Raw genomic sequence first — 72,089 nt, forward strand, 5'->3', positions numbered from 1 at the left:
ATAAGAATCTAAGGGTTACATTTTTCAAATGAATTTTGAAGATATAGTTGTTTTAAGAATAGAATGGGTTTATAAAAACAGTTCCTTAAATGATTATGGTATCAAAATATTTGGTACTACCTATAGAACATAAATTTCTTTAAAATGGTAAGAACATTATAAATGTTTATAGCATTATAATTGACATTTGTTTCATGTATAGGGAACCTCCTTCAAGGAAATAAAGTAAACCATAAAACCATGATCTGGATTTTCCATAGGTTTGTGGTAATTATTGGCAAAAAGTAAAACAAAACAAAACTATACAAGCACCTGGAAATAATCCCTACGTGTTGTTATGTTCAAGTGGAACAATTGAAAGCAGTGACTCAAAGCAGAGAAAAATCTGTATCTTTATAAGAAATTTAATCAGTGTAAAATAAAATATGAAAGCTCTAATAATTATTCATAATTTATAATATACTGAGCATATTCATTAAGACAGTGCCTTGTCTTGTAAGTAATGGGGTAATTTCCTTTAAGCATGGTAAGTTATTCATAGACAAATAGGAAAGAGGATAACAGAATTTTATATACATTTGTCAAGAATGTGTATATGTTTTTATGTTCTATAAATAAAACATTTTTATATTGAATATTGAAATATTTTCTGGTGCCAATCAAAAATACTTTTTTACAACTGAACTCCTTCCATTATTAAAGATAGCTCAGTATTTTTTGTATTTAAAGGGCAAGATACAGGTTGTCTTGATAGATGACTACATCTTTTTCTAATTTTCCCCATACAATTATTATACCTTTTAGGTGAACTAAGTTTAGTTTTACCCCAATTGATAATAAGATTTAAATCTTCTGGAAGTAAAGTATTTGATTTCCTGTTGTCTTCCCTTATTTTAGTACTAAGAGTCTTCTTTGGATCAAGGGTAATATGTTTACGGCTTTTGGCCATCTTTTGATTTTGACCAGCGTGGCACTTTTCATTGTTACATGGGCTTTCTATTCTAGTGGGACACATAATATTCTTTTTTGAAATAGAAGGAAGGAATGTTTGAGATATTTCTCCAAAAGGTCCAGTTGGTAAATCTTGAAGATGACTGGGGAAATGTTGGCTAATTTTATGTTTATAGATTAATTTTCTTGAATGTGAATCACTTAATTTGACTGAGCATAGATCATCTATTGTTATGTTCTGATAAGTATCTATTGGACTTGGAAGTGTATTTAACTTTTCAAAACTACATTGAGATATGTTAGGTAAGATTCTAAGTTCATTTGTCTTTAGGACTAATCCAGTACCAGGAACAAAAAGTTTTGGTTCTTCTTGCTTTGACAGATGGGCGATGTCTATGTTTGAAGCAGACTGATGGGCTTGTCCATTCATTGCTGTACTGTTCCATAATAAAGGGTTATATATAACTTGTCCATCAATAGGGCATGAATTACACTTGTGGAATAACCAATTGTCAATACACTTCCTATGAAACTTAAAACAAAAAGATTGTAAGTTAATTAGATTATAAGTTAATTATAAGTATAATTATCATGTTTAAAATCTGCTTTTTAAACAAAATTTCCCAGCTTCATAATTGTGTATTAAAATTATTTAGAAAAAAATTGAAGGTAACTTTAATTTATCAAGTTTTATGAAAATATTTTGAAATTTACTTACAAATGATTTATGGACTTACCTCCAATTTTCAATAATAAAATGCAAAGTCTTGTATGAATATCAAGTCAGTAAAAAAATTCACCATTCAAGCTATTAATTTCATGGTATGTAATTATTTCTAGTGAATAAAAATTATTAGAAATTTTCAACCAATTGGAGTTAAAAATTGATCTCATAATAGTAATATGTAAAATAACAAATCACATTTTTGGTTGTAAAAGGAGTTATCAGCTATTTGAAGTATGGGTGACCCCAAAGGTATTTATTGAAACAATTTTATTTTGGGAAAAACTTGGTTATCAACTAAATAGTAATCATGCAATACTAAGACTTTTATTGTAGTGAGTTTATATGAAATAATTAACTATGTCATTTTAGGTATTTATTTCACCTAAAGGATTATAAAAATATATAACAAAATGTTAGCATTCTGTTTCTTTTTAAAGATAATCAAAGCAGATAATGAACCTAATACCATTCATCTTTCCTAGACAGCATATACAGAAGTGAGTCCTAATCATGAGGAGGCAGAGTTGCCTTCTCAGAAATCCCTGCAGCAGCTTGTCTACCTCTATTGTGCAATCTGAACATCTCTGCACATAGTACAACTTGAAAAATGAAAGTAGAAACTTTAATTGTCACTTCGTTTGTGAAAACTGGTCCCATGGGGAAGTCAAAATAAAATGCTGTGACTTTACCTTATGAATACATGGTAGCAGTCTTACATGTTGACCAAGATGAAATGACTTCAAACAAAGTCGACACTGGTACCCTGGAGCAAGCAGCTTACTATTTTTCGTAATTAGTAGGAGAGGTAGTGACTTTACAACGTGTTTTGGTGTATACACCTGACTGAGGGAGAAAATGCAGAGATACCTGAATGTTCATATGTGATTACAGATCTGAAAGTAATCCATATTACAGGTTTTCTACATAAGTAATGCAACAGAACCCAAGATTTTCTTGAACCAATGATAATAAATCCCATACATTGTAGAATTAAAAAGTCTATTATATCTATCCTGAAGATGATGGATCCAACAATATAAAGAACAAAGTTTAATTTAGTTAGTGTAAATATATGTATATCTATATCTATATATTAATCTGAATTACAAAACTAGAACAAAATTTTGATGAGAGCTACATACTCAAATTATTTCAGTATGAGTCAACACTCAGTGTATGTTTAGAAAAATTAAATCCAATTTACTTTGTTAACTGGTAGGAAGTGGAGTGTACAGGTAAACCATATTACATATTCTGGGCTACTCTGTTAAATTGGTAATCATAATCTGTGAGGAAATTCATTTTCCCTTGGGGTATATCCTTACTATAATATTGTTAGACTAACCATCATAATGAAGTTGATATGTTAATTGATAATGAACCTAATTTGATTCTATTAGCAACTGGCAAAATAGATAACACAAATATTTAAAAACAAAAGCAGAGTTAAAAGGCCAGATGCATTCCCATTATTCAAAAGTCATTCAGAATAGTCTCCATATATTCTTGATAAAAACTCCTATTTCTCATTACTGTTCAGATGTGTTCCCATCATGCTATAAAATTGCTTTCATAAAGGTCATCTAATTTCAGTTAAACAAGTTTGTTTATAGCATTCCTAAGGTTATCCCTCCTTTTTTTAACTTGAAATTATTTCCTTTGTTTATTCCATTTTCTCTGCCTAGAATGTCCTTCTTACTCCAATGTTCTCTTTCTAAACCTTCTATTCCCTTATCTTCTAATCCAATTCTTAGTTATACAATTAAATCAATAGGATGAAATGTGATACCTGAAGGGGATATGAAGATGAAGTGCCTTTGAATAAGCTAAATATATGTCCCACAGGGGCTTTAGTCTCCAAAATGTGTGCTATATATCCATTGGACCTAAGTTAAATGTCCACTGAGGTTTGAATAGAAACTTACGTATATGTGAATATATGTATATGTGGTAGTGGTGTGTATGGGGGGGTATATTATATGTATATCTATATATTTAATGAGAATAAGCATAGGTTTTATTTGGTTAATTCATTAGAACTTTAAAATAATTTCAATTTTACCCTGTCCTTTAAAATAGTCTCTTTAGAATATATTTTACAATGCATATAATTTATTAACAATATTATTAATGTTCAATTTTATTCAATTAATAAGGAATATGATAAAAGTTCTGGAGATCCATCCACTGTAAACAGTCCAATCTATGTTCTGAAATATGACAAATCTGTTCATGGGCTGAAGTAGACAGGTAAAAGGGTGGAATGAAGCAGCAAACACCTCCCTCTCCTAGAGGCCAATATCAAATCCCTTTATATCTTTTCTTTATATAATTTATGATAGTTTTAGTTTAACATCTATTTAGATGATTATTTGCTGAGAAAACTGCTGTGTCCTCAACCTAGTACAATCTGATAGAATTAATAATAGACAAGGTTATTTGACTATTTACATGTGTATTAACTTATTTCATAATAAAATATCTTATGAGATTGATTTTATAATTATTTTCATTTTTAAGGTGAGGAAGATATAGCCAAGAGAAGTAACTCGCCCAAAATTTACATAGACAACATGTGGTTGAACTAGGATTGAATTCAAATAGTCTGACTTCAGAGTCTTGCTTTCCACTTGTATGCTACAATGTCACCTAGAATATGGTAAATACTATATAAGTATTAAATCAAGGGATAAATACAAATTTTTTCAAACTGAAAAGTTATTCAAAAATTCCAAGCCATACAAGAAATGTACTTTTTACTGATAATCTCACCCTTGCTTTTCCTGAACATGTAGCATCTCTTCTTCTTCTATCTCATTTTTAACATTTAAATATTTTATACCTTCATCCAGTCTCTTGTCTAATGATCTCCATCTTTGGTTTCTCTTCTATAATATGTAAAAAGTATATGTTACTTTGTAAGTCATGGGATTTTTATTTTGTGGATTAAAATTAGTAGGCTGCACATCAATAAGATAATAATGTGAATGATACTCATTATTTTTAAACATATCTATTATTTTTTTACTACATTAAAGATTACAAATTGTTAGCAAGTCTTTGAGTCTCACATACTATACAGCTACAGTGATGACATTATTTTTAAGGTAAAAATATTCATGATAATTGAAAGAAAAGCTAGCATTATTATTCAGCACTAGGAGATACTTTTAAGTTCAAATGATCTTATAAAGTTCCATGTTTAATTATTGTTGGTTAAAAAATTTAAAGAGAAAACTATAAAGTTTACTACTGATGTTATGATAAGCCAATTTATAAGGCTGAAATATTTTAAAACTAATTTTCAACTGTGATGGCTACAGTTCCTCTTAATATTTATTTATGTCATCAGATGCTTGGTTTTAATAAATTACCAGTGCAATTTTTGTACCTTTTGTACCCCCGCAACAAAGAGTTCTCCTGAGTATATGGTTTTAGGTTTTTATTTAAAAAAATCTTTATTACAGTGTTATCTATTCTTCTTCTTCTTTGATTTACTTAGCTTTACAACAAAATAAATTAAACACTATATTAGATTTGAGATGGATACTGTACCTCACGGAATGTAAATGTGTGAGAAAGGTGGCAGTAGCTATCAAAGCATTCCTGGCATAAGTGGTATTCTATACATTCGGTACACCTGCAAATGCAAAACACCATAATGTGCAAGAATAAAAAATCCAGTTATTGTGATGGCTTTTCATGAAAATTCTTATCAAAACTTTCTGGGAACCATCCAAACATGACAAGGTCTATTTCAAGTCTCACTGTGTATTAGTTTTGTACTGCTACTGTAAAAATTACCAAAGCTTTATTAGCTTAAACAACACAAAATTATTATCTTAGAGTTCTGTAAGGTAAGTCTGACATGGGCCTCAATGGGCTAAGAACAAGACATTGGCAAGTCTGTGTTATTTTTTGAAACTCTAGGGAAGAATCCATTCCTTGACCTTTCCTTGTCCTGTTCTTTGCTCCATCTTCAAAGCAAGAAATGGAGTATCTCTCTGCCTTTCTTCCAACAGCCTCCTTTCCCTCTGAATTTCTTGCTATCCTCCTCCACTTTTAAGATAGCTTATGATTATAGTGGGTTTACGCAGGTCAAGATAATTTCATTATTTCAAGGTAAGCTGATTAGACACCTTAATTCCATCTGCAACCTAATTCCCCTATGACCTGTAGTCTAACCTAAAAGTTCTTGGCATAAGGGTATTGAAATACATAGGATACCACTATTGTACCTACCACATGCCCCTTTCATGATGCTGTCCTGGATGAAAAGTTTTTAGTCATCTCTTTCTCTAATTTCCTATAGGATTTTTTTTTTTACACCCAACCACAAACGCTGGCTGTGTTCATGCTTTTCCTAGAATCCTCTTTAACCAATATTCCTTAAATTAGTTGGACATCTCCTGCTAAATGTCTGTCAAAATTCCGCCTTTTTTCCTCAAGCTGCAGTGCTCCTTTGGAGCCTTATCAGGCTAACAATTTTCCGATAAAGACTTTCACTAATGATAATGATTTTCTGTGTGACACATACAGAAAACCAAGGAATAAATCCAAAAGATAAAGGTATGTTTGTAGTTGGGGTGTAAAAAAATGTTTTATGGTTTTATGAGAAAATTTAAAACATATAATTCAAATTGGGCTTATCACAATGTAATTCAAAGAAGACGGAAAAGTAAATGCATTTCAGAAAAGTTTTTAATAAATATTGAAAGAAAATATTTTCTTAACATATCATTAACTTAAAAATTTTAGGGCTGGGGTTGTGGCTCAGTGGTAGATCGCTCATCTAGCACGTGTGAGGCCCTGGGTTTGATCCTCGGCACCACATAAAAATAAAGATATTGTGTCCATCTACAACTAAAAAATAAAATATTAAAAAAATTAACTAAGAAAACACAATATTCAATGCATAGCAATTAGCTGATGTTTAATTGTGGAAATTGTAGGAAAGTTTGGAGTTACTCATAGCAGTAAAATTTATTAGCATTCTAATTATCTTGCTTTGTTGCTATTGTTGAGGTATAAGATATGAAAGAAAAAAATCTATACTCTTTGCAATTTGGAATAGATAGAACTGAATTAAAAATTCAGTAAATAGATGTCAATATCTTTTTAGCTTTATTTTAGGAGATTCTAGCAATGGCCTCATTGGTAGACCAAAGCATTTTAGAAGGAGTGAGAGATCCAGCAGGGCTCTGTACTTGGAACCTTATTTAGGCCAAAGCATCCTGCTAAGACAGGATGCTACTTCATATTCAACCTAGACAAGAATGCAAAGCCACTACTTTTGCAAAGTGAAGAAAATAAAAGGGAATGACAGGTCTAGAAATCCCAAATAAGCTGTCATAGGGAAAATACCATATGTGTAGGAGGAAGAAGGCAATATTAAAGATAGGTACTCTAATGCTAAAGTTTTGTTAAAAAAAAGAAAGAAAACAAAACTTTTTTCTCATACTTCTAATTTTACTAGTGATACTTACTTATAACAGTCCCCCTCAATTGGAAATTGTTTACAGTTATTACAGGGAATTCCAAGGTGTTTGTTCAGTCGTTCTTTCTCAGCTGCAGTCACAAGTTTGCTAGCATTTTGGAATTCTTCCAAAATAAGTTTCAGTGGTGCAAACTCCTTCCTGCACAGAGGACATTTCAACGTGGAAGTGTTTGATACTGAATTCTGATAATTAGCTAAGATCTTCATGCATTTTATATGGAAATTATTGCCACAGCCAAATCTATCAGAAATAAAATTTAAGTTTACCATTTGCATAGAGAAAACTATATCCATATATACATTGTATATATTCATATAAACAAGAATTTGCACTACAATGTTTATTTACCATAAAATTAGACTATGAAATAATTTCCTAGATATAGCTTGATTATACATACATGCACACACAAATCTAATTTACTATCTTTAATTTAGTGTATCAGAAATCCAAACATAAATTTCTCTCATCCCAATAAAATGAAATTTGCATCGAAATTTGTAGAATGAGAATGAATATAGTTTCACACCAAGAAAAATCATGATGATAATTATTATTTAAATAAAATACTTCACTGAGAGCAGGGGTACAATTTTTTTTAAAACATACAATATCTGCTAAAATGAACCCCTAAGAAATATCTACTGGGGAAAAATAATATTTGGTGAAATAACTAATTATCTTACAATATACAACAGAAATAGACACATTAAAAACTATAATACTGATGAAAATTTTGTCAAATAATCAGGAGGAAAAAGAATGAAATATTTCAGTAGTAATAGATGCCTAATTTCTTTAAGTCTAACTTTAAAGTGTCATGAAGAATAGTATGAATATGAGTCTCTCAATGAACATATTTTTGCATAAGCAAAATTTTAACTATTTAAGTTTAAAGATAGAAGTCTTAAAAACTGAGAATTTTTATAATTTCAAAATAAATTCGAAATCTTTGTACTACCCTTAGCCAAGTCATTTATTCATGTGCATGAAACAAAAACATGAAAAACTATACTACTTTAATTACTTAAATAGAGGGGAAACTAATTGTAATGTTTCAAATTTTCACTCTTAAAATGTAGTTCAGGAATATTTAGAGTAAGAATAGAACCTCTCATGAGCTATAGATTAGGAAACAAAAGAACACTAAGGAAGTATATATATCAGTCATAGGTAAAGATTTCTATTTTTTCCATCAACATGTATCATAATGCAATAAATTAGAAACATGTTAAATTAGAAATTTTCACAAGTTTTTAGAATCACAAGAGAAAATACTGTCACCTGCAAAAGGTGACAGGCAGCCTTTTCTGTAAAAGCACCTCTTGACAAATAGAGCAGATATCCTCTGAATCAATTTCCTTCTGTTTAATATACCCATCTTCTTTCACATGTGCATTTTCACTTGTTCCTGGTTGGGGCGTTTGAACTTGATGTATTCCCCGTAGCAAGTCATCTATTTCTCCTTCTACAAGACCTAATTGGAAAGCAGCTATTGAAAAATCCCAAAGTAGTAGAATTCAGTGGCAAATTTGGAAATATAGATGTAATAAATTACGCTGAAAGTTAGAATTTTCTTTCCAATATCAAAAAGCTTTAGTTGAATTATTATACTGACATTGACCATGTCTTTGTACTCCTTTATAACAAAAATGCCAGAAAAGAACCATTTATAAAAAGAATAAAAATTATCTCTCTTTTTTTTTCTTTTAGTGAAAAGGGTCAGGTTAAACTGCATTATAAGAGTTTTGGATATGATAATGTTTATTTTCAGATTGGTGTCATAATCATGTCCTACACTTTGATCTGTTCATTTGTCCATAAGCTAATATTTCATTGCATACAAAAGTATTAAAAGAAATAGGGCACAGATGCAAGAAATAGGTATTTTTAAAAAATTGTTTTTAGATATACATGGCAGTAGGGTATATTTTGACATATCATACATACATGGGGTACAACCCATTACAATTTTGATCCCATTCTTGTGGTTGAATATGATGTGGAGTTATACTGATAGTGTATTCATATAGAGGAAAGTTAAGTCCAATTCATTCTACTGTCTTTCCTATTCCCATCCCTGCTCCCTTCCCTTCATTCCCCTTTGTTGAATCCAATGAACTTCTGTAATTCCCCTCCCTGCCCTCTCTTATTATGGGTTAGCATCATATATCAGAGAGAATATTTGACTTTTGTTTTTTTTTGGGGGGGGACTGGCTTATTTAACTTAGCATGATATTCTCTAGTTCCATCCATTTACTGGCAAATGCCATAATTTCATTCTTTTTTATAGCTGAGTAATAGTCCATTGTGTAAATATACTACATTGTCTTTATCCATTCATCTGTTGAAGGGCACCTAGGTTGGTTCCATAGCTTGGCTATTCTGAATTGAGCTGCTATAAACATTAAGTGGCTGCGTCACTGTATTTGGTGTAAATTACTCCTCTTTAGAAGAACAGATAATGAGAGAGCAAGACAATTGTGCCTGTTTTCCTGTTTCAGCCTACTGTTCCCTGTCCAAGAACATCTTAGTGGCCAAGTTCTTCACAGAGTTGGTCAGTTTGCCTTGGGATGCTATAGGTACTATACTGCTTGTACCTTTGGGGATATGCATCTTTGAATTCTTATTTTTTTCTATTCTGATGTTCTCACGAGGAATTATGTTCTAAGAACCTATAGTTTTGATCACAACATCCTAGATTTTTAATTTCCTGGCCTACTCCTATCCTAATTTTCCCTCTCCCATTCTCTTTCTTTAACAAACCATAATTTAAATGCTAACTGTTATTAATCTCCTGAATTCCAGTCATCTTATACATTATATATATATATATATATATATATATATATATATATATATATATTAAATGATTTATAAGATAATGAAAAGCTTTGTTTTCCTGGAAAGACCTTAAGTTAAGAATAAAAATATTGAAGACATCATGTTATATTTCAATACTGAGACCTCTGTTCCTTATGGGAGGAGATACTTTAATTAACCTAACTGGAAAGCAGCTAGTGAAAAATCCCAAAGTAGTAAAATTGGATGAGAAAGACTATTTGTCACAGAGACATAGCAACATCTGCTCTCTAAAAGTAGGAAGAGAAAAATGAAGAACAAAAGATTATGCTTTGAAAATGAAGATTCTATAAGGCAGAGAAAATGCTAAAGAATGCAATTTCATAAAAGGAGATGTTCAGAAACTGTTCTATGTGGTATAATAAAAACATAATATTAGCTTTTGATGATTTTAAGCAGAGATTATATAGCTTTGAAAATACAAAGCAACAGAAATTCTGTGTGATAAAAGCAGAACACAAAATTCCAAAATACTATTAGACATGAATATATATATATATTCTACATATGTATGTATCTATATACATATATACATAATATTTATAATTATATATTTTCATAAAAGCAAAATAAAATTGAGGAATTTTATTATAGTTTTGTGATATACACTTAGAAAATTTCCCTTAAATGTGATCTTATTTTTAATCCATAAATAATTTTAAAAAATAACATTTAAAAGAAACTATGAGGTGACAAATCTAGGTTTTCTTGAGAATGTATGGGAAACAGAATATTTAGTGTTAAAAATTGATATTTGCACAATAAAATTCCTTGTAATATTTTTTATAAGCTTCAAAGAGAAAAAAGATCTCAAATTTCTCATATATAACACTAATGTGTAAAATTATTGTTCCCCAAATCCTTTTAGAAAGAGTATATAAATGATGTTCAAAGCATTCCCCCTTCAGTATTAATTCCACCCCCTCCACACTTATTTATGTACTCTATATAATCCCAATTAAAAAACTGTTCATAGCTTTCTTTGAATTATTTAAATTTTTGTGCATATTTGCTATTGCTTTAATTTTATGTGATAAACTTCAAGGTCATTAAGCTTTCTACTTTTTTTGAACATTCCTGTACTGTGTATAATTTAGGATTTTCTTGATGTTAACTAATTAAAACTTATTTTAAATATAGAAGATATGAAAAATCTTTATTTCAGTAGGAAGTATACATTTTCAAAATTAATATACATAATTAATTTAAACTTTTAAACATTCCCTTCTGGTTTTTATAAAAAGAATAGTTTGTCTTCAAAAAGTGCAAAGGAAAATGTAACATAAAATATTAGATTGGTACATAAGAACTTGCTGTTTTGTAGATAAAAAAATCTAAATATTAGCAATTCACATGGCCCAATTTATAAAAAAAAGTACCTAGTGAAATTTCTGGCAGATATGTAGTACAATAAATGTTTGTTGAATTTAATTGAATGGTGTTATATCATCTAATGAAGTGGCCATTGGCTATATATTATGCATTTCGATTTAGCTAATGTGACTGAAAACTGACTTTTAAATTTTGTTTAATTTAAATTTATAACTTTATAACATTTATAAAGTTATGAAAACTTTATAAATGTTTGTAACAATGTGTATTTTGTGAATCTATTTTTCAACTGAAAAGTTTATGAAGTCCCCATCCAGATCAAATATTTCCAATAAAAATATAATGACTGAGCGGAGACGCACTGTAAGTGTAACATACACACAAGATAGTATAAAAACAAAAAGAGAGTGTGGAAACAAAAATAACATGGCTCATAATCTTTACTCTGATTACATGCTCTCATGATAATATTTTGATATATTACATTAAGTTAAAATGTTCTTAAAGTTATTTCCTCTTTGTTCCTTTTAAATTCTTACCAAATGACTATAAAATTACTTATTTGGCTCATCTTATATTTATTTCTATTTGGAACCCTCTCAGTATAGAAGCTTGGGAAAATGATTTGGATACACAATGTTAAGAATAACTAAGCCTTTGGAGAGGCGGTCAACATTTAACTTTGTATGGATGGATGAGCAAATATGTATGAAACTGAACAACCCATTTATCACATATGAAGAGATTCAAAGGGAGAATTAAGGACAGAGTGAGATTATTTTATAAAAACGTTTTTCTGTCTAGAGTGTGAAGGAGGAGGTACAAAGTTCAGGAACTGAAAACAGTAAAGCTGCACAGAAATATAGCTAAAGGCTGAAGAAGATTGAGCCAGGTTAGAACATATGAGAAACAGGATATGTAGAATTTAGTAGGTACAATTGAATATCTGAGAGAGCATGTAAAATGAGACTACAAAAGAAAATTCTTGTGAAACACTAATACTAAATTATTTCCTAATATAATTTTAACATTTTTCTATAATAATAGGGGGTGGGACATGAGTGTGTATAAATAGAACCTTTGAATTTAAAAAAAATGTGAAAACTGTTTACCACTTAAATTTTTTAGGGATTTTATGAACATTTATTAATAAATTTTAAAATTTATTAAATTAGATGGGTCTAATATAGATAAATCAACTCCTCTATTGCAGAGAAAACTTTCATAATGATAGTAGCTTTATTATAAAATATAAGAATTTAAATGATCTGTAACTGTATTTCTTTTTCTTTTATTTTGAGGACTCTGAAATTTAAGATTATATAATTATATGACTGACTCTAAACTCTTATTTAAGTACTGACATGAAAACTACTTTTTTAAATATTTTTTTTTCAAAACAAGTTCAGTTTACTTTTTTTTTTTTTTTTTTTTTTTTGGTACTGGGGATTGAACTCGGGGGTACTGAACCACTGAGCAACATCCTCACCCCATTTGTATTTTATTCAGACAGGGTCTCACTGAGTTGCTTAGTGCCTCGCTTTTGCTGAGGCTGGATTTGAACTCACTATCTCCTACTTCAGCCCTGAGCCACTGGGATTACAGGCATGCGCCCCCGTGCCCGGCTCGGTTAGTTTACTTTTTTGAGTGATGTTATATGTCATGTTATCTATTTGTGGGATTGGAAAAACTGCATTTTTATATATCTCATGATAAAAATAGCTTTCAGTACAAACATACTGTGAATCTTTGCTTAGGATTAGGAAAGTTATTTTCTATCAAATAACTGGCCATTGTTTTATCTGTTTTTAATTAAGTGCCTTTAATTTTGGAAATGTCATATAAAGTTACATTTTCTACTAAAGAAGAAAAATGTTCCAACTTTTAAAAGTGTAACAAGCTGGGTTACAAATAGGTATCAGATTCTCCTGAAAAATAAGCATCTAAGTTTATATTATGCTTAAATAAAAATTCTTCTATTTGCTAATTTTAAATTAGTAAAACAACAACAACAACAACAACAACAAACAGAACACTTACATTCATGATTCCTTGGAAGCTTGAATTTTTTCAATAAGACCCTAATATTCACAAGTAGAAAAAAGTAAAATATTTATTTTTGACAAGACCACAGAGTTTTCAAAAATTTAAAATAGAAATATCATTACAGAATTTGCACCGCTGAAAATGTTATGAATAAATTTAAAGCTCATCAAATTTCTGTTATCCTAGTAGTTAAATTTATGTTTTAAAGTAAACATGTGAAAAAGTATGATTAATGGAAACAAAAGACATCTGTAGTGAAGAGATTTATTAGATAGTCCATGTGTTTCTTATAAGATACAGTCCTTCAGAGAGAGGAGAGTGAGCAAATTTACATATTCATCACACTACCTTTAAAATTCCCTGCAAACAGGGGCTGGGACTGTAGTTCAGTGGTGGAGTGCTTTCCTAGCACATGTGAGGCATTGGGTTCTATCCTCAGCACACATTAAAAATAAAAAATAAAATAAAGGTATGCTGTCTATGTATAACTACAAAAAAATTAAAAATTAAAAAAATTCCTGAAAACAAAGGAATTTTCTGGATAGAAGTCAAGCAATTGTTTTTCTACAAATACCACTTTAATGGATAATACAAAAATATTTTCAAGTCTCACCAATTGAAATGTGACTTTTTAAAAAGTGGTAAATACATTTTAAGTTCTTATTTAAATATATTAAATATACTTTTGCATATTGAATATTGAATTATGATTCCATTTAGTTTATGGTTAAAATACTGTACAAAATGAGTTTCAAACATTAAATCAGAACAGAATATAAAAATAAAATAAAAATGGACATAAAATAAGAATGGAAAAACCTATTGTAAGTATAATAATAAAACTAAATTGCAAGTGTTGAAAGGATTATATTTTTATCTTCATGTTAACAGGCGCAAATAACCTGTCACTACATACTTAATAAAAACTTACCAAAATGAAACAGCAAAAAACTTGTGAGTCAAAGCATTAGGAAAAAAAAAGATATATACTGTTTTATTTTTCTGTGAAGAAAAGCATTATATATATGATATACAGAGTTTCATTTTTTTGGTTTTATTTCCCCCTCAAATATCAGTTATAAATTATTTCTAATTAATTATTTGTTAATAAAAATATAGGCAGGCAAAACAAATTGAATTGAATTGGATTTAAACTAAATGGAGATTGTTTTGTTTCCATTTATGGGGTTAATTAGCCTACAAATAGGTTCCGAATTTCAGATTTGAGAAAGATGATCTTCAATAGGGTCCTACTTCTATTGTTAAGGCTTCATAACTAAATGTTCATTGAGCAGGAAAACTTTATTAAACTTGACCAACATATACTAGTATGAAAAAGGGTGAATACTTTCCAATCCTATGACTATGTAAAGAAAACAGAACACTTTTGATTTTTAAGAAAATGTATTTTTGGAGACACAAATTTGTTAAAGCACAGTAATGTCTCAAAATGAACCATACAATTATCATTAGTGGTGTGAATCAGGCATCCCCCTCCCCCACCCAGTTTTGTAGTTAGTTTACATTTATACACATAATGAAAATCTAAACATTGTTTTTGTAAATTTAAAATAATTACATTATTAAATGTTTCCCAATTTAAACTTAGTTTTCAGAATGAAAGGGAATATTGAAGAACAAATTAGAAAGGTATGAGCATTTTATCTTTACATTTCCTCAACACTAAATTTGTTTAGTTTTGTTGTATTTAAACCATGAAAAATCACAAAATATGTAATCTTTCAAGATGGTCCTTTGTGAATGATCTTCATTAGAGAGTCACTTACCAGCATATATGCTTACAAAGCTCCCTTTTTTTCAGAAATGTGGAACAGTTACAAACATGAGGATTTCCTAGAAAAACCTTCAAAAAAGGAAAGGTATACTTTTAAAACATTCCAGGTAATTTTGAGAGAGCAAAACTGAGTTGGTATATAATTTGATTAAAAGAGATTTGAAGAAGTAATTTGGTTTAGGTAACTTCAAACTCAGTCTATTGAATTGAGTCTACTGGGAAATCTTAATTCTTGACCCCTCATTATGGGCTAATTTTTCACTTCCATATTCTTTGTCTTAGTTAACGACTTACAGTGTGAATTAAGACAGTTTTTAAAATAATATGTACTCCAATGAAAATAAAGTTTGAAATCATAAAAATAAAATGAAATAAAAAAAATCCTCAAACAAAACAAACCAAACAAAAAAACCAAACCAAACACCACCGGCCTGAAACCATAAATTTCTTAATTGTAAGGACATTCTAGCTGGAGTGGAGTTAAAAGCTCTCTGTAAGGTAGTTTACTTTCCATTTTTATTTGTTCATTTTTATTTTGCATTTGGAATATCATTTTATTCAAGAGAACTAATTTTATTCACCAAAACTATTGGACAGAAGAGTTTTAAAGCAAATGTTATAAGCAACAGTAAAAAAAAAAGCGTTTTGGACAAGAATAGATTAATAAGTTATATTCAGTACTGTAAAATATATTCAGCCTTAAGTTAAAAATTTCACCACCTGGCAGGTGGTGTGGTGACTGGGTTCTGACTGGTGAGTATTGGTCCCTCAGCAAAATAATAACTTTTATTCATTAAGATCTATCCAAACCACCACCATTTATTAATATCCTTTAACCAGGCCTTGTTATATTTTTAAAGAGAAACTGATTTTATTTATTTAGTAAATATTTACATTACCTAAGATGATTTTTAGAATTTCCATTTTGCTTAATTTACTGGGCTAGTGGTTTCTAATAACAGAACGTACAAATGCAAAACGAACATGTCTATAAAAACCAAACATTTACAGCCTGAAGATCAAGGGTCATTATCTTACAAGAGTTGGAGGCAATTTGGGGTCCTAACTTCCATATATAAACTAATCTGATGACTATTTTTTCCTTCTGTAATTTGTACATTTTCTAGTCTGGGACACTTGCAGGGATACACCTTTCGGGCCAGGCAGCGAGTGTCTGCAGTGGCTAAATTCATTGGGCGGGCCTGGGGGGACCGAGGTGAATTGCGGGCGGTAGTTACTCGGAAATCCCTGTTCTCTGGCTCTTCCTCCCTCAGCAGGAAGCCGGTGGGGCCCATCTGTCGTAGGAGGTAGATGCTGCTGTTCAACGCCTGGTCTTGTTGCCAGCTGAGGCTGTCGTTCAAGAGTCTTCGCCTTTCAGAGGGCCGGTAGCCTCCGCGAAGCATCCTGCCTGGGTGCAGGCGGAGGCGGCTTCTCTGCGAGGCTTTCGGAGGCACCCTAGGGTCTCCATGACAACCGCGTGCTGCCAGCCGGTTGCCTTGGTGATGGCGGTTAGCTTCTGTGGCTTCCCAGCGTGCCTTGCGCTGTGGTGGAGCTCCAGACAAGGGTGCAGGAGGGTGTGGATTCTGCAGTTCCTACAGCCTGCGCTGCGTTCTGAAGTGAGGCTCCTGACTGAGAAGTGTTTCAAATAACCAACTGACGGGCTTGAAAGCTGGCTGCCAAAGGCCTATCTGTCAAATCTCTTGCGTTCCTTCTGCTGGGCTGATGAAATCTTGTGTATTACGACAGTTGCAAGCCCAGTAACAGTTTGGGCTCCAAATGGTGATTCATCATCTTCCTTGGAAAGCCTGAAGTAATTGTGGACTTCACCATATTTCGTAAACATTTCCCTAGTGTTCACAATGTGTATAGGCAAGGCTGTAGAAAGCAGGGCCAACCCCGAGGAAGCTGTAAGTTGGGGTGGTGTGTGTGTGTGTGTGTGTGTGTTGTAAAGCAAGGAGAAATCTCTAAATTTCATGTTTGAATAGAGATTGGGACTTGGGGCTGGTAGTAGAGAATCTGCTGACTTATGGATGCATGCCCTCTACGTTTATAAGCCTCTAGTATTTTCAGGGTATGCAGGGTTGACCCAGTCAGGTAAGTCATCTCTGAGCTTTCCTATCACATACCACAAGGAGAGCTGTAATAAAGTACTGGTCAACATTTGAGCCATAATTACTGAGAAAGAAGCCATGTTGCTGGAATCTAAGAAATTAAAAGCAGGAGATAGTATCAATTGGTGACCCAGACAAGGACAAAGATATTGGTTCTATTTTATCATGGGAGGAAGCCACAACTGCATTGTGTTGAGATCAGGAAAGAAGAAAATAGATAACCACAATACTAAAATAGATGATGGAAATGGCAGCTTTCATGTGTGAGATACCTGGATAAACACCATCTGGCCCTAGGTCTAACATTTTAACCCACCAAATATTGTTTTTGCTCCTCTATTCGAGTAATAACAACTAATATGCATATTACTGTACTTCCAACATTAACATCAACTTAATGGTGCTAGATATTAAAGTAAAATAAAATACACTGGAAAAAAATCTCATACTGAGAACAAAAATTATCAATTAAATTAATTTTCTATATTAATACTTATTAATTTATTTGAATTCTTAAAATTATAACTCATATTTCCAGTATAAAAAGATAAATTGTGTTTCATAGTTAAGGCACTTCAATCACTGTTCATCACCCTCTCCACTGTGTGTATGTATAATATATATAAATGGTTATATATATGTGTATATGGCATTTATATACACAAATATATGCCATATATAGTATATAAATAGATACATAGTTAAGAATTTAAAAATCAGCATGACAATAATTGTTAAAGCCATTGTGTTTTACTTAGATTAGTGATACTTGATCCATGTGTAAATGATAAACACCATTTTTCCAAAAAGTCGTGTGCTTAAGACACAATAGTCATTATATAAATTGAATATAGGTTCATAAATTCCATTTTGGGGGCTTGAAAAAATAACAATATTCATGCCCTCATGAAAGTTAGGAGAAGGCACAGATTGCTAGACAGAATTTCAGTCTCGCTCTAAGATGTTTGTTTTTATATCTGTCAGTTAAAACTTTGGAAGCATTTTTATAGCCAGGTGACTATCCCTTATGTTAGCTTTATCTTTCAACAGTGTGCAACAGAGGATATTTTTTACAAATATTAAATTTGAGAGTTAATTTTCTTCTTAAATTCATAATCTTCTCCTCCAAAGTATATTTTGAGACATATTGCCTGAGGGAAGAAAGAGCCGGTCACTGCTAGAAACAAATATATCTGAGTTTCTAGGATTGATAAACTTGAATTTCATGTACTAACTTTTAGCCTTTTTGGCAATACAATTGATTGTTAAAGACAGAAATTAATACATTACTATAGCTCCAATTTAAGTTGTAAAAAGTTAGACTAACTTTAGAATGGTGGAAAGAAGAGTAACAGAAGCCAGTAGAAGAAGTCAGTTGCCAAGTTCAACAAAGATGTGCACAAGTTTGGGTGTGACTGTGGAGTTATGGATTGAGGTGGGTTTGGGATGGTTGAGAATACCTGGGAAGTGTGTGTGTGTGTGGGGGGGGCATACTTCTGGAATTTAGTTATGGAGAGGTAATCTGCTAGGAATATTCAGCTTTTTGCTATGTTTAACACATCGTAACCATAGGCAGAGTTACCTACGGAAGACTGATAAATGAACTGGATGTAATGCCTTGGTTCTCAAGGATTAAAGACTTTCCATGAATATAGTAGTTTGTGTTTAACTCTAGTAAAAGGGTACAAAGAAAGGCAGAATATTGGTGTCGGACAAAAAAATATGGAATTCACTGACTTCAGGACTGAAAGCATGTAGTCATGACCAAGGACTCCAGTGGGAGGTGCCAATATGACATCTTTTAAAAAAGTCAAATAGGGTCAGTCACCAACAGGGACCAGGTCAGATTGGCCACATTGCAGAAGGGACCAGCAAGAATCTAGGGGACATTTTTTTTTTTTTTTTGTTATCAGATACAGGGTTATGAAAGCTTCAGTTTCCTTATATTGTACATACATATACAATAGAGAAATAGAGATTGTGTGGAAATCTGGAATTTGAAGCATTTTTATCCTTAGTAGTGATTAAGATAGTTTTAACATTCCATTTAACTTTACTAAACTTTAAGAAACCTCCTTCCTGGTGCCAGGGTTGTGGCTCAGCTGTAGAGCACTCGCCTAGCACGTACGAGGCACTGGGTTAGATCCTCAGCACCACATAAAAATAAATAAATAAAATAAAGGTATTGTGTCAAACTACAACTAAAAAAATATTAAAAAAAGAAAGCTCCTTCCTCAATGTAGATTCCTGGTCTCCTGGTCTTCGAATATGACTGTAGAAAACTTTCATTTTTTTTTTTTCTCATTGAGGTGCTAATATTCTCCAAGTCTCTTGCCAGTATAACAAACCAGCATTTTTTTTTTTTTTTTTTTTTTTTGGCAAGAACCTTAGAGCCATCCCTTTGAAATAAAATCATCAAGAAAGTTAGGGCTCCTAAATCCGGGACTTTGTGGCAATATAGGAGACTAACTTAAATAGGTGCCAATTAACAAATGCAGATGGCCTAATTACATGGAACAACCTCCTCCCTAATGCCCTCCAGTATTTTCCCACTAGCTCATCCCAATGCTTAAAAACTCTTTTATTAACTGAAGTTGAGTTTGCTCTCTCTCCCTTTGTGCAATGGTATTAACAAAGCCTGTTTAACTCTAGGTAATGCAATTTTTCTTTGATAACAAATGTCACTTATTTAAGAAGACTATTAAATTATTAAATCAGACTAGATTATACTTAGTAAGGTTTTTTTTTTCTTTTGTGATAAAGGGGAGTGGAGGGTACCAAAGATGATTGAATCATTTATGGAGAAAACACACTTCAACTTTTTGTGCCACCATGTATAATATAAATAAATGAACACCTTGCTACTAGTGTGATTGGGGCTTTTATTTGAAGATGCCAAACTGGATAGGTAATGCCACTTTTTTTCAAGTTAAAAAAAAAAAAGATTTGAACTACTGCAATGAAGAGAACTAGAAAGGGCTGAGGTATGCAGAACTCTTAGAATTGACCCAATGTCACTTGTCATTGTAAAAGTTCTTCCCATATTCATATGTAATGTAACCTGGCAAAAGAGCCATTGCAGATTTGATTAAAGTTACTAATCAGTTTTTGTTTTTGTCTTATTATTTATTATTTATGAGTTAGAATCATAGTGCATTGAAAAAAATCACCAATTAAAGCATTTTTAAAGCAAATTTTAAAATTTAGTTGGTTTTGAGTTAAAGAGAAATAACTTGGGTTGGACTAATCCAATTTTAAGAACCCTTTAAAGGCAGAGATGTTTTCTCTAGCTTGTAGCAAAAAGAGAAACAAGAATGGAAGAGTTATTACCTTGCTGGTAATCAAGATGGAGATGGAAGAGGTCACATTACAAGGAATTCTGGGGCCTCTGGATGACAGTGATCAAGAAAATGGTGGTCCTTAGATATATGTCAGCAAGGATCTGGATTTCTTCCATCAAACTAAAGGGTTTGGTTTGAAAGTATATTGTTGCACAGATTTGTTATATAAGAACACAATTTGAATGACAAATTGATTTTCAAATTTTCAGGACACTAGTGGAGAATCTAGATAAGCCTGCCTGGATTTTTGACCCACAGGCCTGTAGATTAGGAAACAGGCTGTCTTTCTTTCTTTCTTTCTTTCTTTCTTTCTTTCTTTCTTTCTTTCTTTCTTTCTTTCTTTCTTCTTTCTTTCTTTCTTTCTTTCTTTCTTTCTTTCTTTCTTTCTTTCTTTCTTTCTAAGGCACTGTGTTTTTGGTAATTTTCTTATACAGTAACAAAAAGTAGATATGAGGCCATTGCTTTCCATTTATCAGGAGAAACATATGATCCTTAACCTTGTGAATTTGGCTTATTTTGCTTTACATAATGGTTTAATTCCATTCATTTTCCTGAAAATCACATAATTTCATTTCTCTTTATGGCTGAATAAAACTCAGCCATATATATATATATCACATTTTCTTTACCTACTCATCTGTTTATAGACACCTAGCCTGATTCCAGAGTTTGGCTATTATGAATTGTACTGCTATACACATGGGTATGCATATGTATCATTGGTAGTAAGATGACTTTAATTTTTTAGGATAAAAAACTGAGGAGTGGGATAGCTAGGTCATAAGGTCTTTTGAAGAACTTCAATGCTGATTTCCATAATGGTTGTACTAATTTACAATGTCACCAACAGTGTAAAAGGAAGGGCCACAAAATTTTATCTCTGAGTTACTCAGAAGAAATGTTCACTCATAACAGATTTTCCCAGTCAAATACATTTGAGTCATTCAAGAAACGTCATACCTCCATTATCTTTGCTGTATAATATGTAAAGGACTTTACAACTATGATTGCATTTGGACTTCATGTTCTCTAGAGCTTCACTATGTCTTTCAAATCTTGGCAAAAGATAGTTATGTATTTAAATCTGGAGGATAAAACAAAAACCTTGGGGAATATGGAAAGGTGGTGTTAAAAATTTGGAGAGCTTCCAAAAGGAGTGAAGAGATGAGGAGGCTAAAGCAATTTGACTAGTGACAAGGTGAAGATGGGTTAAAAGAAAAGAATAATCAGAAAAAGAAAGAGTTTGAAAAGTTTATTTTTAAAATGATAGACTAATAAAATGTTCAATAGAAAAATGAAAGATATTGATCCAAATATAGAGCCAAAAGGGAGAAAAAAATAAAAGAAAGGAAGAAGGTTAATTTGAGATGTATGAATTCAGATTATTATTATTTCAAAAAAAGAAAATGGTGAGGAAATTGTCTATAATAGAGGAAATTTACTAGAAGAAGTATATTTTCAAATGGAAAGGGCTTATGAAGTGCTAAGCAATATGAATAAATAATGGTTCATACCTAGATAAGTGGCTGAGAAATTTCAGAATGCTGAAGATAAAGAGAAAATATCTGACCATTCACAGAATGCAAAAATAGGTGCAAAAAGGCAAAACTAGATAAGTATTAGATTTTTCATTTAATTATATGATACTAAAAGTCTTGCAGATGTTCTGAGAGAAAATAAAATTGACAAAAGAATTTTATATCTTTCTAAGTTATTTAACATTTATAAAGACAAATGAAAGTCATTTTCATTTATGCAGGATTCAGAAAGCTTATCTACTATTCGTAATTAGTGATTAAAACAATAGAGAATTATACTAGAAAAAACCAGACTTGTTATTTTTATGTTGAAATGGTGACATATGTCCTTTTACACCATATCTTCTTCATTCCATCTAGCTGATTCATTTTTTTAGAGGTCTGAACAACTTCTTGAATAATTTCTGCAGGGAAAATGCTTTTTCTATTCTTGAATAATGCAAATTGTCTCAAAATTGCTTTCACAGATGAATGACATTTTACTTGGTTATAAAATACTTAAATTCATCTCCTTTTTCTTTAACCATAAACATAATTGCTATATATTTGGCAAATGAGCCATAATATACAGGGTATAAGTCTGAAACCAGAATTTTCAATCTCTATATATTGGTAGCCCTTTTATTCCTGGAAGCTTGTATGTTCTTTGTGTTTAAGATTATAAGTAAGATCATTTCATAAGTTGTTTTTCATTAAATTTTCCTGGCATTTGGCCAGTGCAATGTCTTCACCTGTGATGTTGTTGATTATGGCTTCTGTTCTGTTGCTTTTTTTTTTTTAAGTTTTTTTAGTTGTAGATGAACACACAGTATCTTTATTTATTTTTGTGTGGTGCTGAGGATCAAACCCAGGGCCTCACACATGCGAAGAAAGTGCTTTACCACTGAGCCCCAGTCCTCCAGTTATTGTTTGAAGGGCACAAAATAACTATGTTTTATAGCTGAATTTGTTAATTTTTGGTTGTATTTATCTGTTATTGTCTCTTGTTTTTTTTTCTGTTTCTTCTGCTTTCGAGTGAGCTTTTCATATTTTTCTTCATTCTAATGCATTGAAAGTTATTACATGACATGTTTATTTTATGACACTTTATTGTTCATTTGCTATCTGCCTGATGTTCACATAATTTTCCTTTCATCTCAGGCACTTTTTTCATTGCAGACAGTTATCATATCACTATTTCCCCCTTTTTTAATAAACAACATATTTTCATGAATTTTACCAAGCATATAAAGCAGATATGCAATCTAATATTTATAATGTCTTTTAAAAAATACCCTTCCTCTGCCTCTTGAAAGGTGAGTCTTTTGTTGTTACAGAATATTTTATTTGTTACTTGTCATTGAAGGATAACTTCAACATGTTTTATTGAAGACATATATAAGTTATGTCTAAATTAAGATTTATTATACAATTTTCAGTAGCATTCATTAATCTTCCTATAAATATAGGGAAATATTATTGAAAGGAAATCAAATAAAAACATCTTGAGAGTTCACTAAATAGATGTACAACTTTCAGTATTCTATGTGTAAATTTGAGTATCTTATTCACTGGAGAATCTTTCTTGCAGACTTCATGGGCCAGAATGTCACCAGTGTAAATATTCAATATAGGATCTATGTAAATAAAAAAAAACTAAATTAATATTAAATAAAATTGCATCTTATTTTGTCTTGATTAGTCATTATCCTGGAAAAATCTAGTTTATCTTTTCTCTTTACCATCCAGGTGGTGATTTTTCTGGTGTGATTTTTGGCACTATGCTCATCTGCATAGTAGGAACTGAATTTAGCTGATTTAAATATATTATCAAATCTTGCCTTTGTAAAAAGTGACAACACCTTCCATTCTCAGGACAGGGCCATAGCATATGATTATAAACAGAAAAATATGACATTCCCTAGGCAAAAGGATTTGAAATGTGTATCTCTGTGTGTATAGTGTGCATGTGCTTTCAGATTCAGGAAGAGTGTATGATAATTAGACCTAAGTCTTGGGAGAAATTTCAAAATGAGATGATGACTTGAAGTAAATATCCCTATGGGAATATTATCCTATCTTTTGGTTTCCAAAAGTTGTTTCTTGCACTCCAATGGTATAGTTCTATGTAGGCCTGGATAATGTTGCCATAAGTAAGACAAAGAAAAGAAGAGAGAGCTCTACTGCACATCCATGCCTGCCTCTCAGTAACTCTCTCCTTCTACAATATTTGTTGATAGGAGGCAGCCTGCATCACCACCTCCTAGGTGGATTAGGAGTGGACATATACTGAACAAGGGTTCATAGATCAGTTTGATTTTGGTGGTATGGCTTCACGAAGGTGACCTAGTAGGCTGGATTTGTTGGAAACTGAACTAAGACATGAAGGGAAGTTATTGTTGGGTGTGTGTGTGTGTGTGTATGTGTGTGCGTGCGTGCGTGCATATTTGTGCACATGTGGATGTATGTGGGTGTAGTACTCCCACAAGTACAAAAGGAACCAGAATAGAGACAATAGCTATATAAGTTTGGAAAATGGAATGACTGATGAGTGGTAGGAACGAGAACAATCTGGTGAAAGCTTCTGTATTGAGAAGGTGAGACAGAATCATTTACTCTGAAGATTTCCAAGAACCTAAAGATTTGGCACAGATACCATTGGCAGTCAGAGAGTGCCATGAATGATATTTTAAAATAAGGGAAGCTGATGGAAAGCTGTTTAGGAAGGAGTTATTCTTTAGTTCCCATTTCCCACTGTGAACATTTACGCAACTGCCTCCACCCAGGAAAAGCAGCAGAGGTTTTTTTTTTTTTTCTCTGCAGGAAGTAGAAAAGAAGGGCTTTATATTGGAGGATACCAAGCATAAATGAAAGTAGTTCTATCAGTCTGGAAAAAAATGTTCTGAAGTCAACATAACGCATTTTAGAGGTTGCATTTAAGCCACTTACTTTACTCTGTAACTAGATCACTAGTTTTGTTATTCAGCTTTCCATAACTATAACAAAATATATGAGGCAATTAACTTATAAAGAGAAAAGATTTGCATGTGGGTAGAAAAGATGGTGGAATGAGACAAACATCATTGCCCTAGGTACATGTATGATTGCATGAATGGTGTGACCCTACTTTGGTTACAACCAAAGAATTAAAAAATTGTGCTCCATTTGTGTACAATGAATCGAAGAGCATTTTACTATTATGTATAACTGATTAGAACAAATAAATATTTTTTTAAAAAGAGAAAAGATTTATTTTGGCTCATAGTTTTGGAGGTTGTAGTCCAAGAGCAAACAGTCCCACTACTTAGGGCTTCTGGTGGGCATTCTGGATAGAAGTGACAGGGTAGAGTAAAACTGCTCACCTCTTGCCTATAAAGCTAAAGGGCAGTGGTGGTGGTGGGGTGAATGACAAAAAAGAAAAGCAAAGAAAGAGAGAAAGAGGAAAAGAAAAAGGAAGAGAATGGGGTCCAAAAATCCCTTTGAGGAAAATTGCACGGAAATGGAAGGTGACCCTCATTGTTATACAAAATTACATATAAGAGGATGTGAGGGGAAAGGGAAAAAAAATCAAGGGAGAGAAATGAATTACAGTAGATGGGATAGAGATAGAAGATGGGAGGGGAGGGGAGGGGAGGGGGGATAGTAGAGGATAGGAAAGATAGCAGAATACAACAGTCACTAGTATGGCAATATGTAAAAACGTGGATGTGTAACCGATGTGATTCTGCAATCTGTATACGGGGTAAAAATGGGAGTTCATAACCCACTTGAATCAAATGTATGAAATATGATATGTCAAGAGCTTTGTAATGTTTTGAACAACCAATAAAAACAAACAAACAAACAAAAATCCCTTTGAGGGTATGCCTTCACCTCAATAATCTAAGGCCCTCCCAATAGTTCCCACCTCCTAAAGGATCAAGGTATCTCAATAGTGGTACTGTACAGACTAACCCTTCAACACAGGGGCATTCAACACCCAAACTGTAGCTCTGGTGGTCAGGCGTTTACCTTCCAAGAAGAGAGGAAGAGTCTTCAGACAATCTGCCCAGCTCACAATATGAACAGTAATGAAAGGGGCTCGGTGATGACCAGATCATCTGTAGTATTACAGTCACGAAGCCCCTGTGCCGCAGTCCGGCTGCAGCAAACTAACGGGGGGGGGGGGGGGGGTGACAACTTGTGTAGATTGATACAGCAGGAATGGGAGCCTAGGACAGGAGTGGTATTTATACATTCCACACAGCTTATCTTAATTAGCATAAACTAGATACATCAGTCAACCAATAAGAAATCTCCACACTTAATGGCTCGCTGGCCTTACTTCACAAACCACTCCCTCTGGCATTTTGCCAGGCGCCATCCTGACTTGTTTACAGACTCTAACACCCCTGTGCCCATAGTTTCATGCTGGGGTTTTCTCACTGTCCCCTCTGAAGTATGAGCTGGAAACTAAGGATTAGAAATTTAGTCTACTGAACCCATAAAAAAAAGAATAGAATGCTATAAGAAAGAAGTATTAAGAGGATGAAAAAGAGTTTGTAGCAATTTAAATTATGACAAAAGAAAACTCAAGAATTTTGTAAGAGTTGTTGAAATTGCCCCATGAAAGAAAGTAAACAATAAAACCTAGCTAAACCTCACCACTACTACCATCAACAATATCACCAAAAAAAAAAAAAAAAACCCAGAAAAATTCAAGTTAGAAAGTATTGTAAGAGAATCTTAGAGCTCAAAATCGAGAATAATAGAAATTACAAAAAGAGACCAGAGAAAAGAAATGGGATGAAAAAATTAAATAAGTAATTTTTAAAAATTTGCTAGAACTAACCAAAATTGCCCTTCAAGTTTAATCTGTCTGTTGAGTGTGAGCAAACAGGTAGGAGAACCACTCAGGGGAGCACCCTACTTGCATAACTGGAGAGCAGCAGTACACGCCTGTGGGCTGGACTTGAGTGCTCATTGTCAAGGCCCATGGAGGAAGAGGATGGGGAGAAAGAAAAGGAGCAAGAGGAGGTGGAGGAGGAGGAGGGAAGACAGATGGAGAGAGAGAGACAGAGAAAATAGGGAGAGAGAGACTCAAGGATCTGCAATCAGAATTGCTTTTCATTTATCAACAACTCTGAAGTAATGTCTCCAAAATTCTAAGGAAAATGATTTCTAACCTAGGGTTCTATTCTTAGCCAAACTAAGAATTAGGCAGATGAAAACCATTTTCAGACATACACTATTTTAAAATATTTACCTCCCATCAATCTCTTTTCGCTTTTGTTTACCTTCCCTCAGGATGCTACTGGAGTATGTGCTCCAGCAAAACAGAGATACACCGCTAAGAAAAAGACATAGAACACAGTGAATCATACAGGAGATATAGGCAGAGGGAAATCTTCAGGAGAGTTATTGTGCACCAGTGGAAGAGCCCAGGCTGGAGCAGTTGAGAAAATTACAGATTTGTTATCTTGAATAAGATGAAACTGATAGACTATATGATGTTTTTGGTTTAGTTTTTAGAGATTCTCATTGAATCAGAGATAGAGACTGAAATTAAGAAAAAAAAATTATCTTCGATCTCTCTTATATACTACCTCAGATGAGTGTGGCCACAGCTCTTTTGGGGGCCTTTGGGCACTTGCATCATCCCTGAAGCAGAAGGACTGACAATCTCACGTGAGTACAAACTGACAGCACCTCATCTTATACCAGGCTGTGCGTTTCTGGCCTCACATTCCTCAAAGTGACCTGTGGCTGTCAGCCTGAGGGCTGAGGGTGGTGCTCCAAAAGCAGGATCTTCTTTCTAAACCTGGTAAAACCAGGGCTTGGAAATGTTGGGGGATTTTAGGTCCTTGGGAGACTAATGGAAAACAGGAAGTGGTGGGTAGATTGTTTCCCTGCCCCCACTCCAGACTATCCTGATATACAGACTGTGGAGATGGTCCTGCAGAAGGGAGCACTCAGCCCGGAAAATAAAAAATAAAAATAAAAATAAACTAAAATCACTAACACACCTTTGCCACTGTCAAAGGGACAATAAGGCATTGAAAGACAAGGGACACTTTTGTTTTAAACATTGATTCTTTAAGTTATTTTAGTTAAAAACTTTGATTAAAACAAAAGTAAAAATAAAGAATACTGATTGCTTTTAAATAAGCCACTTCTCAGAATTTGGTGAGATGTTTTTGAGATCTGATAGTGTCTTATTTCAAGTAATTTCATACTTCATTGGCATCAAGGCCATCTTGTGTTTTTGCTTATGTTTGTGATATATGGAGAGAGAGAGAGGGAGAGAATATTGTTTATTCTACAAGTTAAGTGTGAAAAGCTTAAAAACAGATTTCTTGGCAGCATTGGAATTCTATTTTTATTCCACTAGGTGTCAGTATATCACTATGAACCTGAATGTTGTTGGGTTTAACAATTATTCAATCATTCCTTGTACATAAACATGGTTTTATTTTTTTTCCAAAGGAGGATGATATAAAATGTAAATACAATGATGCAATAGTCCTGTTCATTGTAACTATTATTGTCTACCCAACTTTTTAACCTATTCAGAATAATGTCAGCTGCTTAAATTCATTAAGTTTTGAGGCTAATCTACATCAATAGAATAGAAAAAGAAAGCAATTTCCTACAACACAGGAATAACAGTAATGGGTTTGCTTCCTGTATCTGTATTTTGGGTTTTCAGTCAGTGGCTTTTTTCTTTAGTGGTTATGAAAGACATTTGGCCGACAGGGAAGATCAAAAGTATAACATTTCCACCTTCTGTTGTCTAGTTTATAAATATGCTTTAAAGGATATGACCCATAATTGAGTAGCTTAATGCCATGGTGACTGATAAGCTTTCTTGTTAAGAGGATGCATTGGGTAATTCATAAGCTAGATATTTTTAACTTATTTCTTTCCCCTGTCACTACTCCAAGTAGCATCATTTGCTTTGGCTTTGTGTGGACTTGACCTTGATTCTTCTGAAGGTAAGCTTCACTTAAATTAAATAGGGCAAACATGACCAGAGTCATACTTTCACCAGGTAGAAACAGATGAGTGTTTGTGAAAGTTGTTTCCTATTCATTTCTGTCTGCCTGATTATGTATAAGATTTGTCATTTTGCCTAATAACACTCTTCCTACTTTTTAAAGGAAAACATTACATGCTGAAGTATTTCTCAATTAACAAAACATAAAAATGTATTAAAACATGCAATATTAGGCACTGTTTTTAAGGTGGTCAACATCTTAAGTTTTAAGTCACAAGGAAAAGGAACAGAGTGATATTCAATGGAAAGGTAATCTGAGTTTACTGAAGTATTTTGAGCCTCTCATTAATGATTGTCAGTTATAATCTTGTAATTTTTCTTTGGATTTTCTTCTCAAAACTTATAGAAAAATTCTGCTTCACAGTGCTACTTCTCATAGTAAAAATTATTTTAAAAGTTAATATATTCAGAATATTAATCAGTTAAGTGACATAAAGCCAATATTAAACAACACAAACTGTAGAAATTTTGGGAGATTAGATTATTCCAGGCTGTAGGGAAAACGTGTAAAGAAATATTGGGCAAATAGATATATCTAAAAAATCCTCTTCTTTTTTATATAACAATCTTTTAAAAATTTGTATTGAATAACTTTTATATGGCATAATTCTAAGGTAGAGCATATATATGTATGTGCATGCGTACATCTACATACATAGTCATATTCAAAACATTTAAAGATATAAGGAGCATGCTTACTTTTAAATCTCTATTATAATTTTAATCATGCCCCAAACATAATGGGTATGCAATAATATTTGTTAAAAGAATGAATTAAAGATACAAATAAAGTTTTTGTGCAATAGTTAAAAAGACTTGGTCAATTATTGAAGCAGAAGTTTGAGGAATTAGGACTCTTAGGGCTTTCTTAGGGCCTTGGTGGTGATATTCATAACTAGTTGGGATTGAGGAACAGGCACAAATTTGGCAGGAAAGAGAATGAATTCCTATTTTGGCATTTTAAGACATTACAAGCTGACAGCAAAGTGAAGCTGTCTAACAAACACTGTTGTAAAGCATGTGCATTTAGTGGAAATGTTTGAGCTGGAGATACAAAAGTTATCATGATGTAGAAAGGGCCAGAAAGGTGGATGAGAACATCCGGGCAGAATTTGTTCAATGAGGAGAACAAAAAGGCCAAGAGAAGAAACCTTGCCGAAGAAAATTTTAGGAGCACAACAAAGGAGGGTCTTGGAAAACAAGCAGACAGGAAGGAATAAATCAATAAGCATAGAGAGTAGTGAAGTTCAAGATAAGTGGAATGGTCACCAGGATCAAAAACCATAAAGAAATCTAGTCATGAGCAATGAAAAGTCATGCATTTGTGAGTTAGGAAATTACTGATGACTCTTACTCGAGCTGGTTCAGTGAAGTTATAAGAATGCGTTACTGTTTAAGTATGATTGAGAACCAAGTGGAAGATGAGGAAGTTAAAATAGTGAATATATAATATATTTTGGTGAATTATGGATATTTAAAGGAAAAGAGCAAAAGAATATGGTGGCTCATAGTTTTCTAATCTACTCCAAAGTTGGAATTTTATGGGACAGTGGATCATCAGTGTTCAAACTTAAATATGTGTATGTCTTAAGGTCCATAGAAACTTTTCCAAGTATCTGAGCCTGGAATAATTTTAAGAGATTCAGGGTCTGAATCCTCACTTCCTATGTACATTCTTTCCTAATATTAACCAATCTGAGAACTTCAGTTAAAATAGCATGCATTTCTTTTTTTTTTCCACTTAGTTTTTCAACCACATTTCTATCACTTTATAAGATCTTATATATCATCTCCAATTATATATTATCTCTAATCTGATATTCATCACCTCAAGGTATAAATTTATGGGGACTCCAGACAAAACGAAAATTATTTATCGATGTTAAGGGAGTGAATGTATCTAATTCTCAGAAAGAAACCTTTTGGAAACTCTGGGGGGCTTTCTAATTCTTTGCTTTCAAAACAATTGGGGGAACTGATAGATTATGATATAACTGATTGTGATAGATTATGACATAATATGATTTAGATTATGATATAATGAGAGCTGTAGGTTATTTGTGACATATAATGTGAAAGGAGTTCAATAGTTGAATTATGTTGCTAATACCAAACTTTTTACTTGTCCCATCCCACATTGTTATGTGAACAATTTTTCTCAGTATTCATAAAAACAGTACAACGGAAATTAAATTCATGCTGAACACTGTCTTCTACATAAACAATATTTATTCATTGCTACATAAGTAAATTAAAAGACAAAAAGAGAAGAAACCCCAGAGGGTACAAAGGAAAGTGTTGGGAAAGAGAAGAGGGTTTGGTGTGTGGGAATGAGGAGGACAGGGGAGAGGAGAGGTTAGTGTAGGACTTTTGCGTTGGTGTTGTCCTGGGTGAACAGTGACAGGATGGGATTAGTGCCTCAAGGTCTGTGAGCACTAAGCAGATGTAGACAGAGGCCTCAGGTGATGTCAGCTGTCCAATGAGGCAAACTCTTGTGACACTAGTTTCCCTTCAGGATTCATAACTTTTAGGAAGTCATTCAACAATGACTGTGAATAGATCCATCTTGAAAAGAAACTTCTTATTAGGTGGTGGGAGGAAATTCAGTACATTTCAGAAAACAAACTTCTCATGGAGTAAGAGCTTGATGGCTTTCTTCAGTGCTGTATGCTCAATGTTAAAACTTTGATTGGCACAGTTTGCTCAGATATTTTCTGCTGAATGAATTGACAGTCATTGGAAATAGCCAAAGACTCCTGAGTCTTTACTTGGTGGAACTAATTTGAGTGGTCAATTTTGAATAAAGCTTATTGTGTTTGAAAGTTTTCACATCTCTTTCATTAGTTAAAACAAAAAAGAGATATAGAGATAGAGGTGATATATATTGTTAAGAGAGAGGGGAAAACATTATAATTCAAATAATACTATTAATTAAATTAAGTTCTATATACTAGAGTATTTGTTTATGTCAATGTGTGTCAAGGAAAAGAGTATTTGTGTGTTTGGCTGACAGCAGAGAAGTAATAGGCTAAAAGCATTAATTAGACTTGGTATCATGAAGATAAATTTCTCCCAGATTTTATTTTAATAGACCCAAATGATCATGTAAATTAAGAAGATTAGCAATAATCTTCAACTGACATTCTTGGAAACATGTGGATAACTTTGAAGTTAAGAACTATTTTTAGAGTAAAGTCAATGATATTTTCTGGTCATTAAAATGATCACAATTAATACCTGTTTTATAGTCAACTGTTTCTTAGGGACTAGGGGTATAATTCAGTGGTAGGGTACTTGCTTGGCATGTGCATAGGTATGAGATCCTGGGTTTGATCCCTGGCATCACACGCATGCATTCGCGCACGCACACATACACACACACACACACAGAAAACAAAAAAAGGGGGGAAAGGGAAAAAAATTAAGAAGAGTTGTTTAGTTGCAATTTATAGAAACCCAGGTTTTTTGTGGTTGTGCACACCTGGAATCTCAGCAGCTAGGAAGGCTATGGCAGGAGAATCATAAGTGCAAAGCCAGCCTCAGGAATTTAGGGAGGCTCTTAAGCAACTTCTTGAGAACCTGCCTCAGAAAAAAGCCAAACAAACAAACAAAAATGGGCTGGGGAGGATATTTCTCAGTGGTTAAGCATCCCTGGGTTCAATCCCTGGTTAAAAAAAATAAAGTATATATATGGAGAGAACACACACACACACACACACACACACACACACACATACATACACTATTTTGTATAAATGCATACTATTTTGTAATAAATTACAATCTGCAGTAATTTGTCATAGCAGCACCAACAGACAAATATACCAGCCTTTTCCACAGGAATACAAAGATCACAGATATTTTCTGTTGAATGAATTGATGGTATGTTAACACACACACACACACACACACACACAAACACACACACAGTTTAAATTCGTTTTTAGCCCAAATGAAAATTGGCCCATAAAACTGGGAAACCCAGGGAGCATCTAATCTAGGTTTAGCATAGCAGGATGCAAAGGTTTAAAAGATCAAATCCAGAGGACGTTCTTTCCTTCATTCTTTTTTTTTTTTGTTGTTGTTGTTATGATTTGGATGTGAGGTGTCCCCCAAAAGTTCATGTGTGAGAAGTGCAAGAAGGTTCAGAGGAGAAATGATTGGGTTATAGCCTTAACCTAACCAGTAGGTCAATCTCTGATGGGATTAACTGTGTTGTGACTGGAGGCAGGTGGGATGTGGCTGGAGGAAGTTGTTAATTGGGGGCATGGCTTTTGGGGTATGTATATGTATTAGGCAAGTAAGTCTCCCTCTCTGTGCTTTCTGATCACCATATGAGCTGCTTCCCTCTGCTACGCTTTTCAGCCATGATGTCCTGCCTCTCCTCAAGCACCAAGGAATGGAGCTGGCCTTCTATGGACTAAGACCTTCTGAAGTTGTGAGCCTTCGAATAAACTTTTCCTCCTCTGCAATTGTTTTGGTCAGGTCCTTTAGTCACAGCAGCAAGAAAGTTGACTAAAACAATTTTCTTTTGTGTTGCATTGATTTCTAGGCAGACTTACCCCATTTGGTGGTCAAGAGCCTTAAGAGTCTCCAAATTTGTGTGGCATTTACCCTTAAAGTTCCAATGGAGAAAATGATTTTTTTTTTCCTGGCAGTTTTAGCAAAAACAGCTAGGAGAGCTTTTTGGCCTGGTATGGGTCACATGTCCAGCTTGAAACAGTCATCCTTCATGATAGAGCAGTGTAGTACTGAATGAAGAGACTGTGATATTTGTATTCATGTGGAAAAAATTGGTGTCTTAGCCTGTTGGTGCTGCTATAACAAATTACCACAGACTTTAATTTGTTACAAAATAGAAACTTAAGTTTCATGGTTCTGGAGGCTGGGAAGTTCAAGATCAAGATGCTTTTGGGTTTGGTGTCAGTGAACTTTACTTTCCCTGCATCTAAGGTGGTGAATGTGGTACAGCAAGGGGAGGGGGGAGACATTACAGAAGGCAGGGAAGGGTAGAATGGTGCTCCCTTCAACATGGAGCCCCTGTACAAGGATGCTAACCCAATGAAGGTGAAGCCATTATCACTTTTAATTACACCTCCAAAAGACTTTGCCTATTAATGCTATTGCTGTGAAGCTTACATTTCAACATGAATTTTGGATGACTGAATGATGACAGAGGCATCCCAAGCTGAACCACAAGGATTAAAAATATCCCAAATGGATCGCTAGCAGATAAAGCAACATTTTTACATATTGTGTTTATACCGAATAACCACATTATAAACACTGATGCATAAAATTGATGAAGCAGAGGTAGCAAAGAAAATGAAATATATGGTGATTCATATTAGACTGTATCTCTAGGAATATTCTAGATATAGGGAAGCATTCTAGAAGTTTAGGTGGCTTTTCAGGATTTAAGGTTATTTTAACTTTGCATTCTCCATGACCAAAGGCTGAAGCTAGCTTTTTGGTAGCAGCCCTTGAGAAGGAGGAAAGGGTGGGGAGAGTAACTTCTCTTTATGGATATAATAGGGAAGTTGCTCACATCACCTCCCTTCATATCTGATTGGCCAGAATATGGCCATATCACCATTCATATTGACAACGGAGGCTAGGAAAATGACATCTAGTTGGGCAATTGCAGTCACATGAGTTCAGAGGTGTTCTGTTACTGAAAGTAAGAAGGTCTGAATGTACATGGATGGTTGTCTCAGCAACACTTCTAAATTTTTATGTAAAATCATTTAAATAGAAAATTTAAAAAATTACTTTTACTACAGAAAACACTGCTGAAATGTGTGCTTATGTGGGAAAATGAAACAGGAAATTTCTGCTCTAGATTAAAAGAAAAATGTTGCAGTGTGTATGTATAGTAGATTTTAGAGTCCTTTGAATATAGTGGCTCTGTTGGGGAATGCTTCAAGATTTGACATCTAGGCACATTTTAGGAAGAACATTAGCATATTTTTAAGTTTTAAGAGAATGGTATTGTGATATTGAAATGATTACAAATATTGTGGTCTTATACTTTTAATGCCATTGTCTAGTAGTATATCTACATCTTTAGGAAAGATGGAATTTACTATCTTGTTTTTGTAAGGAATCAAAATTGTTATAATATTTACTGTAAAAGGGTAAGTTAGGAATTCAATTCTAATGGAACTGCAAGATTGCATCTTTTACTGATGCTAAAAAGTTACTAAGCTGGAAAAAGTATAATTTAACATGTTACCAGCTTGCCAAAATAAAAAGGATGCCTTGCTTGGATTTTATCCAGGAAGACATCTGTTTGCTTGAAACTAATAATAGCACAACCCTAATGATGTGCCAAACAAGTTATTTTAATAGAAATGCTTTGTTTTAAAGAGGTTAAGTTTGGTGACTCAGCAGAACCTCTGTGTTTGTTAGTGTATTATGTTTGAAAATCTTCAACTAGGAAAGCTTGGGAAACCTGGGAGTTACTAGGCAATTTAAAGCTAAAGCTAAACTAATGGGGTACTCTTGATCTCTATATGACCTTTCAAGAGTGACCACATTTAGGGAGTAGATTCGTGCAAAGCAGTAGCAAATAGCTGTTCAAGATTTAGAATAGATAATGGAGATTGGCCATTATTTCAAAATCACAAATATTCATTCAAATGTCTAGTGACTGTTTCTCAAAACCTACTAAAATAAAAATTCTGAGTGATGTATTTTAGTCTCATTATTTATCATTCCTAACTTTTCTATAAAATTCCAAAATATCTGGAGAAAGCAAAGAAGAAATATTTAAACACTTAAATGTTTGTCAAGAGGTTTAAAATTATAGACATGTTCAAGTTCCTGATTTTATTGAAATTCACTGTTGTGTCTACTTAGCATGTTATTAACTTCGCAAAAACATTGCCATGTGAACCAAATCAAGAAAGAGTACTAAAATAGACATTATTATTGCTGTGGGTATATACGTGACTACATGACCAATGTAATTCTGCAACCTGTACACTCAGAAAAATGAGAAATTATATCCCATCTGATTCAACTGTATGATATGTCGAGATCATTGTACTGTCATGTGTAACTAAGTAAAACAAATAAAAAAAGAGTACTGTTGTAGAAACTCATTTATAAATTTTTAAGTCAAGTTATCTAGTTTTAGTGTTTACTGCATTCACTCCTTTGAGCCAACCCTGCTCTCATTTAAGCATTATACCAATGGCTAATATGTGTTTTAGAAATGTGCATAAAAGTTTATTCAAGATCACTTAAGTATTAATTCAGAGGCATCATCTACACCATGTCTCTTTTAATAAGATTAAATATTGGGTTTAACTACTGTAAGATACTAAGTAATTTATATTTTGCTTTCTTGAACTAGAGTAATAATGATAAAATTGAAGCAATATAAAGTGACTTGGATCTTAAAATTAAAATAAGGTTTTCAATGTAAGAAATTTATATGCAATGTTATTTTGCAAGATTAACATTTTCTTAAAGTTTTTATACTGAAATATGACTGCCATTATGTGTATTAGGTCACAATTTTGTATTAATTAGCCATGCTCTAAAGGCACATGAGATTCTGAATACTGTGTACAGAGAGCAGAGCCAGAGGAACATTTTCTGGCCAAGTCTGGCTCCACGTGTTGCCGCTGACCATGGGAAACAGATTTTGGCCAAAAAAAAAAAAAAAAAAAAAAAAATGCTGAGATGATTCCAGGAACTTTCTGGAGCACCTGGATTTTTTTCATAACTAGTCTCTATTGAAATAATTTTCCAGGACTAGGCAACTTTTGGGGAGAAATGTCTTTAAACAAAATATTTAATTCTTGATTCACAGATTAAGTTTCAAACTAGACTAAAGTCTTATGGAGATTTATTTAGAGAGGGAGTTATAATACACACTGCTGTTATCTTTACAAGAGAAAGCCTCAACTTTTTTGGTTTATTCAAGAATATTATGCATATAGGAAAAGTAACCCTTTTTAGGTGTACAGTTCTATGGATGTGGAGAAATTTGTGGTATGGAACTTTTGCTACACTTAAGACAGATAATATTTACATTTTCTTAAAAATCTTCATGCACCATCCCAAGTCTCTGTTAATGACTGATTTTATTTTTGTCCCTCTAGTTTTATCTTTCTTAGAATGCCATAAATTGAATCAGTATGTAGCCTGTAGAGTCTGGATCTTTCATTTAGTATAGTTCTTTAGAAATTTATCCATTCTATTACACATACCAGAAGTTTATTCCTTTTTAAATTTTGCTAAGACTCACACCTTTTTAATGTTAATATAATATAAAATGTATTTGTGCAGACTTGGAAGCAGTCTGACTAATCATGAGAATCTCATTTTCTTTAGATAAGTAGTCCATTTTCCCAGTTTGTGTCCAGAAATGTCCACATAACTGTTGAGACAAATGAGAAGGGAGCTCTGCTGGAGAATACTTGGGAAAGTTATCTCTAGTCCTTGTAAGAAAGGAGAATGAACATGAATTTATCATAGTCTTCTACCTCTTGTTGTTCCTTCACCTTCCAGATTCTGCCTTTAGAGAAGTGATATCTGGAATTGTGGTAGCTATATTACAACCATGAAGGAAAGGTAAAGAGAACTGTAGAAAGTTTCATAACCTTGTCATTATTAGCTCATCAACAAACAGACCCCCTTTAGTTTTCTTATTATGTGATATAATTGAAAGCATTTTTCATTTGCCTTTTTTTTTTTGGTACTGAGGATGAGCAACATCCCCATCCCTTTTTTAAAATTTTGAGACAGGTCTTGCTAAGTTGCTGAGGCTGCCTTTGAACTTGCAATCCTCTGTCCCAGCCTCACACATTTGGAATCATAGGTATGCGTCACAATGCCTTCTTCATTTACCATTTTATTATTTTATTTGCTGTTAATGAGATTCCTTGCTGAGAAAAGTGTCATATGGTCTAGAAGCCAGTTCAGATAGGAATTGGGCTCACAGTTTTAGAATTCTGACTACCTTAGTTGGAAAATCCTCATCACTACTTTTAATAATAACTTCAAATTTTACTTGAAATATGTTAGTACCTAAGCATTTTTCTGGGGAATTCGAACCTATTGGTTTATTTAACTAATACAATTATAACCCTTTTAGGATTGTTCTTGGATTCTACTTACTATACTTGCCTAATATTTTCAGGTTTCATATCTGTAAAAACTATATTGTTCACTGATTAAATACTGAATTATTCTTCTAGAGTCAAATTTAATCATAAATTTTACTTTTATTTTCTTTAAAAAAGAAGAGAATTAACTGGAAAATTTAAGGAGTCTAGATCAAAATCTGTTGGCTATGCTATCATTGTAACAATAGAGTTATTCAATGGAGAGATTTTATTATTTTAAGATACATACATACATATATATAAAAGTAGAATATATCATTTTCATGGTGGAATTGAATAAATAAAAGTTAAGTTCCTTAAGACAAAATAAAAAATGAATGAAAATTATTTCTGTAGATAGGAATGAATTTTTAACTGGAGTGTGTCAAATATATGCTATTATTCCTTACTATTAAGTACTTGGCTCAAACTTATTCCAAACTAAAGTCCTTGTAATTTTGCAGCCACTGAACAGGAAATCCTGTGCTTGAAGAATTGTTCTCTCTACCATAAATGTAGGGATGTGCCTACTGAGAATAGCCTGAGAGGGTAATTGGCCCTGCAGAAATATTGGAATACAATAATATGAAACTATGAAATGTTTTTGTTAATAAAACAAATTTTTTATCTTAATAGTTTAGATGGATAATAATTTTATATTTATGTCTGTTTTATGTGAAACTCTTTGGCAAACAGGGCCAAAGTTTTTGTCTGAAGGAAAGGCCCATATTCAATAATGACCCAGAGGTAAATTTGAAAGATGTTAGAAATGAATTATTCTTTTATATTTAAGATATCTCATAAATTATTTCTTGAACTAATGATAATAATAAAAAAATTCAGATGTATTTGGGGTTAATAATAACCTCTGCATATCTTTGACAACATATCATAAAATGATTCTGCAAATAGTATTAGATAAGGAATAATTTTATGTGTTTTATCCCTTCAAACAGTCCAAAAGACTGTTTTATGCTTTTTTCCAGGACATATGAAACACTCATTCTTGTGAATATTTATCTAAGTTTTTAGTTAATATTATGAGGCTATTAGATAACTGTAGAAACAATGACTTTATATCTTTTAGATTATCTAAAGAATTCCTTTGAATTTGTCTTGAACTTTCCTTGAGTTGTAACTTAGAATGGCAGAGGTCTTAGAGATCATCTACCTGTTTTTGATTTATTCATCAATGTGTTTTCCTTTCTTTTGAGTTGGAGGAAAAGGGGTGAAACTGAGGAGAAACTACCAGTAATCGCCTGTAATCTACATTCCATATCATCTGTAGTATAGTCCATGGGAGAATCTATCTCCTGGGAGCCATTATCTTCCATAGATGCATGAAGAAAGTTAGAGAAACACTGATTTACATAAGTTACATTATACTTTTGAGAAAACTAGTGGTTAAAGAGATGCAATAACTCATTATAGAAGAGCTATTTAGAGGCATAGGGTAGTCTGCAAGTAGAAATAAGTCACTTTGGCTTAAACCGTGTGTGTGTCATCAGTTTCTTGGAAAAAAGAGCAGAAAAATGCCAGTAACTGTGTTAAGTAATATGTAGTATATAGATTCAGGATAACTAGTCCAAAATTGAATCCCTTGCCTGTGTGAATTTGGCATGCGCCTGTCTCTTCTCTAATAATCCTTGCCATGGCCAACTATTATTTGAGCCATCAGTGGAAAGTTAACCCAATATTAACTACATCCACATCATTGTTTTCATGGCTCAAATAGAATGAGCCAATCAGGGAGAAGAAATGGCAGCCATGTTGAGCTGGAGTGTTTCAGTGTAGACACAGGAATAAGGAGAGATAATAATACCACGGCCATATATGAGGCACTTACTGCATACTATGGGGAATATTCTCAGCACTTTACATCTCTAGTATCATAACAGACTTATTAGGAGAAACCAATTTGATCCATTTTTTCACATGGAGAGAGTGAAGCTTAAATACATTAGTTTTTGTAAAGTCACATAGTTAGTAAGGGATGGAACAAGGTTTTAGACTCAAGTAGTCTGACTTGGGATCTATATTCCTAAATTGTAAGAGAAGCAGAGGGAGTAGAGCAGCACAATACTGATACCTTTTTATCTTCTAGGTCTGGTTTTTCATAAAAGCTGTGTTCTTTACACTATAAAATTCACCTTATACCTTTTTCCTCCACCTTTTCCCATGAGCTAAGTTTGTTCCTTAAACAAAAAAGCCTTTATTAAATGTTGGAAAATCAGAGGCTGAGCACAAGACCTCAGAGAAGTTTAATAGCAGGGTATTAAAGCTATTGGCAGCATGTGAAATACCAAGCTGGTAGCACTATATCCCAGGCTGGACACAGAGACACAAGTTACAAAAATAATGCACAGATGGAGAGAATTAAGATCTCAAAGTCATGATTATTTTGAAATCCTAGAAATTTTGATAATAGCTGTGTGCCAGACTTGGGCTTAGAATTTAACTGTCCTGGAACCCAAGAGCTGAGAATGGAGTAAAGTGCAGATTGTAGAGGGTGTCTAAATAAAAAGGTTTGTGCCATCATTTTACACTTGTAAGATAGTCAAAATATGTCAACTACTATATATTACACGACATAGATTGAATTGTTTTTACCTGCGTCTTTTAGGAAAAAATAGACAAGTTAATACAAATGTTGTTCCAATGATTATTCTTTTAATTACCCTAAGGGATTGCGATTATATCTTCAAATAAAGTGATGTGTTGCTATATAACTATGGAACGTTTTACTCTCATAAGTACACATCACAGTATTGTTAACTATAAATACAATGTCATACCATAGGTCACTAGAATTTTTTCATATTGCATGACTGAAACTTTGCACCCACTAGAAAGCAACTCCCCATTTTTCTCTCATGTCAGTTCCTGAAAAGTACCATTATACTTTCTTCCATGATGGGCTTGACTATGATACCTCCTTTGAGTAAAATCATGAAGTGTCCTTTTGTGACTAGATTATTTTACTTGTCCTCAAGGTTCATAAATGTGATTTCATAAGAAAGATTTCCCTTCTTTTTTCTTTATAGATGAATAATATTCCATTTTATGTATATAATATTTATTTATTTAAATTGACAAATTAAAAATTGTACATAATATGTACAATATGTTCTTTTGTAATACGTATACCATGTGGAATTGATAAATCAAGTTAATTAATGTTAATAAACATATTACTTCAGGAACTTATTTTTTGCAACAAGGATACTTAGGTCTACTCTCCAAGCAGTTTTCAAGAATAAAATACATTGTTCTTAACTATAGTCCCATGTTGTATGATATATCCTTTGAATTTTCTCCTTCATTCTAACTGAAATTTTGTATGCTTTGACAAACATTATTTCCACACCAAACCCCTGTTAACTACACATCACTCACTACTTCTGTGACTTCAACTTTTTTAGATTGCTCATGTAAGTGAGGTCATGCAGGATTTTTATTTCTGTGCCTGGATTATCTTACTTAACATAATGTACCCTAGGTTCATTCATGATACAAATGGCAGGATTTTTTTTAAGTCTGGAAAGTATTCAAGTGTGTATAATATACCATATTTTCTTTATCCATTCACCCATTCATAGACACTTAAGTTGATGCCATATTTTGCTACTGTGAATAGGGCTGCAGTGAACATGGCAGCGCAGATGTCTCTGATGTACCAACTTCATTTCCTTTGTGTATATATCCAGTAGTAGGATTGCTGGGTCATGTGGTAGCTCTGTTTTTAAATATTTGAGGAGACTTCAGACTATTTTTCATGTCTCCACTAATGTGTATTCCCACCAATGGAGTATAAAGATTTCCCCTTCTTCACATAACACTTTCCATCTTTCACCTTTTTTGTTAATAGCCATTCTAACAGATTTGCAGTGACATGTCATAGTCATTTTTATTTGTATTTCTCTGATGATCAGTGATTTTGAGCATTTCTTCATATACTTGCTGACCATTTTTATGTCTTCTGAGTTTTCCAGGTATTTTTTGATGTTGATGCATTATGTATGTTGTATCTTCCTAGTGGGCTAACATGGTATGATTGCTTCAGGACCTTCTTTGTCTCTTGTAACAGTTTTTGACACAAAGTCTATTTTGTCTGGTGTAAGTATGGCCTCCTTCTCTCTTCTGGTTTCATGTGGCTGGAATATCTTTACCCTCCTTTTATTTTCACCTGTGTGTTTCCATAAATCTAAAGAGAATCATCTGTAGACAGCTTATAGCTAAATCTGTTGTTTTTTTAAACCTGTGTAGCTATTCTATGTTTATTGGTGAATATAGTCTATACACATTTAAAATAATTATTGACCTGGAAGGACTTAATGATTGCTATTTTGCTAATTGTTTTCTGTTTGACTTATAGCTGTTTTGTTCCTCTTTTCCTCTCTTACTGTCTTTGTTTCATTAATTGTATTGTAGTGTTGTACTGTGATTCATTTTTCACTTTATTTTGTATTTCTCATTTTCTTTGTAGTTACCATGAGGCTTACATAAAATGCCTTATAACAATCTATTTTAAGCTGACAGCATCCTAAGTTCAATTGTATACAGAAACTATATTTTTGATCCTCCCCATTTTATGTTCTTGATGTATCAAATTACATCTTTTTGTATTGTGTATCCTTTAACATTTTTATTTTTATAGTAATTTTATCCTTCTGTCTCTTAGCTCTATACTATAATTAAAAGTGACTAATTTGCCATTGTTAATAGTATTATAATATTTTGTATTTGCCTATATATTTACTATTTCCATTTATCTTTATACTTATACTTCCTTTTCAACTTGAGGGACTGCTTTTAGAATTTCTTGCATAGCAGTTTTGATGGCAATGAAATCTCTCAGCTTATGTTTATCTGGGAATGTCTTTGTCTTTGCTTTCTTTGTGAGAGATAGTTTCACCATTGATAGTATTCTTTTTTGGCTGGTTTTTAATTTTTACTTTTTAAAGCACTCACTTCTGGTTGGCGAAGTTTCTTCAGAGAAATTCCCTGATAGTCTAAAGGGGGTTTTCTTTCTTTTACATATGTTACTTTACTTTTGCTACTTTCATAATTGTCTCTTTGTCTTTGAATTTTTAAAATTTGATTATAATGTAGCTTGGTGTGAAATTTCTTGGGCCATGCTAATATGAGTGTACTGGACTTTTGGAATTTGTATGTTTATTTTCTTCTCTAAATTTGTCTATTTAGCCATTAGAAAAAAAATAAATTTCATGCCCCTTTTCTCTTCTGCAACTTCCATTATCCATATATGGGTCCACTTCATGGTGTTGCACAAGACCTTTAGTTGTTTTTTTTCCCCCTGCACTTTTTTCCTTCTTTTCTGTTGTTCCATTGACTAGGTAGTCTAAAATTATTCTGTATTCTTTTTTGTTCTTGACTATGTCTACTGCTAAGCTTTCCAGTAAAAATTACAATACACTTATTGCATTCTTTTTTCTTAAAGAGAGAGAGAGAGAGAGAGAGAGAGAGAGAGAGAGAGAAAGAGAGGAGAGAGAGAGAGAATTTTTAATATTTATTTTTTAGTTTTCAGCAGACATAACATCTTTGTTTGTATATGGTGCTGAGGATCGAACTGGGGCCGCAGGCATGCCAGGTGAGCGCGCCACCGCTGAGCCACATCCCCAGCCCCCGCTTATTGCGTTCTTAAGCTCCAAAATTTCTGGTTGGCTCTTTTTATTTTTCACCACTGTTGAAATTCTCATTGTGTTCATGTATCATTTTCATCAGTTCATTGAGCATCTTAATGAAGGTTATTTTGAATTCTTTGTCAGGTAATTCACACACCTTCTTTTCATTAAGGTTATTTTCTAGAAATTTAGTTTGTATCTTTGGCCATTTCACCTTTTTATTCATGGTCCTTAGAACTTTTTCTACACTTGAAAATATAGCTGCCTCTACTAGTTTTTATAGATTGGTTTTATACAAGTAAAGATCCTCAGCCATTAGACAGGCTAGAGGTCTTGAGAATTTCTGAAACATTTTCTTTGAGTACATTTTTTCCCCTGGATTTTTTTGCATATACATTCCTGTTTAGAGAGACTTTGTGGTTGTTTCTCCTCCTCCTCCTCCTCCTCCTCCTCCACTTCCTCCTCCTTCCTTCTTCTTCCTCCTCCTCCTCCTTCTTCTTCTTCTCCTCCTTCTTCTCCTCCTCCTTCTCCTCCTCCTCCTTCTCCTCCTCCTCCTCCTCCTCCTCCTCCTCCTCCTCCTCCTCCTCCTCCTCCTCCTCCTTCTTCTTTTTCAGAAGCTCATAATTTCTTTTTCTCTCTAGTACTCATCTGCTTTCCCACAGGTCCTCTGAAGCAATAGCTTGCTGCCCAGTTCTTTACTGTTGTTACTGGCCTTTAGGCATCTACAGTATGCTATGTCTTATTAGCATCTAGAGTCAGGCTTGACAGAAACAGTTCTTTATGCATCTCCCACAAAAGCTGGAACGTTGGATACCTGGTCCACTCTTCTTTTTTCCTGAGAGGCCACCAAGCTGTATTGGCCTCTGCTATCCTATGGTCCACAGCATATTACCCAACTCTTCTTTCTTCTTGGTAGCATCTAAGCATTGAAAATATGCCAGGATCTATCCATGATTTGAAAGAAAAGTTAGACACTAGTCCTTCAGGACGCTCCTCTAAATGTTGGAATATATATCCCACTCTTCTTTCCCTGTTCAGGGAAAGTTCACTCCTCTCCACTGGCTTTTATTTGATGTATCACACATCCTCTGACGCAACTTCATGCCTTCTACCTCTCTTTTGTTCCCAATAATCCCCAGGCATCTAGAATATGGTGGGTCTCATCAGTGCTCTGAAAACAGGTAAAAAATAAATCAATCCTTTGGACATTTCCCTGAAAAGCCATTACACAGAGACAGGCCAGAGCTGAGAGTTTCCTCCTGATCAGCTGGCACTATTCCCTGGGGAAGGACCATAGTGAGGAGAGAGTTCTATGAACTTTTGTACTGGCTTTGATGAAGCTGGTTTCATGTTTGCTTGGGATACAAGAACCTCTTAACTGTTTTCTGAATTTCTCATAAGTAGAATTAATCTGGGTATTAGCAAATTAGTCTCTGTGGGAGGGATTGTCTTGAAGCTTACTATTTTTATGTCTTACTGATGTCACTACTCTTTTTTGATTGAATTTTTAAAATATTACATGTAGACATTAATATCAGGCTTTCTTTATCACAAATACTACATTTAAATTCAGAAATTTATAGTAATTCTCTTGTGAATATTCTAAGATAGTGAATGTTTAGATAGAGTTGCCAATTTTGACTATTCATAGACTTGATTAAGTGAAAAAATAGAAAATATGGATAAAATGTCAGATATTTAAAGTACTCTCCATTGGCCTTTATTTGATGTATATTTGATACATTCTCTGAAGCAGCTTCGTACCTTCTACCTCTCTTTTGTTCCTAATGATCCCCAGGCATTAATGATATATCTAATTTTCTACAGTCTTAGATTTTATAAGTTATGCCAAAACTTGAACCTGAAACACATATCCCTATTCAGTTACCTGTTGCCCTATCAGACTTTGTTTGTACTTGAAGGACATATGAGTGAAGAACATGTTGACAAGTATGTACTTTTATGGTTGTGAGTTTCAGCCCCAATCCTAATATAGTTTACTAATTTAGCAAATAGAACTGGAAATCAACACAGTCTTGGATGCACCTCTTCTCTTTTACCCAAAGTACTTAATCTAAACTTCCCATTCTGTATTTCCTTTCCACTACAGTTCTCTCTGGTTTTATCTGGCTTCAATTCAAGTAGTAGGAACCTCTAGAAATTATTTTACCTAAATTGGTTCATGATGAAAAATATAAATCACAAAAAGCAGAGACACAATTTACTTACTCATCACAAAATTAGTTTGATACTGGAAGGTTGACCAGTTGTGTGTCATTTAGTTCAATTTAGACTAGAAATTGCAAAACGGTGGCTCATAGGCCAAGTTCACCTGACCTGTTTTCTTCTGTTTGTCTAGCACAGTGTTTTTGGAAAAGAAATTTTGAATATATTGCCAACATTTTAAAATTGTTTTCTTTTGTGTATAAATCTGAATTCTAGGATTCTCTTTAAAAAACAAGACAAAACAAAACAAAAACCAAAAGAACTGTAAGGCTGTTCTCAAATTTCCTTTTATTAACAAAAGGTTGAAATTGAACAGAAGTTGTTTTCTTAACTTGGAGAATACTTTTGTTATTTTGTCCCAATTTTCCTTGTCTATTGTATTCATTCTTCTTTTCAGTGTGGGAAGGTGTTCAGTTTAAGAGCCTTGGGACAGCTTGGATGGGAGGGTTTGAAACTGAGGGGTGTGGAAGGGAAAGAAGAGTTAAATGTGTGCCTACCAATATTCTGCCTAACATAATTTCCCAAGAGCTCAATTGATGTTAAACTTAATAATTATTGTAATTTAAATGTAGATAAAACAGTTTGTAAAATTTTGCATTTGTCCTGACCTTTGAAACACATAATGGAGTTCAGATTTCATTTCCAATAATTATAGTGAGTACATTGTTTTGGCAAACAGCATTTACCAGAGTGATTTCAAGAAGGTAATTTATTATCTGTTATGCTTTTCTTGTTACTTTCTTCAGTTTACCTTGGTAGGGTTTCATTGTCTAGAAGGACTAAAATGTGCAGAAGTGATTTTCTGGTGCCATAACAAAAAAGATTAGCAGTGACAGTTTTCTAAAATATATGTTTCCTACCAGAGGTGGCCTTCTCAGCCCATTTCCTTTAGTGATATCTGGTGAGGATCTGATAAGCTTTATTCTACTTTACACAGGTCAAAGGTTATTGTCTTCCCCTTCATTGGAGTAGCTCACAGCAAAGCCTGGCATACAACTATCACCATCACTCAGGAAGCTGTGGGTTTGCTTGTGTTAAACAGAGCACAAATACAGGAAAAGTGTCAGGCAGGTTAAAAGCTGGTAGAGCTGTGCTAGGAGAATATTATGCTAATAATATTTCAGACAGAACTGGAGATAAGTGATTAGATTTCAGCATAAAGTACTCAGAAGTCCTTAAATATTGAAAAAAAAAAAACCCCATGAAAGTGGCCCTATTATCTTGCTCTTTATGGAATGATGACCCCACTTTTTTTTTAAATAGGAAAATAACCATTAAATTAAAAACAGTCATGTTAAGAAATAGTACAATTTCTCAAAACATACAATTAAAATGTTCTTTATAATTAAAATCGTTCCCCTCTGTTTTATATGATAAAAATTTCTAATTGTATTCTCTTACTTCAAAAGAAAAGGGGATTTCCATGCTGTGGTTCAAGTTTTGTCATAAATAAAAATTTGTGTCCTTTGAAAACTAACTCATTTCACATGCAGATTTTATTTTGTGTAATTTTGGTCAATGCGTACATCTTGTTTTAAAGCTTTACTTGGGTCATTGAGTATGCATTCTAAAGATATCTACAAATATGGTTTTGTGTGCCATATTGTACTTGTTAAAAACCACCTGAGGAGTTTGCATAATTTTTTTCAAATCCATTCTAATAAAAAGATTAAAAACTTCATAAATTCCAAAACTTCTGAAGAGTAGAAGAATAACAAAAAGATAACATGTGGTTTTCCACTTTGACACAGTCATAGTGAAAATTTTGGTTCTCTGTATTCATATTTTTCAGTATATTTTGAAGACTGCAGGCCAATATATATGTGTATATTTATACATGCAACATATATAAATATACATTTATAATTTTGAATATTATTTTTTCTTAGACATTAACTTATATTATGAAAGTTTTCACCTTTTTATTTATCAGAATCTTCATTTTTAATAACTGCATTTTATTTCATTGCTTGGAGAAGCCATAGCTTATTTATTCAGTGACCAAATATATATCTTTCCTTACTGGGCTCTTTAAACTGTGCTGGTTAAAGGAGGTACGGTGAACTGCTGCATCTTATATATTTTTATGGTCATGATCAGGAAGGACCACATCATGTAAGTAGACTATTGCACATAGTGGACCTATTGTAATCTACATGCCCTTGGCATAATGTGGCATGAAAATATGATGCTTCATTTCCAGGGGAAAGTTAATAGTGTGCACAGGAAGTATTGTGGTACAGGAACCATTTCCATTTTGGATTCAAGCAAGAAGAGGTAACAGTCTGCTGAGGAGGCTTAAGGAATGTATTATCTACTCATTACTTAGAGCAGAATTATGCTGATCCATCTATCAAAGCACAAGGGAAAAGCTCATACTTGAAGCAATATCAGGGTTAATAAGCAAAAGTAGTACGGAAAAATTGTTCTAAAGAGCACTTTCTTACTTGGATACTACATTGGGTATCTATGTTAACTAATTCATGTTTGTATCAGAAAACTATGCTGCCTGTGCATTTTTTTTTTCTCTTAGGATCCCAAGAATAGTCTCATACATTAATTCTCATCCTTAACTGTTGGTCATGAAAAACCGACCACAAAAGTCTTAATGCACACTGTGTCTTTCTCAGAGTGGTTGTCATCATAACCAGGACCATTACTGTGTCTCTGCAACACTGAAGAAAACAAATGTTATCTCTATCTCTACCGTTCCTCCCCTTTTCTTTAGGATGGGAATTTAGCCAAGAACCTTGGGCGTGCTAGGTAGGAACTCTACCGCTGAGCTACATCCTCAGCCCTCTTCCTAATTTTTATTTCTCCTCACTCCCCATATTTCTGTTCATTTAAAAGAGAGTAACTGACAATCAGATTTTTGTAAAAATTCAAGCATATTAAAGCTCTTGAGTATCTTTTGCTATAGTATAATACAAAGTAAAGGTTTGTTTTTCATCTTCATAGGAATAATAATGATTCAGAATTTTTTTACTTCTCTAAATTTTTGTTGAGCTTTTAAGGTTTTTACCATTCTCCAATGAAGAAGAAATATATATATATATATATTTTCATATTTAAGGCTATATTTACTAATAGTTTATCATCAGATATTTGTTGTTTCTTTGATTTTCCTTTTTTTCCCCCCAAATAATTTTTCTTAAAAAAAAAGAAAAAAAGAAAGAAAAGTGAAGTCTACTGCCACAGCTTGATTAAAACAGAGTTTTCATTTGGGAAAATTATACATGGAAAAATAAAAATAAAGAATATGATTCAGCTAGTTTAGCTTTGTGTTGGCCTGATACTGGACACAACAACAAAGAGAAGTCTATCTCTGCTGCATCCCAGATGTTATGAGGCTGTTGAACTTGGGTCTAACTGACCCAGGAGAATCAGTTGGCTGCTAAAGCCACTCTGCTCCTGGCTTTGCAGAGATCAAGGAAAGCCCTTTCGGCATGTCTGAGAGCCAAAACCCAGAACCGGGGTGTCTAGGGCAACTGTGGAGCACTTTGGCAAAATCACCGTAGTTGTGCAATCTCTCTGCTTTCCCCCCACGTTTTCCTCTTAAGATCACATGCTTAAATTGGGCCATGCAGCTGTGTGTGGGTGGAGTGCTTACAATTAAAGCTCATGGTTCTGAGGGTGGGGGTCAGTGGTACATAACTTCCTCTCCCTACCCCCACCTTGAGTAACTTTAGAAGTAATCCATTGAGGTTTGTTGGTAACCTGCTGTTTGCCTTAAAATTTAAAACAGGACTTGCTTTTTTCTTGGTACTGCACATAAGTAGCTAGTAGCTGTCTGACTGTTTAAAAAATGTTTCACTTGCTTTTAGAAGTCTAATGACAAAACATGGTATACCTATATTTTAATTCAAAGAAGAATTTTAAACTTAGTTGTCAGCTTAAAGTCTGTATCTCTGCCTTATTATTTAACAATTTTACGGATGTTTTATTAATCCAAATATTGATTAAATACAAAACGACCCACATATAATTCTTTGTTTAAACACACATTTTGAAGTACTCGTAGTTATACTCATTATAGGGTTTCTTTGAATTATGGAGCAGGTGTTTCAGCATATTTAAAGAAGTGCTTAGTATTGAGGACAAAATTAAATGTTGCAAATTCAAGGAACAATTTGTTAGAGAGTATTTAGTAGAGTCTCCAAGAACATTATTCTGTGTCCTCTTGGAACCAAAGATGTCACACTTTTTTATTGCTAAGTCTTCTTGGGGCTTCCTCCTCCCTCCCTTCTTTCCTCCTTTCACCTCCTCTCCTCCTTCCCTTAAGAGACTATATAATTAGATTAAATTTTTTACATACAGTGATGCTATTGAGTTTCCAAAGTCTTTCACCAGAAGAAGCAGAATATAAGAATAATTCAAAATTTAATGGGACATTGATGATACTTATGAAGTTAGTGTAGTCCATATAATTTAATATACTAGAATTCTGTTTTTATAACTGTAAGCAAATCTTTATACATTCTAACAATTCTTATCCATTAGCATATACTTGTCAAAGATGGAAAAAGTTTTGCTAATTGTGTTTTCAGAATGGATAGTAAAAATTTATTTAACTAGTGATGGATGTCTTCTTACTTGAAACTACTGGCTTTGTATTTACTTTAAGGTAACCTTTCATGTTTGTTCAGATCAAACCAAAAGGAAAATATATCAAGTGGAAGAGTCACACAGATTTACTTGACTTTTTAAGAATATATGAATAATTTTGCATGTGTATGAATGTGTGTGAATCAATTTAACAATCACACTCACTTTCATCTGTTCATTAAGTCTTTAAAGAATATTCTTTAACCAAATGTTTACTGACCACTTCATTTATTTATTTGGTACCAGGGATTGAACCTATGGGCACTTAAAAAACACGGAGCCACATCCCCAGCCTGTTTTTTTTTTTTTTAATTTTTATAATTTTGAGACAGGGTCTTGCTAAGTTGCTTAGGGACAAGGTAAATTGCTGAGGCTGACTTTGAATTTAGGATCCTCCTGTCTCAGCCTCTCACGCTGCTGGGATTACAGGCGGGTGCAACCATGCCCAGCTACTGATTGCTTTCAATGTCAAGCATGAAGATGCTTCAAAAGCCAGTATCTTGGAAAAGCTCTCTTTTCTCATCCTGACAACTCTTTGAGGTATATAAATCCTCTCTGTAATCAAGACAGCCATTGGAGTTTCAAGTGCAGACAATTGATGATGGCATTTTAGCTACAGTTGTGCTTTTCATGCAGGTTTTCCTTAAATTGACCACGTTCTTCCTATTCTAAAAGCAACTGTAAAGTAGGTGGTTATTATACCTGGGAAGAAAGAAAAGATAGAAGGAGGAAAGTGGAGTTTGTTGAATACTTAGAATCCAGGCTATCTGCAGAAACTTTATTCAATTTTCTCTGAAGCTCTTGGAGGTATATATAATTTACATTTTACAGATGAGAAATTGAAGCTGAACATGATTAAATAACTTACTAAAATCACTGAATAGTCAGAATCTGTTTGATCCAGAGCATGAATCTCACATTTTCTGATGATAAAGCCTGTAAAGTTTTCATCAGTATAGACTTTTCTTTTGGGATCTCTTTAAATATAAATGCAAATGTGAGGGAAATAATAATCAAAGAATGGAAGCTAAGTAAAATCACATTGTGAATTGAGGTTTGCTCAAGTTTAATTGCACAGTGACCTTCTATCCTTCTGTCTTAAAAACAAGCTACTAAGAACATACATTACTAAGAAAATATTAGATTTACTGTCTACCAGGAGCCTCTGGCAGAACAATTCTTCATTTCACAATTCCATGATGAAATAATCTGATGCTATGCAACTTCTGGCAAGACTCTAAATCCTAGGGGATGGTGATGTTGAATAAAATTAATATTTAGAAAATGAAAAAACTAGTATATATTTCATGACAAGGAAATAAATGATCTAGTGACCAAGAATATTTATCTCAACATAACAGGTTGAATACACATGTGATAGGACTAGACCAATCCCAAATGAATGTTCTTAGAAACTCTTAAGTATTGATAGGAATGGGTACATGTGAGAGCAATACAGTTCTCACATTACTAGAGTGAAATTAAGCTCTTGTTAGAATGACTATGAAAGTAAGCAAAAAAAATTATTCATAAGTAAAATATTTTTTTTGAATTTTTAATATTTATTTTTTAGTTCTCGGCGGACACAACATCTTTGTTGGTATGTGGTGCTGAGGATCGAACCCGGGTCGCACGCACGCCAGGCGAGTGCGCTACCGCTTGAGCCACATCCCCAGCCCCATCATAAGTAAAATATTTTAAAGCTCTTTTTAGTACAGATTCAAATGCTAAGTACATCATGACTAAGCATAACATAGGGATCTGGCTCTTTTAGATAAATCCTTCTTTAAACAAAAGAATGTATGGTCTACAAACAAATTCCCCATGCTATTTATTTAATAATAACAACCATCAGTTTTGAGGACCTGATCCATGCCAGTCACTGTTTTGTGGCATTTATTTAACATGCAAAATATCTCTAGTGGAAATTACTATCCATATTTTAAAAATGAGGAAATTAATGACCAAGTGGGAACCATATAGCTAATTGTGGATGAACTGATGTTGAACTGGGGTTTATTTGCTATCAAAGCCTGAGGGTTTTCCCTCTATGCCTAAGCATTAGAGGAATTTTCAGCTCACATGCTCAGGACCAATCCTTCCTGTACCTGCTCCTTTGACCACTCATCATTCCTGCTCCCTGTTTGGTGGCAATTAGTGATTGGGGTTCCTATACCTTAAAAGACATGAGTTCAAGCTCTGTTTTATCTTTCCTTTTTTCCCTCCATTTTAAAAACTCGTTTAATAGTTGCTCCAAGGCCACGTCCTTTTGTCAACATTATTGTGCTTATGTGGTATTGTACACAAAGTAGTTATATTCACGTTATTTTGTGAGAGTGGAGAATATGAAGGTGGAGATTGTGAAGATTGTGACAGGAAGAAGCAGGAGCCATCCAGCCTTCTCATGTCCTTACTCCTGACCACTTGGCAGAATGCAGCATTGGGTGATCCTGGGCTTTCTCTGTTATTACTAAAGTCATCCTTTCAGACTCATTCTCCTCTTGGTACCTGTGTCTATTTCCATGCCCCTTTCTTTGACTCAAACAACCAGGGAAGGATGCTGTGTCCAGCAAGTTTTGTCTATTCCTGGTTATATGCCATAATACCATGAAGTGACCTCAAAATTTTTGCTTCAAATACACTATATTCTCTCCCCTTTTCTGTTCCTAAGTTGACCACATTAAAATATCTTGATGACAGGGGAAAGCCTATCTACTGTTTGTGTTGTATCTACTTTCTTCTTGTAAATTGAATTCCATTTTAGGGTTTGGAACTGTTGAAGTCAGAGAAGCCAGCTGGTCACATTCCATGAAGCCAAAGGCCACACAAAGTGGAATTGCAATGTTGGTGACTTTACTGCAGCTTTATAGGGCCAGAGGCTCAATCTTGTCAATAGTCTACAATTAGTCAGATGTGCTGGATGAGTCACACTGACGAAACTCACAGGAGACTGAAGTATATAAATCAGAAAGCCAGAGTGTTATTTGACAGTAAGGAATCTGACAGCCAATATAACCCAACAGTCCTTCCCTCTGACCAGAGTGTTCTTTTCCACAAATAGCCAGAAGTAGACTTGGTGCACATAGAATCAGAATAAGTTACATATTTGACTTGAGGGTTTAACAGCATCTGTACAATACTCATGATCTTAGGCTTGTAACCCTTGTCAAATATGGCATTTGCTTGGATAGTCCAGAGTTTATCTTTCTGGTTTTGTTGTGGATCCACTTAACATAATTAACACATTTTCCTTTGTATTTCTAAATATATCTACTATAGTTATAATCAAGTCTTTTTTAGACCTTCTTTAAATCCCATTCAAATTTATAGTGAATACAAGAACAAAAGTTGTATATACCACTTTAGAGAAATATTTGTACTTTTTGGTTGTAACAATTGTATTTACATAGCTGAAACATACTTGGAAAATTAGATTATACAATTCTGGTCAATGATCTGTTTCTGGTCAGTCATGTTCATAGTCTATTAGTGAATTAATAAAGACATAACAAAATTGACAAAATTATAACAAAATTCTGAAGAGAGAATAAACATTAAAAAAACCAAAGTAACATACAGTTTAAAAAACAAAGCAGGCATCACAAATATATTCTAATTCCAAAGGGCCCTTTCAGTTAAAATTCAAAGAAAAAATTCCAGAATTATGTTAACTACTTTATAAATCAGTCTTGAATCTCAACCAAAAGAATTTATTTACTGAAATGCCTAAAGGAACTCAGTATGATAGTCTTGCTGAATGGAATGGTCCTGAAAAGAGACACATAATTACATTTTAAACTAATTATAAGCCATTGCTTTATGATACTGTGACATAATATCTAGTATTATTTACTTTTTTCTCCTGTGGACCAACTGGCTGATGGGAACTGGGAGTGGGTACTTCAAAACCAAGTAAAACCTGTTAGAAATTTTCTACTTTCCCATGGTTATTCTTGGGCAACATGGCTTGATGTAGGTAAACATCAGAAAAGAATAATAGTCAAAATCTCTTGAAAAAGTGCATACATTAATTTGAGTTATAATCCACACCCATAAGAGATCATTTGCCTATTCTAAAGACTTTTTTTCCCCCTACATACAGTGCTTTATCAGGCACTGATCTAAAACTCTATTTTTCTCCCCTGGGGAGGTCAATGAAATCATCTAAATTTATTTTTTTAATATCACAAGTTTATCTTTACAGATTATCTCATTTTATACTTTATATGTAAAACATCCAAAACATATATATTTGTTTTATAAATACTGAACAATAATTTTTAGGTTTATATCAGGAGTTATGTGATATAATTTGTAAATGAATCATAACACTTGGCTCTTACTTGTCTTTAAAATCTAATATTAACTTAAATTAGGAAAATGACTCACAATCTTCTCAACTCCAAGTTTTGCTGTCACTATGGTTAACTTATGGTGTCCATGTGGATGACATGGATTTCAACATCTTAGTGACTATACTTCCATAGCACTTTAGCTAGCCGTTCCAGCAGCTACATCCTGGGTGTTTTTTTTTATCACTCTTCACTACTCCTCCTTTCAGATGTTAAAGTCTAACCACCAGATCTTCATCTCGAATCATTATTGTCATAGTTCTCAGCCTTGGCTCCAACTTACAGTTGTCTGTAGAAATTTTCATTGTCCTAATGCCCAAGGCCTGGCCTCCTCCCAGGTTAGTAAATCAGAATCTCTGGAGGTGAGCTCCCAGCATCTCTGTAACAGAGCTCCTCAGATGATACCATGTGCATCGCAGGCTCAAAGCCACAGTAATTTTAACTCTTCCATTCAGTAACTCCACCATGCCTGCTTTGGAAACATGGAATCTGATTCTGACTCCAATCCTCATCTTCCCAATTCTTGCTCCATTGAATTTTAGTTTATTCACCAACACAGCACCAACCCTGGATCCACTCCTGGGTCTTCTGCATGCCTCAGAAAGTAGACAGCTGACCAAGGGTGTTGAAGATTGCACAATGGGTCTGGCTCTTCTTCATGTTCCTTGTGCTCCTGGGCTACCAGTGGTGCCACACTAGCCTTGTTTTGCTGGTCATTCCGTGCTCTCATTCTCCACAGTACTTATTTTAAACGTGCTTCAATTTCCTCAAACTATACACTGGATTTAAGAATTCAAGCTAACTCATTTCTCCTGAAATGGCAAATGTTCTCATGTTTTCTCCTTTCTCCTAGACATTCTTCTTTATTGTTTTCTATCACACTAATAGTATTTTTATCCAGTTGCTAGAGCTCTGAACAATTTCCAAATCCCCCTTTCTTTCCTTCTTTGTATCAAATATCTAAAAAATTCTGTGGCTTATATATTTTAAAAGTTTGCCCATTTTTCAGCATCATTCCAGTTATGACCTTCAATTAGGATCCTGCTTCTTCTGGTTTCTGGGACAGTCCCTAGTATGTCTCCCTGCCTCCAGGGCTAGCCCCCTCCTGGCCATTCTCCAGTGTGGTATATCAAAAATGCAGATCAGATTATGCCCTTCTTTTGCTGTTCAGTTTATTACATTTTCCCTCAAGAGAAGCCCACTTCCTCGATTTGGCTTAAAGTCCTCCATGTGTATCCTCCATCTTTCTCTGCTCCCTTGATCAAACATCTCATGTAAAGCTGTTGCTTACCAATCTGGAGTGGTTGTCCTCTTCTACCTACTGTTCTCTCTGCCTGAAATCTTCTTTTTTCCCCTCTTGTGCTGGCCTCGCTTTTCCTGGGAAGCTGTCACCTGGGAATAGTGGTGCCATGGCTGTGTTCCATCCTTCCTTGCTTTTCCACCTGTGTTATAGCACTTACCCCATGGTCCTGAAAGGTTTATTTCTTCCTATATGTCATTCTTTAATAAACTCTAAGTGTATTAAGGGCAGGGACCATGACAATAATGTTCTTTATGTTTCCAGTGTCTAGCACAGAATTAGTATAGTAGGTTTCAATTAATAACTCGTGAATAAATTTAAGTGAATGTTCAAATGATTCTAATGATGGGATAATAAAGTTCAGCTAGTACTCTACAGAATTTCATCATGCAGTAAAACACCCAATAAAAGACTATAAATAATAGTAATGAAAATCCTGGGACTCAAAGTGAAAATTGGTTCAGTGATCTCATATTCACATGTTCATTCTGAGAAATTTTTCTGTTTTTGATGCACTGAGCATAGTTCCCAACTCACTAGGAAGATCATTAGGCATAGAAAGAAAACTCAACAATTTTTAATTGAGGCCTAAAAGCTACCTGAAAAATCTTGGCCAAAAAGATGTCCTTCCTTGATAAATAAGCAACCTGGCTTTAGAACTAGATAAATCTGTTTGTGAAAACTGGATCCACCCATCACAGATGGAACATTGGGTGAGTTTCATTGTAAGCCTTAGTTTTTTCATCTATAAACCAAAGATAATTAAGCTTTCATCACAAGGGTATCATGAAAGTTGAATGAGATAAGACAGATGATGTTACTCACATAGTACATGATAAAGTTGGTGTGCAATAGTTTTACTGCGGTACTTAAAATACTATCATTATTTTGGGTTAAAAACCATATCTCCAGGAATACCCTATTAAATACACCTACTGAATGTGAGAAGCAAATGTCTGTACTTTTATATAGTTTTATTTACTTTACTTGTGTGTTTGTGTGTGTGTATTTTTTTCTTCCCTGTGATAATACTAAGAGTTGGTTAAAAAAAAAAAAGGTTGGATAGGGCATATAATAGGCTCAATGTGATAGACTGGAATAGAAAATATTGATTAAAATAAGGCTAGAGCATACTGGTTCCTCACCTCTACTAAAAACATTGGAATTCTTGGCAAAGAGGGAGATGAAGGCTCAGCACTGAGGCTGGGGCAGGTTCTCCTCAGTTGGTTACTGAGAAGCCAAAAGGGAACCTGGGTTAAGGCTCCAGATCTCTGTCAGGGAGCCTTTCTTTGAAACTGGGTCAATGTTTTTAGAACAACAATCTTTTACTTCTATTATTCTTCTGGTCATATCAAAATACTACACTAGTCCCTGATATCCTATAGGGGTTATATTCTAACATATCTCAGTGGATTCCTTGAAGCTGCAGACAGATCAAACCCTCTGTATATGCCATGTTTTTTCATATACATACAGACCTTGATAAAGTATTATTAAGGCATACTAAGAGATTAACAACAACAACTGATAATAACAATAGAACAATAATAACAATATTTTGTAATACAAGTTTTGTGAATGTGGTCTTTCTTGCTGTTTCTCAAAATATTATTTCACGTGCACCATTTTTATTTTCAGAAAGCATTTTATGCCTTCTCTTTGGTATATATAATTATCAGAATCACAACTTGAGTTTGGGCCATTATTAAGTAAATTAAAGGTTACTTGAACACAAAAATTTTGGTAAATTGACAGTTGATCTGATAACTAGGATAACTACAAAGAGACCATAAATGGGTAGAATATATGGTATGAAGACACTGGACAAAGGGATTATTTATATCAGGAAATAAGTGAGAGAGGATAAGATTTCACCACACTATTCAGAAAAATGTAAAATTTAAAACTTAAAAATTGTTTATTTTTGGAATTTTCCATTTAATATTTTCAGACCATATTTGACAAACCACAAAAATGAAACTGCAGATAATCAGGGAGTACTATATTCAATAAAAGTGTGAGTCTTCGAAGTTAGTTATCACAGTTAAAAGTTAAATCAATGTGAAGAATTTTTTTTTGCTTTTTTTCACACATAAAACACTAATTTAGTTTTGTATAACAAGAAATGTAGACTTTTTAAAAATATGCCTTGAATTAAAATAAAAAAGGAAACACAAAAAATGAAGTTTTTTAAAATATATTTTTTTGTAGTTGTAGTTGTTACAATATCTTTATTTATTTATTTTTAGATGGTGTTGAGGATCAAACCTAGTACCTCACACGTGCAAGGCAAGTGCTCTAGACTAAGCTACAGCCCTGGGCCCCTCCCACCCCAAATGAAATTTTTATATTGTCACTAACTCATGATAAATCTCTCCCATTAATTCTTTTAAGAACTGGAAATCATTTTGTAGCTGAATTCTCTTTAAGACTTATGATATAGGTTTGAGAAATTAGAAACCCCATCTATATTCTTAGGAGAATTTACATTTCATTTAGCTGTCACAAGAGGGGGTAAGAGTTCTGCTAAATATATATTTCAGACTTTTCCCAAGATAAGTTTTATGGAAAGAAGCCCCTTGAATTCTCATGATAAAGAGACTTGTCTTTTTCTAACCTGTCTAGGAACTCATTTATCAGCCTTTAATGTGAACTGACAGGACCACATACTCAAATAATAAAAGCTAAATTCATGAAAATATTGGAATCTTTACATCTAATAGAGGATCAGTCTGCAAAACATCTGAAAAAATCTGAGTGATTTGTTTATAAATTTCATTTAACTAATCTGCCTGGGTTAGCTATCATGTTTTATGCAAAGCTGTGTTTTATTGATAATGATTCAGTAGAATGGTGAAACATGTTACCAGAATGGAAAACAAACTTTTAGGAGAAAAAGCTGAATTTTCTTTCTTACAATGTCTACCACCTCTGACAATTTGTTGTTGTCTGCATCTTATTTCACTGTTTTCTTTAAAGAGCTGTGGGACAGAGTGCAACTCTTTCACGTACTTTGTGATTCCACAGACTATTAGGCAGTTAAAGAGTAAAAGTTTAAAAGACATCCTTTGCAAAGTGCAGTATTGCTGACTTCTGTGAAGTTTCTCAGGAAAGGAAAACTTGTACAATCTCTTCTTTAGAGTTTAGCTCTTCATAAGATCACATCTGGATGTCTGTGTTATATTCTTTAACAGAAAGAATATAATTTCCCCTGAATTTGTTTCTTCTAGCTTGGAAATACAATAAAGGACCAGTCCTCAAGAATCCAGCAACTACTTAAGGAAAGAACTTCCCAAATTCAGTATCAAGTTGGTCATGCATATGTTTTGTTTTATGAACATAAGACAGATTTTATGAAGAACTGATGCTACAACAAATTTCTAAAGCCTTGACATAAGCTATGGAATTCTTCCTGTTCTGAAACTCTCACAAGGATAACATGGAGAGCAAGATACTGATATTATGTAGTTTAATATATAAGTTCTTTCTTACTCCTGGCTATATATACAGACAGCAAGTAACCTAGAAATTTTATTCTTTGGAATATATATGAAAACTATTCAATATAAATATGAGCCTTGGCCACAAGTTATTTTGAATTAAATTCATCTGAAAAGTTTTGCTGCCTTCTTTTCATATTTAAAGCTTAATTTTATAGTAGGAACTATGACCTATAAAAGAAGCACTTGTTATTGTTTGTAATGCCTTAGCTATTACACATATCAGCAAGCTTCATGCAAGCTTCTGGGAATCCTGAAGAAATGTCAGTGCTTCTCCACCCCACCCACACTCCTCAAGTTTCCCACAGTTTTTCTTTTCCCCTCATGTGGTTTAAACTTATTAAAGTTTGAATACTATGGGACATTTGTCATAAAAGTTCAAATGACTCCACATATCCTCAGAGAAGTTCGAGGACAGTTATTTTTCATGAAAAAATATAAATTATACTTCTGAATGGCAAAATTCTAAAATCTCATGTTAGTGAATTGCTTAATGACTGGAATTATTCCCTAGAAAAATTTATTTTCCTGCACTGTGTTGCAAATGTAGAATGCAATACCTCAATCGAGTAGTCCTAGAACTTTGAGTTCATTGTTAGACCTATAACTTTTGTTGGCAAACTTGTGTGGTTGTTAGAAAGCTAAACACAAACTAATTTAATTAATCTAAGATTAGAATTTTACAAAGAAAAGTATGTGTGAATTAAATTTAATAATAAATCCCACTTTGAGCTTTTGAAAAGATATTTGTTGAATAACTGTCATTTGGTTAACTGTTTTAATCTAGCTTGTGTAAAATGAATTTAAGGGGATTTAGATAAAAGTAAATGACTGAAGAAAAATAATTTGAAATCAAGAGAGAAAAAGCATGTAGACATATAGAAGAAAAAATAAGCATTTAGTGCAAAACAAAGGCCTTGGAATTCTACTTGTTATTGGAGAATATAAATTAGTTTTTTGATTTCTGTCAATGTGAAAGAAGAAAGCACGATTAAAATTTTTTATTACTCATGAAGTGAAAACAATCCAGTGTCTTTAGGAAACACTGTTTATGACATGGTAGCAGAGAAAATGGGGACATTTCCCCTTTGAGTTCTTACAGAGACAACACTGTGTAATTTAATGAAAAACACCCTCAACCACACTTTTACAGAGAATTACTACTTCTGTGCAGTCATGTGTTAAACATTGGAAATTCAAAGATGATTTCAATCACGTCCATGCTCTCAAGGAAGTTGTGATTTAGTTAAGGAGGTAGACACATAAATATACAATTAAATTACAACACAGTAAGTTATGCAGTACAAATCTAATCAAAATATTGTGGGTACAAAACATCCCCAGGAGAAAATTTCTCCTGTAAGGAATCAAAATATTTTTGTTACTACTTAATAATATATAACAAAAAAAGAAGTTCTTATAGGTCATCATCTTCCCATCTTTAACATTTAATCGCATAGCCATGAGCTCATATTGCTTTATTCTTAAACCAGTACAGTTGTGTCCTGTCTGATCTTTTTCTCTTCAAGCTTTCTTTATATTACTTCTAGTGATCCATTGGATGAAAGCTCATAAATGATCCACAATTTACATTTTTTCTTCTACAAAATAAATTTTAAACTCCTTTTCCCCTATTCAGATCTATATAATCACACCATTAAAAATCCCTATAACTTATGACATCTTCTATGAGTAGAAATCATTTAAAAAGATAATCTTTGTATTTCTAGTTCCATAGTTAACTTCAGTGCCTTGCACATAGACATATCCATAACAATACTTTCAAAACACATTTTATTAGTGACAACAGCTGTTTAAATAATGCGATGTTCTTTTGCTTTTCCCACTAATAGGTATTTTGAGAAAAATATCAAATTACATTATGCTCTTTAATACAAAATATGTCCATTAAGCAGAAGAGCAAGATTCCCTAATTAATATTATCTTTTGTGACTACTTGTGAAAGAAATTAATATTAAATTTGGACTTACTAGAAAAATCACATATTCTATTTACATGTGAAAGTAATGTATAAAGTCTGTCATTCTTATGCATATTACTTGTATGTGTACATATATCAAGCCATTTAAAATACTGTCAGCTTACTATAAATTCATACCTCAGTATGACTAAACTCTCATCAGTGTATCTGTTCATCTTTATCTGTGTCTAGGTAAATCAGTAATTAGCAACTGTGAAGTTCTCAGCAGAACCATCAAATAAAAATCACATCTATGTTTGTGAGTGACATGAAAACATATTAAGTAATAACAATAGCAAGTTAATGTTTTGCTTTCCATAATTTAAGTTTATTTTTTAGCTTTTAAAAAAATGGCATAATTAACTCAATGATAGATTTGTCAGAGATTATCAACCAAAATGGATAAACTTCTGATTAGAATTCAATTGTGGAGCCATGTCTGTCATCCCAACTGCGTGGCAGGCTGAGGAAGAAGGATTGCAGGTCTGAAACCAGCCCAGGCAACTTAGTAAGACCCTGTCTCAAAATAAAATTTAAAAAGGGCTAAGGGTGTAGCTCTGTGGTAGAGTACATGCCTAGTATGCAGGAGGCCCCAAGTTCAATATGCATTACTGAACTGGGTATTGAATGTTTTTGATTGTGGCAAATTAAGGACTAGCAAACTGGTTTTAAAGATGTTGAATCAGAATTTATGCATTTTAATGTTTTTTTGAATGCTGCACATTTATGAAAAGACAGCTTTTATGATTTTTAGCTCATTTTTAATATTAAATATTGTACATATGATATTCAGATTAGAATTAGCGTTCATTGATTATATAACAGCTATGAGTATAGAATGCATTCTGCATGCTAGGCATGAGACAATTTTGGGGAATAAGAATAGTATAATTATATCACAGGGCATTACATTAATATGTACAATTTTTATGGTCTTATATATCAATTAAAATAAATTGAATTGAAATAAAAAAGAATAATCTAAATTCATGCTGTCTTCAGTTCAGTTATGAAGATTTTTCACAGGTATTTTTGCAACCCAGATGAAATGAGAAGGATTGGGGAATCTTCCAGGAGTGGCCAGTGTTCCAGGGAAGGGAGAGCGAGGCCAAACAGACAAAGTAGTAGAAGAGACTGCCTGGTTAGATCAGCCTGGATTCTGTGGGAATTAGAAGCCCTTTGATCTTGCTGGAGAACAAATTGCTAAAGAGGGAGTGGCAGAAATGAGACTGATGGAGGAGTTATTTTTTTATATATATCTGAAGTTAAAAAAGTTTATCAAGTGATATTTATTTTCTGATTTGTTTAATATTAAGTGATGTTTTTATATTTTTCAGAAACTTTGCTGGGTCCTGTGGGTACCTTGGGGAGTAAGATAAAAACAATATCTGTTGTCATGGAGAGTCAGTCTGGGATTAGATCATGGAGGCCTTTGAGTAACTTATTAAAGAGGTTGTAATTTAACCTGTCTAAAATGGGAAGTCATTCACATTAGGTTAATCAGGGATTTTGTGGTTCAGATTTGTGTTTTGGATGAATTACTGTGGTGGCTGTGTAAGGCAGACAAGTACAGAAGAAGGGAATTTACTAGTGGACCTACTGCTGCTATAATCCAGTTGAGGTGCAGCAAAGGTATTGATGAGGGCAGTGGGAAAGATGAGAGTGAGAAAGTATCCTATTTGACATTTGTGTATAAAATGACAAGCTGATGTCTGTTTGGTGCTTGGATATGATGCAGAGGAGGAAAGAGCAATAATGTGATGTTTCTAGCTTCTTGTTTACTTAAATGGATTGATGAGATAGGATAGGAGAATGATTGTTTACTTAAATGGACTGACAAAGATAGGATAGGAAAATGATTGTTTAGAAAATAAGATTTTTTTTACCTAATAGTAAATCTATGACTATCAAAAAGATATTCTTAATAATTCATATGATTTTTATGACTTTCAAACCCACACTCTGAGATTTTTGCTATTATTCTCCACATTAAATAATGTGGAACCAAATAGTGAAAGTGAGAGTGATAAATGGAGAGCTTAGATCTGTTACAACCCCCCCAAATTCATTTATGAGTTTGAAAATTTTTTAACTAGACCTTCAAAATAAGTGTAACATCGTATTTTGTTTATTGGAGTGAATTTTTGCATTAAAATTGTAGGATAACGTTTAGTTCATTTTAAAAGGCAAATGGTAGAGAGAAAAAAATATGTTTTACAGTGTCATGATATAGACTTAGTGACAGCTGGTATCAGAATCCAAGTTGTCTGACTTCTGCTTCATTTTCTTTTCCAGTCAAAATTTGGTGTCTTGCTACCATATGAACTGCATATCTCTGTTTGCTTTATGTAATCCTTAAGTTAAATGATATAACCAGTCTGGCATTTGCCGTCCTTATGTTTCAATTAGTAATGTGAACTGTTATTAAGTTCAATTTTCTTTTTAATGATTTTGGTCCAAAACAACTTGAAACCCTTAAACAGTTCTACTAATAACTTTCATGTTAGCTAGGATTAACTTGTTTCCATGTGAGAATTTATTTATATATTGTTCATAAATAACTGATTACTCTGGGTAGATTTTATTACAAAAATATTTTGAAGTATTTCCCTTTCAATCTCTAAAATAAAGTACTGATAATCTGGTTACAGCTACTTAATAGAGTTGCAAGTATAAATTTGAGATTGTAGAAACACTTCCATCTTTTCATATCTTCCTTCCTACCATAGAAATTATTGTGAAAGGGATTCCTGGTGCTATTTATGCCATTTGCTTACAGTACATATATTTTGTTCCAAGAGGGCACACCCTTAGACTGTGGGAATAAAACTCTTCAGGCAGAGATTCCAGCGCTGCAATTATCTTAGATGAGGCTATTGGGCTACTTGATTTCTCCAGAGAGTTTGGTAACAGAGTCCAACAACCCTCTCTCCCCTTGCACTTCCAGCCACATGGTTTTCCAACACACCATTCTATTGTAATTATCTCACCTCTAACCTCAGATCACATGAGCTTTCTAATTCTGACCCATTGCTGAAATAAACTTTGGAAAGACTTTATAATAATAACTGAGAAGGGAAGTTATGCTTTCAGTGCTGCCTGTCAGTTGCAACACTTCCAAAATTGTAAATTAATTTGGGTAGTGATCTTACAGGAGACCTTGATATATTATAAAAAAGGGAAAAATTTGTTAAGCAAAATCAATCAATGCTTTGACAAGTATTTCACTTAAAGCATTAAAGTTTAATTGAATTGTATCAATTGGACATAATTTTAAGGTGGTGAATGTAAAATGAAATTTTCAGGTCAAATTTACCATAAGCAATTTCCAGTTCATCATTTTTTAGCATTAAATAGAAACAAAGGATTGTTAATAATTGGTATTGGAGCTAAAAAGCAAAATTAGGCTGTTAATATGACTATAAGAATGCCAATCATCTTCAGAAATTATACTATGTACTTTTTATGTGTATGTAGCTGGGTACCTGAATTATTATCCCTTTTATCTTCATATTATGGCAACATTGTGGTAGAGGATCAGTACATGTCCATTTTTTAAGTAATGAGTGCGGGAGCCAGGCTACTTGACATTGAGTTCTGATTATATAGCTCATAAAGTATGCAACCTTGATGACATTATCTAGCCTCTTTGTACTTTATTTTGTCACTTGGGAAGTAGGTTAATCACATTTACTTCAAAGAGTTGTTGGGAAGATTGAATGAATTAATGTATGAACTGGGCCTGGAACACTGTAAGTGTGCAATAAATATTTCCAGGTATTATTTATCTTATTTTACTGATTAAGTAGCTTAGGTACCTTACTAGAGATTAAATATTTTATATAAATTGGTTTGGGGATAGAAACTCTGATCTCATGGACTCTGTAGCATATTTGTCCACTAGCTTTTTCCTATCAATATAAAAGAATAGGTGTGTGTGTGTGTGTGTGTGTGTGTGTGTGTGTGTGTGTGTGTGTGTTTATGTGTGTGTCCTGAAGATTTAACTCAACCAAGAGTTTGCTAGGCAAGTGCTCCACCATTGAAGTGATGTAGATAGACAAGACTGGCTTTTGTCCATTATGATCTATCTTGACTTTTTGAATTAAGATACAATAGACCTTTTTTTTTTTAAATTAGAGTGTTATAGTCACACATAGGGGAGTTCAGTTTTTAAAAATTCTTTTTTAGTTATACATGACAGTAGGATGTATTTCTACATAATATCATACATTCATAGAGTATAACTTCCCATTCTTGTGGTTGTAGATGATGTGGAATTGCACTGGTGGTGTATTCATATGTGAACATAGGAAAGTTATTTCTGATTAATTCCACTGTCTTTCCCATTTCCATCCATGCTCCCTTTCTCCCACTGTGCCATGTCCCATCTGGTAAACCTCTGTACCTCAACCCCCACATTGTGACTCAGCACCCACATATCAGAACATTTGACCTTTGTTTTTTGGGGGGATTGGCTTATTTTACTTAGAATGAAAGACTCTAGTTCCATCCATTTTCTGGAAAATGCCATAATTTTATTCCTTTTTATGGCTGATGAATATTCCATTATGTATATGTATCTCATTTTCTTTATCCATTCTTCTGTTGACGGGTACCTAGGTTGGTTCCATAGCTTATCTATTGTGAATTGAGCTGCTACAAACACTGATGTGGTTGTGTCACTATTTTAAGTCCTCTAGGTATATGCTGAGGAGTGAGATAACTGAGTCAAATGATGGTTCCATTCCAAATTTTCTGGGGAATCTCTACATGGTTTCCAGAGAGGTTGCACCAATTTGCTGTAACACCAGCAATGTAGGAGTGTACATTTTCCCTCACATCCTCGCCAACATGTATTGTTACTTATACTTTTGATAATTGCCATTCTGACTGGAGTGAGATAAAATCTCAGTGTAGTTTTAAGTTGCATTTCTCTAATTGCTAGTGATATTGAACATTTTCTTCACATATTTGTTAGCCAATTGTATTTCTTCTTCTGTGAAGTATCTTTTAAGTTCCTTTTCCTGTCTAATTGCTCTGAATAGAGTTTCAAGGACTATGTAGAATAGAAGTGGTGAAAGAGGGCATCCCTGTCTTATTGCAGTTTTTAGAGGGAATTCTTTCAATTTTTATCCATTTAGAATGATGTTGGCCTGAGTTTAGCATATATTAGCAGGGTTCATTTTGACAAAATCATACATACATGGAATTTGATTTCAATTCCCATTACCCTTCCGTTTTCCTCCCCTCTTTTCTCAACCCTATTTTCTTTCTTCTATTCTACTGATGTTCCCTTTGCTCATTTATTTATTTTTGTTCATTTATTTATTTTTGTTTAGTGCTTTCTATGTATACATAGAGGTGAAATTACCTGTGTTATATTTATATATACATATAATGTGATTTTGTTAAATTCATTCCATATTTCTTCCACTTTCCTGTCCCTTCTCCTCCCTCTCTCTTGATTTCTTTCTTCTACTCAAATGATCTTACCTCCCCAATTTTCTTTACTTTATTTTGCTTTATCTTATGGAAAACAAGAAACATTTGAGAGAAAACATTTGACCCTTGATTTTTCTGAGTCTGGCCTATTTCAATTAGCATGATGTTCGCCATTTACATTCATCTACTAATAAATGACATAATTCCATTCTTCTTTATGGCTCAGTCAAACTCATTGTGTATTCATACCACATTTTCTTGAACCATTCATCTATTGATGGGCATCTGGGCCGATTCCATAATTTGGTTGTAATAGACATTTTTATGTGCCAGTAATGGGTGATATCTGAACTTAAGCCTCTATAACAGAAACTGTAATTCAATAAAGTAATTAATAGGGACAAAAAGGCACTTACAGGGAGGGAGCAAAGGAAAAGCAGTTCATGTGTCTTAGTGAGTCATGGGAAAAATCATAGCATTCCCTCTGAGATCTGAAGGTGGTATATGTTCTTGTCTGAAAAAGCAGATGATACAAGAATTCTAGCAGATGGAAGAACTTGTGTGTGGAGGTGATGGAAGAGTATTTGGCATGGGAGGAAACATCCTTAGGCTTGTTTAGTGTTAATGGAGGGAAGAGTGTGTTCTGAGGAAGATATGGGGGGCAAAAAGTGATAGGAGACAAGCTGGCAGTTTGGTGCCAATTGAAAATGTTTTGTATGCCTTGCGGCTCTGTCAGTTTTTTACTGTAGCTATACAACCTGGTTAAAAGGCAATTGTAGATAGAAACCAAACCAGGGAACTAATGGAAAAGAAATTCTCCAGCAAACATTTTACTTGGCTTATTAATAGATTTGATTTTGTGTCCAAATACATTGATAATGTCTTTAGTATATTAATAAATTAGTAGACAGACCAATAAAATTGCATATCTTCACAAAATAAATTATCTTTTTGTTTCAAGTTTTCTTTTTCACCTCTATTAAATTCCCCTTTATTTGTACTTAGTTACAAGTCAACATGATTGCTTTCTTGGGGATTTCTTCATATAAGATGCTATTCACTTTTCATATGAGCAATTGGATGTGGATAGGCTGGCTAGATTTGCTATGTCTTGAACTGAATATTAGTGAGTTGGAGGGAAACAGCTCAGAGGCCACAGTTAAGACAGAAACAAAGTGAGATGGGCCATGGTAAGACCGAGTCATCCACTAATCTCCTGATGCTCTTTGAGTTTAGTTTGGAGTTTACTTTGCCATTGGAAGTTTTTCAATGTATTTATTTCTAATATTCATTTTTAAGTTGATTCTTTTGTCATGTCCATTTAGTTTTTAAACAATTCTATTTTTGTTTTAAATTATCTAGTCTGTTTTAAATGACTGTATTTTTCTAGTTGTTAAATTAAGCAAATATCCAAAGTACATGTATAAAGACACAAGTTGGTGTGAATATACTTTGTATACAACCAGAGACATGAAAAATTGTGACCTATATGTGTAATAAGAATTGTAATACATTCCAGTTATATATAAATTAAAAAATAATTAAAAAATTAAGCACCCAAACCATGCTTGTTTTAAAGTTATTATGAGTCTATACTATAAGATTAATTTTGTCTAGACTAAATTTTTGATAGTGTTAATTAAATAATTAATTATTAATTACTAATTATCTATTTTGTTTTTCTTAGTGTCTTTTCTTAGCATTAACTTTTAAAATCTCATTTTTTGGGACTTAAGATTGCTACTCAGTTTGTGTAGGAGCAATTTTTTTTAATCTGTCCTCTCTCTATATCTCCGTCTCTATCTTTTCCTCTGTCTCTGTCTCTTTCCCATCCCTCACCATTAGTATTGGTTTTGTGGTTGTTTCCTCTCAGATCTCAGTCTCCGTCTAGAATAGGATAACAAAATGACATGGTTGGCTTGTGTTCTTCAACACAGAGCCATTGATTCCTTCAGCTCACTTCATTTATATCGAAGAACTGTTTGAACCTGTTTGCCCCAAATAACAGAAAAACATTCCTCCCTATTTTCAGCTACCTTTCACTGATGGACAGGGAAGCCTCACTCTAGCCTCTTCCTTCAAACAATGAGCCTGTCCACCTCTTTCAGAGGACACTTTTAGAAATGCTAATCCTGCAGGAGCTCACCCTGAATCACCAGTTCCCTTTGGGCCACACAATAATTTGTCTTATTTTTGTCCCAGTAAAGTCTTCTTTTCTTTCTCTGTTACAGTATACATACTACTTTTAGATTTTCTTAATTATTTTTTAATGGAACTGTTTTACTTAGTAGTTATTTATTGAGTTTTGGTCTTTACCTTCCACTAGAATGCAACCTGCTTTAGGTAAGAGTCTTATTCATCATTACATCTTTAGAGTTTTGAACAGTTTCTTAAACATAATTGGTTTTGTAAGTGAATTCCAATCCAATATCTATTTTATTTATAAACAGAAGAAATGAATTTAAAAATACTAAAAGGATATCCCATGTTTTAAGTTTTATAGGAGAAAACTTAGTTTTCTCTTTCCTTCAATTTGCATGCTTTTTAAAAAATTATTTATTTTAATTTGTTATATATGACAACAGAATGTGATTCAATTCATAGTACACATATAGAGCATGATTTTTCATGTCTCTGCTTATTCACAAAGTAGAGTCACACCATTCATGTCTTCATACATGTACTGAGGGTAATGATGCATTCTGACATAATCAATCTCATACTTCGGAATCCTGTCTGAATATAGATATGATTTAGTAATTCCCAGTTTAGAAATAAAATCTCTCTTCACTTCAAATTCCCATATTCCTCCCTTGCTATTGAAAACATTTTTTATGCTAGGCTTCCCATCAAAATATCCCCCAAAGAATAGCCTACTCTTACTATCTATTCTTTAGACTCCATAGATACTCTTTAACTCTGTAATCCAGCTTTGTTCCTCACCTCTCTGGTGACACTATTCTTGTCAAGGCTGAAAGCATCCCAGGGCTCTTCTCTGTCCTCACCAGGGAAAGGGCAGCCTTGCAAAATTGCTCACGCCCTCTCCTTGGGAATGCTCCTCCCAGGTTTCATCATAGCACCCTTGTCTGGATTTTCTTACTTCATGACTATCTCTGTGGGTCCTCATCCACCGCCAGATCTTTAGATACTGAGTTGTTTATGTCTCAGGCTGGGGCTCCCCTGTTTGTCCTCACTCTCTCTTTTCTTAGATGTCATCACTCTTCTCAATGCTTTAACTCTCTTTACTTTATGATGACTCAAATGCTCATCTCAACCCCAGACCATTTCCTGAACTCTAGATATGTATCTATCTGTCTATATTATATGATCTTTACTTTGTTGTCTTTTAGATTCATCCAATGAATGTGCCCAAAATTGAAGCACTTTTGAAATATAATTGCATTTTTCTCCTTTATAATTTTCTGTAGGATCTTGAATCTCTTAAGATTTCTTTAAATTGTATATTTTAATTTTCCATTTGTATTTATCAATTATTTGGTAAGATTCTAAGCAGTATATTCTTGATTTATATTTTTTTACTGCATACTAGGTATTTTTCTGTCAATAATGAAAAAATTGCTATTTTAATATGTGCAATAATTTTCTTATTCATATCTCTAAGATAACTTAAAAGTCTCCAACATTTTTATTTTCTCCCTCTCTCTCTTTTATTTTTTGGTACTTGGGATTAAACATAGGGTTGCTTTATCATTGAGCTGCTTACTTAGTCCTTTTTATTTTGGGGCAGGATTTCACTAAGTTGAGAGACTAAGCTTAAACGTGCAATCCTCTTGCCTCAACCTCCCAATCAATGCATTTTTATTTTCCAAAGGTAAATATAGATTTTATTTAAAGTAAATGAATTGTTTTTTCCATGCATATTCTTTTCACAGGTGTCTATGGATAAAATAAAAATTTCTAATGCAGTTTCTATATATGTCAGTCACAATCTTAGAAAATTCAAGCAACGAAGTAAAGAAAAAGTAACAACATGAATTAAGCATGTGTACAAATATTTTACTTTACCTCATGAAAATATGGTCAAGGCTTACAGCTTTAATTTGTGAGCTGTTGAGATCACTATTGTTATAATATTAAATCTGGGAGAAGAATGTTAAAGACCTGAGCAGAAATAAGGTTTATAAGGTACATTTTACAGGGTAACAATTTCAGCACCAGAATCATGACTGAAACTCACTCAGAGCTTATTTATTGCAGTCATCTTTTTGTAATCATACTTGAAGAGTTTAACAATAAAGAATGACTTTTCCCATAAAAACTAATCTGAGAATCCTGCAGCAAACAAAATATGGTATGCCCCTACCAAAAATGGTAATAAATCGTGTTACACAACTCACAAATACGAAAATGAATAAACATAATTAGGATCAGGCCATGAAGTTAACAAAGAGGAAATAAAAAGTTAATTTAGAGGAGATGTCCAAGTAAGTCATCTCTGAGGACAAGTCAAAGATGAATGAATATTTAAGTGGAGAATGAAGCACACTGTAGGACAAGTGTGTATGGAGATTTTCAGGAAGCCAATGGATGCTCCATAAAAGTGCTAAATTTTGTTCATTGTGAAAATTCAAGAACAATCTTTTTGTTTTTTGTTTTTGCTGACTTGTTTTTCACAAGTTTTGTTTTGTTAATATATAAGTACTTCCATTAATTCGATAAAACAACATACTGCTTATTTAACC

The 72,089-nt window shown here is 33.4% G+C and overlaps 1 protein-coding gene across 1 annotated transcript; it reads right to left on the minus strand.

Annotated features, from left to right (window-relative positions):
* Positions 1-673: 673 nt before the first annotated feature.
* ZSWIM2 (zinc finger SWIM-type containing 2) lies at positions 674-16,614 on the minus strand (the record flags this gene model as incomplete). The annotated part of the gene is made up of 9 exons (XM_081262179.1): positions 674-1,483; positions 2,368-2,521; positions 4,451-4,566; positions 5,234-5,318; positions 7,165-7,416; positions 8,461-8,668; positions 13,411-13,451; positions 15,204-15,280; positions 16,450-16,614. 9 exons carry the CDS (start codon positions 16,612-16,614, stop codon positions 674-676), a joined length of 1,908 nt encoding a protein of 635 aa, XP_081118305.1.
* Between the last annotated feature and the right edge of the window lie 55,475 nt (positions 16,615-72,089).

This window comes from Spermophilus citellus (assembly GCF_964194105.1).
Source record: "Spermophilus citellus genome assembly, chromosome: 11".
Lineage (NCBI taxonomy): Eukaryota > Metazoa > Chordata > Mammalia > Rodentia > Sciuridae > Spermophilus > Spermophilus citellus.